Source organism: Pseudophryne corroboree, unplaced genomic scaffold (assembly GCF_028390025.1).
Source record: "Pseudophryne corroboree isolate aPseCor3 unplaced genomic scaffold, aPseCor3.hap2 scaffold_699, whole genome shotgun sequence".
NCBI classification, from domain to species: domain Eukaryota; kingdom Metazoa; phylum Chordata; class Amphibia; order Anura; family Myobatrachidae; genus Pseudophryne; species Pseudophryne corroboree.
In genome coordinates, this window is record NW_026970283.1 from 120438 (window position 1) to 191110 (window position 70673).

At 37.5% G+C, this 70673-nt stretch overlaps 28 non-coding genes and 2 pseudogenes across 28 annotated transcripts; all 30 read right to left on the reverse strand.

Moving 5' to 3' along the window:
- Positions 1–17863: 17863 nt before the first annotated feature.
- LOC135038122 (U1 spliceosomal RNA) lies at positions 17864–18026 on the reverse strand. The gene has a single exon (XR_010232538.1). It is a non-coding gene; the product is annotated as a U1 spliceosomal RNA (small nuclear RNA).
- A 152-nt stretch (positions 18027–18178) lies between these two features.
- Positions 18179–18342, reverse strand: LOC135038096 (U1 spliceosomal RNA). The gene has a single exon (XR_010232514.1). It is a non-coding gene; the product is annotated as a U1 spliceosomal RNA (small nuclear RNA).
- A 671-nt stretch (positions 18343–19013) lies between these two features.
- Positions 19014–19176, reverse strand: LOC135038111 (U1 spliceosomal RNA). The gene has a single exon (XR_010232528.1). It is a non-coding gene; the product is annotated as a U1 spliceosomal RNA (small nuclear RNA).
- Positions 19177–19328: 152 nt separating this feature from the next.
- Positions 19329–19492, reverse strand: LOC135038103 (U1 spliceosomal RNA). Its single transcript, XR_010232520.1, has one exon. It is a non-coding gene; the product is annotated as a U1 spliceosomal RNA (small nuclear RNA).
- Positions 19493–20163: 671 nt separating this feature from the next.
- LOC135038115 (U1 spliceosomal RNA) lies at positions 20164–20326 on the reverse strand. The gene has a single exon (XR_010232532.1). It is a non-coding gene; the product is annotated as a U1 spliceosomal RNA (small nuclear RNA).
- Positions 20327–20478: 152 nt separating this feature from the next.
- On the reverse strand, positions 20479–20642 carry LOC135038097 (U1 spliceosomal RNA). Its single transcript, XR_010232515.1, has one exon. It is a non-coding gene; the product is annotated as a U1 spliceosomal RNA (small nuclear RNA).
- A 671-nt stretch (positions 20643–21313) lies between these two features.
- LOC135038118 (U1 spliceosomal RNA) lies at positions 21314–21476 on the reverse strand. The gene has a single exon (XR_010232535.1). It is a non-coding gene; the product is annotated as a U1 spliceosomal RNA (small nuclear RNA).
- Positions 21477–21628: 152 nt separating this feature from the next.
- LOC135038108 (U1 spliceosomal RNA) lies at positions 21629–21792 on the reverse strand. The gene has a single exon (XR_010232525.1). It is a non-coding gene; the product is annotated as a U1 spliceosomal RNA (small nuclear RNA).
- Positions 21793–22463: 671 nt separating this feature from the next.
- On the reverse strand, positions 22464–22626 carry LOC135038112 (U1 spliceosomal RNA). The gene has a single exon (XR_010232529.1). It is a non-coding gene; the product is annotated as a U1 spliceosomal RNA (small nuclear RNA).
- Positions 22627–22778: 152 nt separating this feature from the next.
- Positions 22779–22942, reverse strand: LOC135038104 (U1 spliceosomal RNA). Its single transcript, XR_010232521.1, has one exon. It is a non-coding gene; the product is annotated as a U1 spliceosomal RNA (small nuclear RNA).
- Positions 22943–23613: 671 nt separating this feature from the next.
- LOC135038114 (U1 spliceosomal RNA) lies at positions 23614–23776 on the reverse strand. Its single transcript, XR_010232531.1, has one exon. It is a non-coding gene; the product is annotated as a U1 spliceosomal RNA (small nuclear RNA).
- Positions 23777–23928: 152 nt separating this feature from the next.
- Positions 23929–24092, reverse strand: LOC135038105 (U1 spliceosomal RNA). The gene has a single exon (XR_010232522.1). It is a non-coding gene; the product is annotated as a U1 spliceosomal RNA (small nuclear RNA).
- Positions 24093–24763: 671 nt separating this feature from the next.
- LOC135038110 (U1 spliceosomal RNA) lies at positions 24764–24926 on the reverse strand. The gene has a single exon (XR_010232527.1). It is a non-coding gene; the product is annotated as a U1 spliceosomal RNA (small nuclear RNA).
- A 152-nt stretch (positions 24927–25078) lies between these two features.
- On the reverse strand, positions 25079–25242 carry LOC135038106 (U1 spliceosomal RNA). Its single transcript, XR_010232523.1, has one exon. It is a non-coding gene; the product is annotated as a U1 spliceosomal RNA (small nuclear RNA).
- Positions 25243–25934: 692 nt separating this feature from the next.
- Positions 25935–26076, reverse strand: LOC135038123 (U1 spliceosomal RNA; annotated as a pseudogene).
- A 152-nt stretch (positions 26077–26228) lies between these two features.
- Positions 26229–26392, reverse strand: LOC135038107 (U1 spliceosomal RNA). The gene has a single exon (XR_010232524.1). It is a non-coding gene; the product is annotated as a U1 spliceosomal RNA (small nuclear RNA).
- Positions 26393–27064: 672 nt separating this feature from the next.
- On the reverse strand, positions 27065–27227 carry LOC135038117 (U1 spliceosomal RNA). Its single transcript, XR_010232534.1, has one exon. It is a non-coding gene; the product is annotated as a U1 spliceosomal RNA (small nuclear RNA).
- A 152-nt stretch (positions 27228–27379) lies between these two features.
- LOC135038098 (U1 spliceosomal RNA) lies at positions 27380–27543 on the reverse strand. Its single transcript, XR_010232516.1, has one exon. It is a non-coding gene; the product is annotated as a U1 spliceosomal RNA (small nuclear RNA).
- A 671-nt stretch (positions 27544–28214) lies between these two features.
- Positions 28215–28377, reverse strand: LOC135038113 (U1 spliceosomal RNA). Its single transcript, XR_010232530.1, has one exon. It is a non-coding gene; the product is annotated as a U1 spliceosomal RNA (small nuclear RNA).
- Positions 28378–28529: 152 nt separating this feature from the next.
- Positions 28530–28693, reverse strand: LOC135038099 (U1 spliceosomal RNA). Its single transcript, XR_010232517.1, has one exon. It is a non-coding gene; the product is annotated as a U1 spliceosomal RNA (small nuclear RNA).
- A 665-nt stretch (positions 28694–29358) lies between these two features.
- On the reverse strand, positions 29359–29521 carry LOC135038116 (U1 spliceosomal RNA). Its single transcript, XR_010232533.1, has one exon. It is a non-coding gene; the product is annotated as a U1 spliceosomal RNA (small nuclear RNA).
- A 152-nt stretch (positions 29522–29673) lies between these two features.
- On the reverse strand, positions 29674–29837 carry LOC135038100 (U1 spliceosomal RNA). Its single transcript, XR_010232518.1, has one exon. It is a non-coding gene; the product is annotated as a U1 spliceosomal RNA (small nuclear RNA).
- A 692-nt stretch (positions 29838–30529) lies between these two features.
- On the reverse strand, positions 30530–30671 carry LOC135038119 (U1 spliceosomal RNA; annotated as a pseudogene).
- A 152-nt stretch (positions 30672–30823) lies between these two features.
- On the reverse strand, positions 30824–30987 carry LOC135038109 (U1 spliceosomal RNA). The gene has a single exon (XR_010232526.1). It is a non-coding gene; the product is annotated as a U1 spliceosomal RNA (small nuclear RNA).
- Positions 30988–35634: 4647 nt separating this feature from the next.
- TRNAN-AUU (transfer RNA asparagine (anticodon AUU)) lies at positions 35635–35708 on the reverse strand. The gene has a single exon. It is a non-coding gene; the product is annotated as a tRNA-Asn (tRNA).
- A 6934-nt stretch (positions 35709–42642) lies between these two features.
- Positions 42643–42716, reverse strand: TRNAN-AUU (transfer RNA asparagine (anticodon AUU)). The gene has a single exon. It is a non-coding gene; the product is annotated as a tRNA-Asn (tRNA).
- A 1095-nt stretch (positions 42717–43811) lies between these two features.
- On the reverse strand, positions 43812–43885 carry TRNAN-AUU (transfer RNA asparagine (anticodon AUU)). Its single transcript has one exon. It is a non-coding gene; the product is annotated as a tRNA-Asn (tRNA).
- Positions 43886–46149: 2264 nt separating this feature from the next.
- Positions 46150–46223, reverse strand: TRNAY-AUA (transfer RNA tyrosine (anticodon AUA)). Its single transcript has one exon. It is a non-coding gene; the product is annotated as a tRNA-Tyr (tRNA).
- A 9269-nt stretch (positions 46224–55492) lies between these two features.
- On the reverse strand, positions 55493–55566 carry TRNAN-GUU (transfer RNA asparagine (anticodon GUU)). Its single transcript has one exon. It is a non-coding gene; the product is annotated as a tRNA-Asn (tRNA).
- Positions 55567–65994: 10428 nt separating this feature from the next.
- TRNAN-GUU (transfer RNA asparagine (anticodon GUU)) lies at positions 65995–66068 on the reverse strand. The gene has a single exon. It is a non-coding gene; the product is annotated as a tRNA-Asn (tRNA).
- Positions 66069–70673: the final 4605 nt, after the last annotated feature.

Below are 70673 nucleotides of genomic sequence, written 5' to 3' on the forward strand. Positions count from 1 at the left end.
GACAAATGCTAATAAGCATTCATCTAAAACGTTTCCTAGAAAAACTTAAAAAAGTCAATAATCTGGAGCGTTTTTGTAAGATGTTTCTTCTATCAACCAACGAAGAAACACATTGGTACTTTCCCATGATGAATGAGTGATTCAGGATCTCTTGCACTTACATGTGCAGCAGAGTACAGCAATGGAAGCATGCTGGGCCCATAACCCAGAGGTAGGCAGATTGAAACTATCCTCTGCTATATGCATTTTTTTTTTGTTAATTAAAGTAATCCAAAACTGGGATTGATATTTTGGCTCTTTTATTTTTACTTAAAGTACAATAACTTTTACCATTTTAATTTGTTTTAATAGTATATTGACAGTATTGTTTTCTTTCAAAAATCCACTTCATTTTCTTTACCCTATTATTAAAATGGTAATTGACAAAAACAAACTACATTGTCACCAGAAGAGCAATACAAAATGTACAAGTGATATATTAAAATCATCTTTCCAGCTTGAATTTCAATGATGCATTGGGTCAACAAATTTGTGAGAAACATCTTCACCCTTAAATAAAGATTTTCTTAATTCCTTACCTGTGTGCTAATTAGATATCACCTTGTTTTCACATTAAACAGACTTCCACATGAGAAAGCAGCAAGGAAGCAGTGGCGTTAATGTTTCCTGGTATCAACTTGTATTATTTCAGTAGACATTGAAATGAGGATGCATCTTGCTGCCTTTCCAATGAAGCAAGTTTAATTTAGTAATAGGTGAAAAACCATCCTTACAAAGGTGTTAATCAGAGACTTGGCTTTGTGGACACTTTTCAGAGAACAAATTTGTTAGCATAAAAATAAAGCCAGAAAATGAAGAGCTGTTTAATCACTGGATTGGATTTTTCTGCCAGCATATTTTTTTTCTCTGCAACCCACTGCTAAATTGTGCTTCCTAGCTGTTTTTTTATAAAATCACTGAATAAAATCTAACTCTGATTACATCAGAGAAGGCCATGTACCCTACACCATAAGAGGGGGTTTGAAATTTTGACTTGTCTACTTAAATATCACCAAAATCTGATCACAAGTTTAATTACGTCCCTAGGTGGGATTGAACCACCAACCTTTCGGTTAATAGCCAAACACACTAACCGATTGCGCCACAGAGACACTTTGCAAAAAGTGCATACTGACAAAGGCTAATAAGCATACATCTAGAACGTTTCCTAGAAAAACATTAAAAAATCAATAATCTGGAGAGTTTTTGTAAGATGTTTCTTCTATCAACCAACGAAGAAACACATTGGTACTTTCCCATGATGAGTGAGTGCTTCAGGATCTCTTGCACTTACATGTGCAGCAGAGTACAGCAATGGAAGCATGCTGGGCCCATAACCCAGAGGTAGGCAGATTGAAACTATCCTCTGCTATATGCATTTTTTTTGTTAATTAAAGTAATCCAAAACTGGGATTGATATTTTGGCTCTTTTATTTTTACTTAAAGTACAATAACTTTTACCATTTTAATTTGTTTTAATAGTATATTGACAGTATTGTTTTCTTTCAAAAATCCACTTAATTTTCTTTACCCTATTATTAAAATGGTAATTGACAAAAACAAACTACATTGTCACCAGAAGAGCAATACAAAATGTACAAGTGATATATTAAAATCATCTTTCCAGCTTGAATTTCAATGATGCATTGGGGAAACGATTTTGTGAGAAACATCTTCACCCTTAAATAAAGATTTCTTAATTCCTTACCTGTGTGATAATTAGATATCACCTTGTTTTCGCATTAAACAGACTTCCACATGAGAAAGCAGCAAGGATGCAGTGGCGTTAATGTTTCCTGGTGTCAACTTGTATTATTTCAGTAGACATTGAAATGAGGATGCATCTTGCTGCCTTTCCAATGAAGCAAGTTTAATTTAGTAATAGGTGAAAAACCATCCTTACAAAGGTGTTAATCAGAGACTTGGCTTTGTGGACACTTTTCAGAGAACAAATTTGTTAGCATAAAAATAAAGCCAGAAAATGAAGAGCTGTTTAATCACTCAATTGAATTTTTCTGCCAGCATATTTTTTTTCTCTGCAAACCACTGCTAAATTGTGCTTCCTAGCTGTTTTTATAAAATCAATGAATCAAATCTAACTCTGATTACATCAGAGAAGGCCAGGTACCCTACACCATAAGAGGGGGTTTGAAATTTTGACTTGTCAATTTAAAGATCACCAAAATCTGATAACAAGATCAATTACGTCCCTGGGTGGGATTTAACCACCAACCTTTTAGTTAATAGCCGTACACACTAACTGATTGTGCCACAGAGACACTTTGCGAAAGTGCATACTGACAAAGGCTAATAAGCATTCATCTAAAACGTTTCCTAGAAAAACTTTAAAAAGTCAATAATCTGGAGAGTTTTTGTAAGATGTTTCTTCCATCAACCAACGAAGAAACACATTGGTACTTTCCCATGATGAGTGAGTGCTTCAGGATCTCTTGCACTTACATGTGCAGCAGAGTACAGCAATGGAAGCATGCTGGGCTCATAACCCAGAGGTAGGCAGATTGAAACTATCCTCTGCTGTATGCTTTTTTTTTTAATTAAAGTAATCCAAAACTGGGATTGATATTTTGGCTCTTTTATTTTTACTTAAAGTACAATAACTTTTACCATTTTAATTTGTTTTAATAGTATATTGACAGTATTGTTTTCTTTCAAAAATACACTTAATTTTCTTTACCCTATTATTAAAATGGTAATTGACAAAAACAAACTACATTGTCACCAGAAGAGCAATACAAAATGTACAAGTGATATATTAAAATCATCTTTCCAGCTTGAATTTCAATGATGCATTGGGGCAACGATTTTGTGAGAAACATCTTCACCCTTAAATAAAGATTTTCTTAATTCCTTACCTGTGTGCTAATTAGATATCACCTTGTTTTCGCATTAAACAGACTTCCACATGAGAAAGCAGCAAGGATGCAGTGGCGTTAATGTTTCCTGGTGTCAACTTGTATTATTTCAGTAGACATTGAAATGAGGATGCATCTTGCTGCCTTTCCAATGAAGCAAGTTTAATTTAGTAATAGGTGAAAAACCATCCCTACAAAGGTGTTAATCAGAGACTTGGCTTTGTGGACACTTTTCAGAGAACAAATTTGTTAGCATAAAAATAAAGCCAGAAAATGAAGAGCTGTTTAATCACTCAATTGGATTTGTTTTGCCAGCATATTTTTTTTCTCTGCAACCCACTGCTAAATTGTGCTTCCTAGCTGTTTTTTATAAAATCACTGAATCAAATCTAACTCTGATTACATCAAAGAAGGCCAGGTACCCTACACAATAAGAGGGGGTTTGAAATTTTGACTTGTCTACTTAAATATCACCAAAATCTGATCACAAGGTCAATTACGTTCCTGGGTGGGATTGAACCACCAACCTTTTGGTTATTAGCCTTACACACTAACCAATTGCACCACAGAGACACATTGCAAGAAGTACATACTGACAAAGGCTAATAAGCATTCATCAAGAACGTTTCCTAGAAAAACTTTAAAAAGTCAATAATCTGGAGAGTTTTTGTAAGATGTTTCTTCCATCAACCAACAAAGAAACACATTGGTACTTTCCCATGATAAGTGAGTGCTTCAGGATCTCTTGCACTTACATGTGCAGCAGAGTACTGCAATGGAAGCATGCTGGGCCCATAACCCAGAGATAGGCAGATTGAAACTATCCTCTGCTATATGCATTTTTTTTTGTTAATTAAAGTAATCCAAAACTGGGATTGATATTTTGTCTCTTTTATTTTTACTTAAAGTACAATAACTTTTACCATTTTAATTTGTTTTAATAGTATATTGACAGTATTGTTTTCTTTCAAAAATCCACTTCATTTTCTTTACCCTATTATTAAAATGGTAATTGACAAAAACAAACTACATTGTCACCAGAAGAGCAATACAAAATGTACAAGTGATATATTAAATTCATCTTTCCAGCATGAATTTCAATGATGCATTGGGTCAACAATTTTGTGAGAAACATCTTCACCCTTAAATAAAGATTTTCTTAATTCCTTACCTGTGTGCTAATTAGATATCACCTTGTTTTCACATTAAACAGACTTCCACATGAGAAAGCAGCAAGGATGCAGTGGCGTTAATGTTTCCTGGTGTCAACTTGTATTATTTCAGTAGACATTGAAATGAGGATGCATCTTGCTGCCTTTCCAATGAAGCAAGTTTAATTTAGTAATAGGTGAAAAACCATCCTTACAAAGGTGTTAATCAGAGACTTGGCTTTGTGGACACTTTTCAGAGAACAAATTTGTTAGCATAAAAATAAAGCCAGAAAATGAAGAGCTGTTTAATCACTCAATTGGATTTTTCTGCCAGCATATTTTTTTTCTCTGCAACCCACTGCTAAATTGTGCTTCCTAGCTGTTTTTATAAAATCACTGAATCAAATCAAACTCTGATTACATCAGAGAAGGCCAGGTACCCTACACAATAAGAGGGGGTTTGAAATTTTGACTTGTCTACTTAAATATCACCAAAATCTGACCACAAGGTCAATTACGTCCCTGGGTGGGATTGAACCACCAACCTTTTGGTTAATAGCCGAACACACTAACCGATTGCGCCACAGAGACACTTTGTGAAAAGTTCATACTGACAAAGGCTAATAAGCATACATCTAGAACGTTTCCTAGAAAAACATTAAAAAATCAATAATCTGGAGAGTTTTTGTAAGATGTTTCTTCCATCAACCAACAAATAAACACATTGGTACTTTCCCATGATGAGTGAGTGCTTCAGGATCTCTTGCACTTACATGTGCAGCAGAGTACTGCAATGGAAGCATGCTGGACCCATAACCCAGAGGTAGGCAGATTGAAACTATTCTTTGCTATATGCATTTTTTTTTGTTAATTTAAGTAATCAAAACTGGGATTGATATTTTTGCTCTTTTATTTTTACTTAAAGTACAATAACTTTTACCATTTTAATTTGTTTTAATAGTATATTGACAGTATAGTTTTCTTTCAAAAATCCACTTAATTTTCTTTACCCTATTATTAAAATGGTAATTGACAAAAAAAACTACATTGTCACCAGAAGAGCAATACAAAATGTACAAGTGATATATTAAAATCATCTTTCCAGCTTGAATTTCAATGATGCATTGGGGCAACAATTTTGTGAGAAACATCTTCACCCTTAAATAAAGATTTTCGTAATTCCTTACCTGTGTGCTAATTAGATATCACCTTGTTTTCACATTAAACAGACTTCCACATGAGAAAGCAGCAAGGATGCAGTGGCGTTAATGTTTCCTGGTTTCAACCTGTATTATTTCAGTAGACATTGAAATGAGGATGCATCTTGCTGCCTTTCCAATGAAGCAAGTTTAATTTAGTAATAGGTGAAAAACCATCCCTACAAAGGTGTTAATCAGAGACTTGGCTTTGTGGACATTTTTCAGAGAACAAATTTGTTAGCATAAAAATAAAGCCAGAAAATGAAGAGCTGTTTAATCACGCAATTTGATTTTTTTGCCAGCATATTTCTTTTTCTCTGCAACCCACTGCTAAATTGTGCTTCCTAGATGTTTTTATAAAATCACTGAATTAAATCTAACTCTGATTACATCTGAGAAGGCCAGGTACCCTACACAATAACAGGGGGTATGAAATTTGACTTGTCTACTTAAAGATCACCAAAATCTGATAACAAGGTCAATTACGTCCCTGGGTGGGATTGAACCACCAACCTTTTGGTTAATAGCCGTACACACTAACTGATTGCGCCACAGATACACTTTGCAAAAGTACATACTGACAAATGCTAATAAGCATTCATCTAAAACGTTTCCTAGAAAAACTTAAAAAAGTCAATAATCTGGAGAGTTTTTGTAAGATGTTTCTTCTATCAACCAACGAAGAAACACATTGGTACTTTCCCATGATGAGTGAGTGCTTCAGGATCTCTTGCACTTACATGTGCAGCAGAGTACAGCAATGGAAGCATGCTGGGCCCATAACCCAGAGGTAGGCAGATTGAAACTATCCTCTGCTATATGCATTTTTTTTTGTTAATTAAAGTAATCCAAAACTGGGATTGATATTTTGGCTCTTTTATTTTTACTTAAAGTACAATAACTTTTACCATTTTAATTTGTTTTAATAGTATATTGACAGTATTGTTTTCTTTCAAAAATCCACTTCATTTTCTTTACCCTATTATTAAAATGGTAATTGACAAAAACAAACTACATTGTCACCAGAAGAGCAATACAAAATGTACAAGTGATATATTAAATTCATCTTTCCAGCATGAATTTCAATGATGCATTGGGTCAACAATTTTGTGAGAAACATCTTCACCCTTAAATAAAGATTTTCTTAATTCCTTACCCGTGTGCTAATTAGATATCACCTTGTTTTCACATTAAACAGACTTCCACATGAGAAAGCAGCAAGGATGCAGTGGCGTTAATGTTTCCTGGTGTCAACTTGTATTATTTCAGTAGACATTGAAATGAGGATGCATCTTGCTGCCTTTCCAATGAAGCAAGTTTAATTTAGTAATAGGTGAAAAACCATCCTTACAAAGGTGTTAATCAGAGACTTGGCTTTGTGCACACTTTTCAGAGAACAAATTTGTTAGCATAAAAATAAAGCCAGAAAATGAAGAGCTGTTTAATCACTCAATTGGATTTTTCTGCCAGCATATTTTTTTTCTCTGCAACCCACTGCTAAATTGTGCTTCCTAGCTGTTTTTTATAAAATCACTGAATCAAATCTAACTCTGATTACATCAGAGAAGGCCAGGTACCCTACACAATAAGAGGGGGTTTGAAATTTGACTTGTCTACTTAAATATCACCAAAATCTGACCACAAGGTCAATTACGTCCCTGGGTGGGATTGAACCACCAACCTTTTGGTTAATAGCCGAACACACTAACCGATTGCGCCACAGAGACACTTTGCGAAAAGTACATACTGACAAAGGCTAATAAGCATACATCTAGAACGTTTCCTAGAAAAACATTAAAAAATCAATAATCTGGAGAGTTTTTGTAAGATGTTTCTTCCATCAACCAACAAATAAACACATTGGTACTTTCCCATGATGAGTGAGTGCTTCAGGATCTCTTGCACTTACATGTGCAGCAGAGTACTGCAATGGAAGCATGCTGGACCCATAACCCAGAGGTAGGCAGATTGAAACTATTCTTTGCTATATGCATTTTTTTTTGTTAATTTAAGTAATCAAAACTGGGATTGATATTTTTGCTCTTTTATTTTTACTTAAAGTACAATAACTTTTACCATTTTAATTTGTTTTAATAGTATATTGACAGTATTGTTTTCTTTCAAAAATCCACTTCATTTTCTTTACCCTATTATTAAAATGGTAATTGACAAAAAAAACTACATTGTCACCAGAAGAGCAATACAAAATGTACAAGTGATATATTAAAATCATCTTTCCAGCTTGAATTTCAATGATGCATTGGGGCAACAATTTTGTGAGAAACATCTTCACCCTTAAATAAAGATTTTCGTAATTCCTTACCTGTGTGCTAATTAGATATCACCTTGTTTTCACATTAAACAGACTTCCACATGAGAAAGCAGCAAGGATGCAGTGGCGTTAATGTTTCCTGGTTTCAACCTGTATTATTTCAGTAGACATTGAAATGAGGATGCATCTTGCTGCCTTTCCAATGAAGCAAGTTTAATTTAGTAATAGGTGAAAAACCATCCATACAAAGGTGTTAATCAGAGACTTGGCTTTGTGGACACTTTTCAGAGAACAAATTTGTTAGCATAAAAATAAAGCCAGAAAATGAAGAGCTGTTTAATCACGCAATTTGATTTTTTTGCCAGCATATTTCTTTTTCTCTGCAACCCACTGCTAAATTGTGCTTCCTAGCTGTTTTTATAAAATCAATGAATCAAATCTAACTCTGATTACATCAGAGAAGGCCAGGTACCCTACACCATAAGAGGGGGTTTGAAATTTTGACTTGTCTACTGAAAGATCACCAAAATCTGATAACAAGATCAATTACATCTCTGGGTGGGATTGAACCACCAACCTTTTAGTTAATAGCCGTACACACTAACTGATTGCGCCACAGAGACACTTTGCGAAAGTGCATACTGACAAAGGCTAATAAACATTCATCTAAAACGTTTCCTAGAAAAACTTTAAAAAGTCAATAATCTGGAGAGTTTTTGTAAGATGTTTCTTCCATCAACCAACGAAGAAACACATTGGTACTTTCCCATGATGAGTGAGTGCTTCAGGATCTCTTGCACTTACATGTGCAGCAGAGTACAGCAATGGAAGCATGCTGGGCTCATAACCCAGAGGTAGGCAGATTGAAACTATCCTCTGCTGTATGCTTTTTTTTTTTAATTTAAGTAATCCAAAACTGGGATTGATATTTTGGCTCTTTTATTTTTACTTAAAGTACAATAACTTTTACCATTTTAATTTGTTTTAATAGTATATTGACAGTATTGTTTTCTTTAAAAAATCCACTTAATTTTCTTTACCCTATTATTAAAATGGTAATTGACAAAAACAAACTACATTGTCACCAGAAGAGCAATACAAAATGTACAAGTGATATATTAAAATCATCTTTCCAGCTTGAATTTCAATGATGCATTGGGGCAACGATTTTGTGAGAAACATCTTCACCCTTAAATAAAGATTTTCTTAATTCCTTACCTGTGTGCTAATTAGATATCACCTTGTTTTCGCATTAAACAGACTTCCACATGAGAAAGCAGTAAGGATGCAGTGGCGTTAATGTTTCCTGGTGTCAACCTGTATTATTTCAGTAGACATTGAAATGAGGATGCATCTTGCTGCCTTTCCAATGAAGCAAGTTTAATTTAGTAATAGGTGAAAAACCATCCCTACAAAGGTGTTAATCAGAGACTTGGCTTTGTGGACACTTTTCAGAGAACAAATTTGTTAGCATAAAAATAAACCAGAAAATGAAGAGCTGTTTAATCACTCAATTGGATTTTTTTGCCAGCATATTTTTTTCTCTGCAACCCACTGCTAAATTGTGCTTCCTAGCTGTTTTTTATAAAATCACTGAATCAAATCTAACTCTGATAACATCAGAGAAGGCCAGGTACCCTACACAATAAGAGGGGGTTTGAAATTTTGACTTGTCTACTTAAAGATCACCAAAATCTGAACACAAGGTCAATTACGTCCCTGGGTGGGATTGAACCACCAACCTTTTGGTTAATAGCCTTACACACTAACCAATTGCGCCACAGAGACACTTTGCAAAAGTACATACTGACAAAATCTAATAAGCATTCATCTAGAACGTTTCCTAGAAAAACTTTAAAAAGTCAATAATCTGGAGAGTTTTTGTAAGATGTTTCTTCCATCAACCAATGAAGAAACACATTGGTACTTTCCCATGATGAGTGAGTGCTTCAGGATCTTTTGCACTTACATGTGCAGCAGAGTACTGCAATGGAAGCATGCTGGGCCCATAACCCAGAGGTAGGCAGATTGAAACTATCCTTTGCTTAATGCATTTTTTTTGTTAATTAAAGTAATCCAAAACTGGGATTGATATTTTGGCTCTTTTATTTTTACTTAAAGTACAATAACTTTTACCATTTTAATTTGTTTTGATAGTATATTGACAGTATTGTTTTCTTTCAAAAATCCACTTAATTTTCTTTACCCTATTATTAAAATGGTAATTGACAAAAACAAACTACATTGTCACCAGAAGAGCAATACAAAATGTACAAGTGATATATTAAAATCATCTTTCCAGCTTGAATTTCAATGATGCATTAGGGCAATGATTTTGTGAGAAACATCTTCACCCTTAAATAAAGATTTTCTTAATTCCTTACCTGTGTGATAATTAGATATCACCTTGTTTTCGCATTAAACAGACTTCCACATGAGAAAGCAGCAAGGATGCAGTGGCGTTAATGTTTCCTGGTGTCAACTTGTATTATTTCAGTAGACATTGAAATGAGGATGCATCTTGCTGCCTTTCCAATGAAGCAAGTTTAATTTAGTAATAGGTGAAAAACCATCCTTACAAAGGTGTTAATCAGAGACTTGGCTTTGTGGACACTTTTCAGAGAACAAATTTGTTAGCATAAAAATAAAGCCAGAAAATGAAGAGCTGTTTAATCACTCAATTGGATTTTTCTGCCAGCATATTTTTTTTCTCTGCAAACCACTGCTAAATTGTGCTTCCTAGCTGTTTTTATAAAATCAATGAATCAAATCTAACTCTGATTACATCAGAGAAGGCCAGGTACCCTACACAATAAGATGGGGTTTGAAATTTTGACTTGTCTACTTAAATATCACCAAAATCTGATCACAAGGTCAATTACGTCCCTGGGTGGGATTGAACCACCAACCTTTTGGTTAATAGCCTTACACACTAACCAATTGCGCCACAGAGACACTTTGCAAAAGTACATACTGACAAAGGCTAATAAGCAATCATCTAGAACGTTTCCTAGAAAAACTTTAAAAAGTCAATAATCTGGAGAGTTTTTGTAAGATGTTTCTTCCATCAATCAATGAAGAAACACATTGGTACTTTCCCATGATGAGTGAGTGCTTCAGGATCTCTTGCACTTACATGTGCAGCAGAGTACTGCAATGGAAGCATGCTGGGCTCATAACCCAGAGGTAGGCAGATTGAAATTATCCTTTGCTATATGCATTTTTTTTGTTAATTAAAGTAATCCAAAACTGGGATTGATATTTTTGCTCTTTTATTTTTACTTAAAGTACAATAACTTTTACCATTTTAATTTGTTTTAATAGTATATTGACAGTATTGTTTTCTTTCAAAAATCCACTTAATTTTCTTTACCCTATTATTAAAATGGTAATTGACAAAAACAAACTACATTGTCACCAGAAGAGCAATACAAAATGTACAAGTGATATATTAAAATCATCTTTCCAGCTTGAATTTCAATGATGCATTGGGGCAACGATTTTGTGAGAAACATCTTCACCCTTAAATAAAGATTTTCTTAATTCCTTACCTGTGTGCTAATTAGATATCACCTTGTTTTCACATTAAACAGACTTCCACATGAGAAAGCAGCAAGGATGCAGTGGCGTTAATGTTTCCTGGTGTCAACCTGTATTATTTCAGTAGACATTGAAATGAGGATGCATCTTGCTGCCTTTCCAATGAAGCAAGTTTAATTTAGTAATAGGTGAAAAACCATCCTTACAAAGGTGTTAATCAGAGACTTGGCTTTGTGGACACTTTTCAGAGAACAAATTTGTTAGCATAAAAATAAAGCCAGAAAATGAAGATCTGTTTAATCACTCAATTGGATTTTTCTGCCAGCATATTTTTTTTCTCTGCAAACCACTGCTAAATTGTGCTTCCTAGCTGTTTTTATAAAATCAATGAATCAAATCTAACTCTGATTACATCAGAGAAGGCCAGGTACCCTACACAATAAGATGGGGTTTGAAATTTTGACTTGTCTACTTAAATATCACCAAAATCTGATCACAAGGTCAATTACGTCCCTGGGTGGGATTGAACCACCAACCTTTTGGTTAATAGCCTTACACACTAACCAATTGCGCCACAGAGACACTTTGCAAAAGTACATACTGACAAAGGCTAATAAGCATTCATCTAGAACGTTTCCTAGAAAAACTTTAAAAAGTCAATAATCTGGAGAGTTTTTGTAAGATGTTTCTTCCATCAACCAATGAAGAAACACATTGGTACTTTCCCATGATGAGTGAGTGCTTCAGGATCTCTTGCACTTACATGTGCAGCAGAGTACTGCAATAGAAGCATGCTGGGCCCATAACCCAGAGGTAGGCAGATTGAAACTATCCTTTGCTATATGCATTTTTTTTGTTAATTAAAGTAATCCAAAACTGGGATTGATATTTTGGCTCTTTTATTTTTACTTAAAGTACAATAACTTTTACCATTTTAATTTGTTTTGATAGTATATTGACAGTATTGTTTTCTTTCAAAAATCCACTTAATTTTCTTTACCCTATTATTAAAATGGTAATTGACAAAAACAAACTACATTGTCACCAGAAGAGCAATACAAAATGTACAAGTGATATATTAAAATCATCTTTCCAGCTTGAATTTCAATGATGCATTGGGGCAACGATTTTGTGAGAAACATCTTCACCCTTAAATAAAGATTTTCTTAATTCCTTACCTGTGTGCTAATTAGATATCACCTTGTTTTCACATTAAACAGACTTCCACATGAGAAAGCAGCAAGGATGCAGTGGCGTTAATGTTTCCTGGTGTCAACCTGTATTATATCAGTAGACATTGAAATGAGGATGCATCTTGCTGCCTTTCCAATGAAGCAAGTTTAATTTAGTAATAGGTGAAAAACCATCCCTACAAAGGTGTTAATCAGAGACTTGGCTTTGTGGACACTTTTCAGAGAACAAATTTGTTAGCATAAAAATAAAGCCAGAAAATGAAGAGCTGTTTAATCACTCAATTGTATTTTTTTGCCAGCATATTTTTTTTATCTGCAACCCACTGCTAAATTGTGCTTCCTAGCTGTTTTTTATAAAATCACTGAATCAAATCTAACTCTGATTACATCAGAGAAGGCCAGGTACCCTACACAATAAGAGGGGGTTTGAAATTTTGACTTGTCTACTTAAATATCACCAAAATCTGATCACAAGGTCAATTACATTCCTGGGTGGGATTGAACCACCAACCTTTTGTTAATAGCCTTACACACTAACCAATTGCGCCACAGAGACACTTTGCAAAAGTACATACTGACAAAGGCTAATAAGCATTCATCTAGAACGTTTCCTAGAAAAACTTTAAAAAGTCAATAATCTGGAGAGTTTTTTAAGATGTTTCTTCCATCAACCAACGAAGAAACACATTGGTACTTTCCCATGATGAGTGAGTGCTTCAGGATCTCTTGCACTTACATGTGCAGCAGAGTACTGCAATGGAAGCATGCTGGGCTCATAACCCAGAGGTAGGCAGATTGAAATTATCCTTTGCTATATGCATTTTTTTTTGTTAATTAAAGTAATCCAAAACTGGGATTGATATTTTTGCTCTTTTATTTTTACTTAAAGTACAATAACTTTTACCATTTTAATTTGTTTTAATAGTATATTGACAGTATTGTTTTCTTTCAAAAATCCACTTAATTTTCTTTACCCTATTATTAAAATGGTAATTGACAAAAACAAACTACATTGTCACCAGAAGAGCAATACAAAATGTACAAGTGATATATTAAAATCATCTTTCCAGCTTGAATTTCAATGATGCATTGGGGCAACGATTTTGTGAGAAACATCTTCACCCTTAAATAAAGATTTTCTTAATTCCTTACCTGTGTGCTAATTAGATATCACCTTGTTTTCACATTAAACAGACTTCCACATGAGAAAGCAGCAAGGATGCAGTGGCGTTAATGTTTCCTGGTGTCAACCTGTATTATTTCAGTAGACATTGAAATGAGGATGCATCTTGCTGCCTTTCCAATGAAGCAAGTTTAATTTAGTAATAGGTGAAAAACCATCCCTACAAAGGTGTTAATCAGAGACTTGGCTTTGTGGACACTTTTCAGAGAACAAATTTGTTAGCATAAAAATAAACCAGAAAATGAAGAGCTGTTTAATCACTCAATTGGATTTTTTTGCCAGCATATTTTTTTTCTCTGCAACCCACTGCTAAATTGTGCTTCCTAGCTGTTTTTTATAAAACCACTGAATCAAATCTAACTCTGATAACATCAGAGAAGGCCAGGTACCCTACACAATAAGATGGGGTTTGAAATTTTGACTTGTCTACTTAAATATCACCAAAATCTGATCACAAGGTCAATTACGTCCCTGGGTGGGATTGAACCACCAACCTTTTGGTTAATAGCCTTACACACTAACCAATTGCGCCACAGAGACACTTTGCAAAAGTCCATACTGACAAAGGCTAATAAGCATTCATCTAGAACGTTTCCTAGAAAAACTTTAAAAAGTCAATAATCTGGAGAGTTTTTGTAAGATGTTTCTTCCATCAACCAATGAAGAAACACATTGGTACTTTCCCATGATGAGTGAGTGCTTCAGGATCTCTTGCACTTACATGTGCAGCAGAGTACTGCAATGGAAGCATGCTGGGCCCATAACCCAGAGGTAGGCAGATTGAAACTATCCTTTGCTATATGCATTTTTTTTTGTTAATTAAAGTAATCCAAAACTGGGATTGATATTTTTGCTCTTTTATTTTTACTTAAAGTACAATAACTTTTACCATTTTAATTTGTTTTAATAGTATATTGACAGTATTGTTTTCTTTCAAAAATCCACTTAATTTTCTTTACCCTATTATTAAAATGGTAATTGACAAAAACAAACTACATTGTCACCAGAAGAGCAATACAAAATGTACAAGTGATATATTAAAATCATCTTTCCAGCTTGAATTTCAATGATGCATTGGGGCAACGATTTTGTGAGAAACATCTTCACCCTTAAATAAAGATTTTCTTAATTCCTTACCTGTGTGCTAATTAGATATCACATTGTTTTCACATTAAACAAACTTCCACATGAGAAAGCAGCAAGGATGCAGTGGCGTTAATGTTTCCTGGTGTCAACCTGTATTATTTCAGTAGACATTGAAATGAGGATGCATCTTGCTGCCTTTCCAATGAAGCAAGTTTAATTTAGTAATAGGTGAAAAACCATCCCTACAAAGGTGTTAATCAGAGACATGGCTTTGTGGACACTTTTCAGAGAACAAATTTGTTAGCATAAAAATAAAGCCAGAAAATGAAGAGCTGTTTAATCACTCAATTGGATTTTTCTGCCAGCATATTTTTTTTATCTGCAACCCACTGCTAAATTGTGCTTCCTAGCTGTTTTTTATAAAATCACTGAATCAAATCTAACTCTGATTACATCAGAGAAGGCCAGGTACCCTACACAATAAGAGGGGGTTTGAAATTTTGACTTGTCTACTTAAATATCACCAAAATCTGATCACAAGGTCAATTACATTCCTGGGTGAGATTGAACCACCAACCTTTTGATTAATAGCCTTACACACTAACTAATTGCGCCACAGAGACACTTTGCAAAAGTACATACTGACAAAGGCTAATAAGCATTCATCTAGAACGTTTCCTAGAAAAACTTTAAAAAGTCAATAATCTGGAGAGTTTTTGTAAGATGTTTCTTCCATCAACCAACGAAGAAACACATTGGTACTTTCCCATGATGAGTGAGTGCTTCAGGATCTCTTGCACTTACATGTGCAGCAGAGTACTGCAATGGAAGCATGCTGGGCCCATAACCCAGAGGTAGGCAGATTGAAACTATCCTTTGCTATATGCATTTTTTTTTGTTAATTAAAGTAATCCAAAACTGGGATTGATATTTTTGCTCTTTTATTTTTACTTAAAGTACAATAACTTTTACCATTTTAATTTGTTTTAATAGTATATTGACAGTATTGTTTTCTTTCAAAAATCCACTTAATTTTCTTTACCCTATTATTAAAATGGTAATTGACAAAAACAAACTACATTGTCACCAGAAGAGCAATACAAAATGTACAAGTGATATATTAAAATCATCTTTCCAGCTTGAATTTCAATGATGCATTGGGGCAACGATTTTGTGAGAAACATCTTCACCCTTAAATAAAGATTTTCTTAATTCCTTACCTGTGTGCTAATTAGATATCACCTTGTTTTCACATTAAACAGACTTCCACATGAGAAAGCAGCAAGGATGCAGTGGCGTTAATGTTTCCTGGTGTCAACTTGTATTATTTCAGTAGACATTGAAATGAGGATGCATCTTGCTGCCTTTCCAATGAAGCAAGTTTAATTTAGTAATACGTGAAAAACCATCCCTACAAAGGTGTTAATCAGAGACTTGGCTTTGTGGACACTTTTCAGAGAACAAATTTGTTAGCATAAAAATAAAGCCAGAAATGAAGAGCTGTTTAATCACTCAATTGGATTTTTTTGCCAGCATATTTCTTTTTCTCTGCAACCCACTGCTAAATTGTGCTTCCTAGCTGTTTTTATAAAATCACTGAATCAAATCTAACTCTGATTACATCAGAGAAGGCTAGGTACCCTACACAATAAGAGGGGGTTTGAAATTTTGACTTGTCTACTTAAATATTACCAAAATCTGATCACAAGGTCAATTACGTCCCTGGGTAGGATTTAACCACCAACCTTTTGGTTAATAGCCGTACACACTAACCAATTGCGCCACAGAGACACTTTGCAAAAAGTACATACTGACAAAGGCTAATAAGCATTCATCTAGAACGTTTCCTAGAAAAACTTTAAAAAGTCAATAATCTGGAGAGTTTTTGTAAGATGTTTCTTCCATCAACCAACAAAGAAACACATTGGTACTTTCCCATGATGAGTGAGTGCTTCAGGATCTCTTGCACTTACATGTGCAGCAGAGTACTGCAATGGAAGCATGCTGGGCCCATAACCCAGAGGTAGGCAGATTGAAACTATCCTTTGCTATATGCATTTTTTTGGTAATTAAAGTAATCCAAAACTGGGATGGATATTTTTGCTCTTTTATTTTTACTTAAAGTACAATAACTTTTACCATTTTAATTTGTTTTAATAGTATATTGACAGTATTGTTTTCTTTCAAAAATCCACTTAATTTTCTTTACCCTATTATTAAAATGGTAATTGACAAAAACAAACTACATTGTCACCAGAAGAGCAATACAAAATGTACAAGTGATATATTAAAATCATCTTTCCAGGTTGAATTTCAATGATGCATTGGGGCAACGATTTTGTGAGAAACATCTTCACCCTTAAATAAAGATTTTCTTAATTGCTTACCTGTGTGCTAATTAGATATCACCTTGTTTTCACATTAAACAGACTTCCACATGAGAAAGCAGCAAGGATGCAGTGCCGTTAATGTTTCCTGGTGTCAACCTGTATTATTTCAGTAGACATTGAAATGAGGATGCATCTTGCTGCCTTTCCAATGAAGCAAGTTTAATTTAGTAATAGGTGAAAAACCATCCTTACAAAGGTGTTAATCAGAGACTTGGCTTTGTGGACACTTTTCAGAGAACAAATTTGTTAGCATAAAAATAAAGCCAGAAAATGAAGAGCTGTTTATTCACTCAATTGGATTTTTCTGCCAGCATATTTTTTTTTCTCTGCAACCTACTGCTAAATTGTGCTTCCTAGCTGTTTTTATAAAATCACTGAATCAAATCTAACTCTGATTACATCAGGGAAGGCCAGGTACCCACACCATAACAGGGGGTTTGAAATTTTGACTTGTCTACTTTAAGATCACCAAAATCTGATCACAAGGTAAATTACGTCCCTGGGTGGGATTGAACCACCAACCTTTTAGATAATAACCGAACACGCTAACTGATTGCGCCACAGAGACACTTTGCAAACTTACATTCTGACAAACGCTAATAAGCATTCATCTAGAACGTTTCCTAGAAAAACTTTAAAAAGTCAATAATCTGGAGAGTTTTTGTAAGATGTTTCTTCCATCAATCAACGAAGAACATTCATGCTGATTTCTTGCAGCAGCTGGGCACTGTAACAGCTCCAGAGCTGCTCTGTAAGGCAACTAAAAGGGTGTGGGCCCTGCAGCACTACCTGTAGTTCGCATTGTGCGCTGGAAGGCACAAAGTAAGCAGACGGGAGAAGTCAGGATAGTGCGCAAGGGCATAGAAGGGAGCGGCTCAAGAAAAGAGAAGTGGAAACTGACAGCAAACTAGGCTGGAGAGAGACCTGAGACAAAGAGATCTGAATTATACGAGAGCCGACCAGGGGAAACACAAATTATGCAGTCGAGTTTCCCACATTTGGGGAAATAGCTGGAGCAGCACACACAGAGTGCAATGGGTGAGCCTTGCCCTGGGAGAAGCACCTTCATGATCATAGTATCTCACCTGGCAGGTAAGTAGGAGTTGGGCAAGAGCTGAGGAGGGTCGCTGCTCGGGCACCCCCCTGTCAAGTGAAGGAGATCCAACTGAGGCAGCACAAGAGAACTCTCGAAAGAAGAACAAGGCTAGAGGAAGATCTGAGACACAGAAATCTGGCTTTTACCAGAGCTGACCAGAGGAAAGCACAAACACAGTCCCCCACTACCACAAATAATGCAGTCGAGTTTCCCACATTTGGGGAAATCACAGGGGTCAGCATACCCAGAATGCAATGAATGAACCTCACCCTGGGAGAACAATCTTCATGACCATGGTATCTCCTATGCAAAATAAGTATGATTTGGGATAGGGCTGGGGAGGGCCGCTGCTCAGGCACATCTCTGTCAAGTAAAGGAGATTCAACTGAGGCAGCACAAGGGAACTCTCATCTGGGGACAACAACTGCAGGGAGAACACATATTTTCAGATGAACATGGGAGGGCAGAAGGCTGCCTAATACTGAAGCACCCCCAAACAACAAACCAAATGCAACAACTAGTGCAAGCATTCCTGGGGGAAGGCCTGCAGCAGATGGATTTGCATATGGTGATGTCATCCAAGCAGTGGGTCAAAGTTGGCTTCAACCCTCGTCTGCATATGAAAAGAAAAAAGGGATGTGCAGGGCATGGCGGCCTTTTGCGGCGCTTGCATGACCCCTAATTCGCATTAAACACCTCCACCCTCCTTAGGTGTGGGGCTCATGTTGGCTATGCCCCAGCACCTGAAGCATTCAAGCTGATTTCTTGCAGCAGCTGGGCACTGTAACAGCTCCAGAGCTGCTCTGTAAGGCAAGTAAAAGGGTGTGGGCCCTGCAGCACTACCTGTAGTTCGCATTGTGCGTTGGAAGGCACAAAGTAAGCAGACGGGAGAAGTCAGGATAGTGCGCAAGGGCATAGAAGGGAGCGGCTCAAGAAAAGAGAAGTGGAAACAGACAGCAAACTAGGCTGGAGAGAGACCTGAGACAAAGAGATCTGAATTATACGAGAGCCGACCAGAGGAAACACAAATTATGCAGTCAAGTGTCCCACATTTGGGGAAATCGCAGGAGCAGCACACCCAGAGTGCAATGGGTGAGCCTTGCCCTGGGAGAAGCACCTTCCTGATCATAGTATCTCACCTGGCAGGTAAGTAGGAGTTGGGCTAGAGCTGGGGAGGGTCGCTGCTCGGGCACCCCCCTGTCAAGTGAAGGAGATCCAACTGAGGCAGCACAAGGGAACTCTCGAAAGAAGAACAAGGCTAGAGGAAGATCTGAGACAAAGAAATCTGACTTTTACCAGAGTTGACCAGAAGAAAGCACAAACACAGTCCCCCACTACCACAAATAATGCAGTCGAGTTTCCCACATTTGGGGAAATCACAGGGGTCAGCATACCCAGAATGCAATGAATGAACCTCACCCTGGGAGAACAATCTTCATGACCATGGTATCTCCTATGCAAAATAAGTATGATTTGGGATAGGGCTGGGGAGGGCCGCTGCTCAGGCACATCTCTGTCAAGTAAAGGAGATTCAACTGAGGCAGCACAAGGGAACTCTCATCTGGGGACAACAACTGCAGGGAGAACACATATTTTCAGATGAACATGGGAGGGCAGAAGGCTGCCTAATACTGAAGCACCCCCAAACAACAAACCAAATGCAACAACTAGTGTAAGCATTCCTGGGGGAAGGCCTGCAGCAGATGGATTTGCATATGGTGATGTCATCCAAGCAATGGGTCAAAGTTGGCTTCAACCCTCGTCTGCATATGAAAAGAAAAAAGGGATGTGCAGGGCATGGCGTCCTTTTGTGGCGCTTGGATGACCCTTAATTCGCATTAAACATCTCCACCCTCCTTCGGTGTGGGGCTCATGTTGGCTATGCCCCAGCCCCTGAAGCATTCAAGATGATTTCTTGCAGCAGCTGGGCACTGTAACAGCTCCAGAGCTGTTCTTTAAAGCATGTAAAAGGGTGTGGGCCCTGCAGCACTACCTGTAGTATGCATTGTGCGTTGGAAGGCACAAAGTAAGCAGACGGGAGAGGTCAGGATAGTGCGCAAGGGCATAGAAGGGAGCGGCTCAAGAAAAGAGAAGTGGAAACAGACAGCAAACTAGGCTGGAGAAAGACCTGAGACAAAGAGATCTGAATTATACGAGAGCCGACCAGAGGAAACACAAATTATGCAGTCAAGTTTCCCACATTTGGGGAAATCGCAGTAGCAGCACACCCAGAGTGCAATGGGTGAGCCTTGCCCTGGGAGAAGCACCTTCCTGATCATAGTATCTCACCTGGCAGGTAAGTAGGAGTTGGGCTAGAGCTGGGGAGGGTCGCTGCTCGGGCACCCCCCTGTCAAGTGAAGGAGATCCAACTGAGGCAGCACAAGGGAACTCTCGAAAGAAGAACAAGGCTAGAGGAAGATCTGAGACAAAGAAATCTGACTTTTACCAGAGCTGAGCAGAGGAAAGCACAAACACAGTCCCCCACTACCACAAATAATGCAGTCGAGTTTCCCACATTTGGGGAAATCACAGGGGTCAGCATACCCAGAATGCAATGAATGAACCTCACCCTGGGAGAACAATCTTCATGACCATGGTATCTCCTATGCAAAATAAGTATGATTTGGGATAGGGCTGGGGAGGGCCGCTGCTCAGGCACATCTCTGTCAAGTAAAGGAGATTCAACTGAGGCAGCACAAGGGAACTCTCATCTGGGGACAACAACTGCAGGGAGAACACATATTTTCAGATGAACATGGGAGGGCAGAAGGCTGCCTAATACCGAAGCACCCCCAAACAACAAACCAAATGCAACAACTAGTGCAAGCATTCCTGGGGGAAGGCCTGCAGCAGATTGATTTGCATATGGTAATGCCATCCAAGCAGTGGGTCAAAGTTGGCTTCAACCCTCGTCTGCATATGAAAAGAGAAAAGGGGCGTGCAGGGCATGGCGGCCTTTTGCGGCGCTTGGGTGACCCTTAGTTCGCATTAAACACCTCCACCCTCCTTCGGTGTGGGGCTCATGTTGGCAATGCCCCAGCCCCTGAAGCATTCAAGCTGATTTCTTGCAGCAGCTGGGTACTGTAACAGCTCCAGAGCTGCTCTGTGAGGCAAGTAAAAGGGTGTGGGCCCTGCAGCACTACCTGTAGTTTGCATTGTGTGTTGGAAGGCACAAAGTAAGCAGACGGGAGAAGTCAGGATAGTGCGCAAGGGCATAGAAGGGAGCGGCTCAAGAAAAGAGAAGTGGAAACAGACAGCAAACTAGGCTGGAGAGAGACCTGAGACAAAGAGATCTGAATTATACGAGAGACGACCAGGGGAAACACAAATTATGCAGTCAAGTTTCCCACATTTGGGGAAATCACAGGGGCAGCACACCCAGAGTGCAATGGGTGAGCCTTGCCCTGGGAGAAGCACCTACATGATCATAGTATCTCACCTGGCAGGTAAGTAGGAGTTGGGCTAGAGCTGGGGAGGGTCGCTGCTCGGGTACCCCCCTGTCAAGTGAAGGAGATCCAACTGAGGCAGCACAAGGGAACTCTCGAAAGAGGAACAAGGCTAGAGGAAGATCTGAGACAAAGAAATCTGATTTTTACCAGAGTTGACCAGAAGAAAGCACAAACACAGTCCCCCACTACCACAAATAATGCAGTCGAGTTTCCCACATTTGGGGAAATCACAGGGGTCATCATACCCAGAATGCAATGAATGAACCTCACCCTGGGAGAACAATCTTCATGACCATGGTATCTCCTATGCAAAATAAGTATGATTTGGGATAGGGCTGGGGAGGGCCGCTGCTCAGGCACATCTCTGTCAAGTAAAGGAGATTCAACTGAGGCAGCACAAGGGAACTCTCATCTGGGGACAACAACTGCAGGGAGAACACATATTTTCAGATGAACATGGGAGGGCAGAAGGCTGCCTAATACTGAAGCACCCCCAAACAACAAACCAAATGCAACAACTAGTGCAAGCATTCCTGGGGGAAGGCCTGCAGCAGATGGATTTGCATATGGTGATGTCATCCAAGCAGTGGGTCAAAGTTGGCTTCAACCCTCGTCTGCATATGAAAAGAAAAAAGGGATGTGCAGGGCATGGCGGCCTTTTTCGGCGCTTGCATGACCCCTAATTCGCATTAAACACCTCCACCCTCCTTAGGTGTGGGGCTCATGTTGGCTATGCCCCAGCACCTGAAGCATTCAAGCTGATTTCTTGCAGCAGCTGGGCACTGTAACAGCTCCAGAGCTGCTCTGTAAGGCAACTAAAAGGGTGTGGGCCCTGCAGCACTACCTGTAGTTCGCATTGTGCGTTGGAAGGCACAAAGTAAGCAGACGGGAGAAGTCAGGATAGTGCGCAAGGGCATAGAAGGGAGCGGCTCAAGAAAAGAGAAGTGGAAACAGACAGCAAACTAGGCTGGAGAGAGACCTGAGACAAAGAGATCTGAATTATACGAGAGCCGACCAGAGGAAACACAAATTATGCAGTCAAGTGTCCCACATTTGGGGAAATCGCAGGAGCAGCACACCCAGAGTGCAATGGGTGAGCCTTGCCCTGGGAGAAGCACCTTCCTGATCATAGTATCTCACCTGGCAGGTAAGTAGGAGTTGGGCTAGAGCTGGGGAGGGTCGCTGCTCGGGCACCCCCCTGTCAAGTGAAGGAGATCCAACTGAGGCAGCACAAGGGAACTCTCGAAAGAAGAACAAGGCTAGAGGAAGATCTGAGACAAAGAAATCTGACTTTTACCAGAGTTGACCAGAAGAAAGCACAAACACAGTCCCCCACTACCACAAATAATGCAGTCGAGTTTCCCACATTTGGGGAAATCACAGGGGTCAGCATACCCAGAATGCAATGAATGAACCTCACCCTGGGAGAACAATCTTCATGACCATGGTATCTCCTATGCAAAATAAGTATGATTTGGGATAGGGCTGGGGAGGGCCGCTGCTCAGGCACAGCTCTGTCAAGTAAAGGAGATTCAACTGAGGAAGCACAAGGGAACTCTCATCTGGGGACAACAACTGCAGGGAGAACACATATTTTCAGATGAACATGGGAGGGCAGAAGGCTGCCTAATACTGAAGCACCCCCAAACAACAAACCAAATGCAACAACTAGTGTAAGCATTCCTGGGGGAAGGCCTGCAGCAGATGGATTTGCATATGGTGATGTCATCCAAGCAGTGGGTCAAAGTTGGCTTCAACCCTCGTCTGCATATGAAAACAAAAAAGGGATGTGCAGGGCATGGCGTCCTTTTGTGGCGCTTGGATGACCCTTAATTCGCATTAAACATCTCCACCCTCCTTCGGTGTGGGGCTCATGTTGGCTTTGCCCCAGCCCCTGAAGCATTCAAGATGATTTCTTGCAGCAGCTGGGCACTGTAACAGCTCCAGAGCTGTTCTGTAAAGCATGTAAAAGGGTGTGGGCCCTGCAGCACTACCTGTAGTATGCATTGTGCGTTGGAAGGCACAAAGTAAGCAGACGGGAGAGGTCAGGATAGTGCGCAAGGGCATAGAAGGGAGCGGCTCAAGAAAAGAGAAGTGGAAACAGACAGCAAACTAGGCTGGAGAAAGACCTGAGACAAAGAGATCTGAATTATACGAGAGCCGACCAGAGGAAACACAAATTATGCAGTCAAGTTTCCCACATTTGGGGAAATCACAGGAGCAGCACACCCAGAGTGCAATGGGTGAGCCTTGCCCTGGGAGAAGCACCTTCCTGATCATAGTATCTCACCTGGCAGGTAAGTAGGAGTTGGGCTAGAGCTGGGGTGGGTCGCTGCTCGGGCACCCCCCTGTCAAGTGAAGGAGATCCAACTGAGGCAGCACAAGGGAACTCTCGAAAGAAGAACAAGGCTAGAGGAAGATCTGAGACAAAGAAATCTGACTTTTACCAGAGCTGAGCAGAGGAAAGCCCAAACACAGTCCCCCACTACCACAAATAATGCAGTCGAGTTTCCCACATTTGGGGAAATCACAGGGGTCAGCATACCCAGAATGCAATGAATGAACCTCACCCTGGGAGAACAATCTTCATGACCATGGTATCTCCTATGCAAAATAAGTATGATTTGGGATAGGGCTGGGGAGGGCCGCTGCTCAGGCACATCTCTGTCAAGTAAAGGAGATTCAACTGAGGCAGCACAAGGGAACTCTCATCTGGGGACAACAACTGCAGGGAGAACACATATTTTCAGATGAACATGGGAGGGCAGAAGGCTGCCTAATACTGAAGCACCCCCAAACAACAAACCAAATGCAACAACTAGTGTAAGCATTCCTGGGGGAAGGCCTGCAGCAGATGGATTTGCATATGGTGATGTCATCCAAGCAGTGGGTCAAAGTTGGCTTCAACCCTCGTCTGCATATGAAAAGAAAAAAGGGATGTGCAGGGCATGGCGTCCTTTTGTGGCGCTTGGATGACCCTTAATTCGCATTAAACATCTCCACCCTCCTTCGGTGTGGGGCTCATGTTGGCTATGCCCCAGCCCCTGAAGCATTCAAGATGATTTCTTGCAGCAGCTGGGCACTGTAACAGCTCCAGAGCTGTTCTGTAAAGCATGTAAAAGGGTGTGGGCCCTGCAGCACTACCTGTAGTATGCATTGTGCGTTGGAAGGCACAAAGTAAGCAGATGGGAGAAGTCAGGATAGTGCGCAAGGGCATAGAAGGGAGCGGCTCAAGAAAAGAGAAGTGGAAACAGACAGCAAACTAGGCTGGAGAGAGACCTGAGACAAAGAGATCTGAATTATACGAGAGCCGACCAGAGGAATCACAAATTATGCAGTCAAGTGTCCCACATTTGGGGAAATTGCAGGAGCAGCACACCCAGAGTGCAATGGGTGAGCCTTGCCCTGGGAGAAGCACCTTCATGATCATAGTATCTCACCTGGCAGGTAAGTAGGAGTTGGGCTAGAGCTGGGGAGGGTCGCTGCTCGGGAACCCCCCTGTCAAGTGAAGGAGATCCAACTGAGGCAGCACAAGGGAACTCTCGAAAGAGGAACAAGGCTAGAGGAAGATCTGAGACAAAGAAATCTGACTTTTAACAGAGCTGACCAGAGGAAAGCACAAACATAGTCCCCCTCTACCACAAATAATGCAGTCGAGTTTCCCACATTTGGGGAAATCACAGGGGTCAGCATACTCAGAATGCAATGAATGAACCTCACCCTGGGAGAACAATCTTCATGACCATGGTATCTCCTATGCAAAATAAGTATGATTTGGGATAGGGCTGGGGAGGGCCGCTGCTCAGGCACATCTCTGTCAAGTAAAGGAGATTCAACTGAGGCAGCACAAGGGAACTCTCATCTGGGGACAACAACTGCAGGGAGAACACATATTTTCAGATGAACATGGGAGGGCAGAAGGCTGCCTAATACTGAAGCACCCCCAAACAACAAACCAAATGCAACTACTAGTACAAGCATTCCTGGGGGAAGGCCTGCAGCAGATGGATTTGCATATGGTGATGTCATCCAAGCAGTGGGTCAAAGTTGGCTTCAACCCTCATCTGCATATGAAAAGAGAAAAGGGGCGTGCAGGGCATGGCGGCCTTTTGCGGCGCTTGTATGACCCCTAGTTCGCATTAAACACCTCCACCCTCCTTCGGTGTGGGGCTCATGTTGGCTATGCCCCAGCCCCTGAAGCATTCAAGCTGATTTCTTGCAGCAGCTGGGCACTGTAACAGCTCCAGAGCTGCTCTGTAAGGCAAGTAAAAGGGTGTGGGCCCTGCAGCACTACCTGTAGTTCGCATTGTGCGTTGGAAGGCACAAAGTAAGCAGATGGGAGAAGTCAGGATAGTGCGCAAGGGCATAGAAGGGAGCGGCTCAAGAAAAGAGAAGTGGAAACAGACAGCAAACTAGGCTGAAGAGAGACCTGAGACAAAGAGATCTGAATTATATGAGAGCCGACCAGGGGAAACACAAATTATGCAGTCAAGTTTCCCACATTTGGGGAAATCAAAGGGGCAGCACACCCAGAGTGCAATGGGTGAGCCTTGCCCTGGGAGAAGCACCGACATCATCATAGTATCTCACCTGGCAGGTAAGTAGGAGTTGGGCTAGAGCTGGGGAGGGTCGCTGCTCGGGCACCCCCCTGTCAAGTGAAGGAGATCCAACTGAGGCAGCACAAGGGAACTCTCGAAAGAAGAACAAGGCTAGAGGAAGATCTGAGACAAAGAAATCTGACTTTTACCAGAGCTGACCAGAGGAAAGCACAAACACAGTCCCCCACTACCACAAATAATGCAGTCGAGTTTCCCACATTTGGGGAAATCACAGGGGTCATCATACCCAGAATGCAATGAATGAACCTCACCCTGGGAGAACAATCTTCATGACCATGATATCTCCTATGCAAAATAAGTATGATTTGGTATAGGGCTGGGGAGGGCCGCTGCTCAGGCACATCTCTGTCAAGTAAAGGCGATTCAACTGAGGCAGCACAAGGGAACTCTCATCTGGGGACAACAACTGCAGGGAGAACACATATTTTCAGATGAACATGGGAGGGCAGAAGGCTGCCTAATACTGAAGCACCCAAAAAACAACAAACCAAATGCAACAACTAGTGCAAGCATTCCTGGGGGAAGGCCTGCAGCAGATGGATTTGCATATGGTGATGTCATCCAAGCAGTGGGTCAAAGTTGGCTTCAACCCTCGTCTGCATATGAAAAGAAAAAAGGGATGTGCAGGGCATGGCGGCCTTTTGCGGCGCTTGCATGACCCCTAATTCGCATTAAACACCTCCACCCTCCTTCGGTGTGGGGCTCATGTTAGCTATGCCCCAGCACCTGAAGCATTCAAGCTGATTTCTTGCAGCAGCTGGGCACTGTAACAGCTCCAGAGCTGCTCTGTAAGGCAAGTAAAAGGGTGTGGGCCCTGCAGCACTACCTGTAGTTCGCATTGTGCGTTGGAAGGCACAAAGTAAGCAGACGGGAGAAGTCAGGATAGTGCGCAAGGGCATAGAAGGGAGCGGCTCAAGAAAAGAGAAGTGGAAACAGACAGCAAACTAGGCTGGAGAGAGACCTGAGACAAAGAGATCTGAATTATACGAGAGCCGACCAGAGGAAACACAAATTATGCAGTCAAGTGCCCCACATTTGGGGAAATCGCAGGAGCAGCACACCCAGAGTGCAATGGGTGAGCCTTGCCCTGGGAGAAGCACCTTCCTGATCATAATATCTCACCAGGCAGGTAAGTAGGAGTTGGGCTAGAGCTGGGGAGGGTCGCTGCTAGGGCACCCCCCTGTCAAGTGAAGGAGATCCAACTGAGGCAGCACAAGGGAACTCTCGAAAGAAGAACAAGGCTAGAGGAAGATCTGAGACAAAGAAATCTGACTTTTACCAGAGCTGAGCAGAGGAAAGCACAAACACAGTCCCCCACTACCACAAATAATGCAGTCGAGTTTCCCACATTTGGGGAAATCACAGGGGTCAGCATACCCAGAATGCAATGAATGAACCTCACCCTGGGAGAACAATCTTCATGACCATGGTATCTCCTATGCAAAATAAGTATGATTTGGGATAGGGCTGGGGAGGGCCGCTGCTCAGGCATATATCTGTCAAGTAAAGGAGATTCATCTGAGGCAGCACAAGGGAACTCTCATCTGGGGACAACAACTGCAGGGAGAACACATATTTTCAAATGAACATGGGAGGGCAGAAGGCTGCCTAATACTGAAGCACCCCCAAACAACAAACCAAATGCAACAACTAGTACAAGCATTCCTGGGGGAAGGTCTGCAGAAGACGGATTTGCATACAGTGATGTCATCCAAGCAGTGGGCCAAAGTTGGCTGGAACCCTCATCTGCATATGAAAAGAGAAAAGGGGTATGCAGGGCATGGCGGCCTTTTGCGGCGCTTGGATGACCCTCAGTTCGCATTAAACACCCCCACCCTCCTTCGGTGTGGGGCTCATGTTGGCAATGCCCCAGCCCCTGAAGCATTCCAGCTGATTTCTTGCAGCAGCTGGGCACTGTAACAGCTCCAGAGCTGCTCTGTAAGGCAACTAAAAGGGTGTGGGCCCTGCAGCACTACCTGTAGTTCGCATTGTGCGTTGGAAGGCACAAAGTAAGCAGACGGGAGAAGTCAGGATAGTGCGCAAGGGCATAGAAGGGAGCGGCTCAAGAAAAGAGAAGTGGAAACAGACAGCAAACTAGGCTGGAGAGAGACCTGAGACAAAGAGATCTGAATTATACGAGAGCCGACCAGAGGAAACACAAATTATGCAGTCAAGTGTCCCACATTTGGGGAAATCGCAGGAGCAGCACACCCAGAGTGCAATGGGTGAGCCTTGCCCTGGGAGAAGCACCTTCCTGATCATAGTATCTCACCTGGCAGGTAAGTAGGAGTTGGGCTAGAGCTGGGGAGGGTCGCTGCTCGGGCACCCCCCTGTCAAGTGAAGGAGATCCAACTGAGGCAGCACAAGGGAACTCTCGAAAGAAGAACAAGGCTAGAGGAAGATCTGAGACAAAGAAATCTGACTTTTACCAGAGCTGACCAGAGGAAAGCACAAACACAGTCCCCCACTACCACAAATAATGCAGTCGAGTTTCCCACATTTGGGGAAATCACAGGGGTCAGCATACCCAGAATGCAATGAATGAACCTCACCCTGGGAGAACAATCTTCATGACCATGGTATCTCCTATGCAAAATAAGTATGATTTGGGATAGGGCTGGGGAGGGCCGCTGCTCAGGCATATCTCTGTCAAGTAAAGGAGATTCAACTGAGGCAGCACAAGGGAACTCTCATCTGGGGACAACAACTGCAGGGAGAACACATATTTTCAAATGAACATGGGAGGGCAGAAGGCTGCCTAATACTGAAGCACCCCCAAACAACAAACCAAATGCAACAACTAGTACAAGCATTCCTGGGGGAAGGTCTGCAGAAGACGGATTTGCATACAGTGATGTCATCCAAGCAGTGGGCCAAAGTTGGCTGGAACCCTCATCTGCATATGAAAAGAGAAAAGGGGTATGCAGGGCATGGCGGCCTTTTGCGGCGCTTGGATGACCCTTAGTTCGCATTAAACACCCCCACCATCCTTCGGTGTGGGGCTCATATTGGCAATGCCCCAGCATTCAAGCTGATTTCTTGCAGCAGCTTGGCACTGTAACAGCTCCAGAGCTGCTCTGTAAGGCAAGTAAAAGGTTGTGGGCCCTGCAGCACTACCTGTAGTTTGCATTGTGCATTGGAAGGCACAAAGTAAGCAGACAGGAGTAGAAGTCAGGATAGTGCACAAGGGTATAGAAGGGAGGGGCTCAAAAAAAAAGAAGTGGAAACAGACAGCAAACTAGGCTGGAGAGAGACCTGAGACAAAGAGATCTGAATTATATGAAAGCCGACCAGTGGAAACACAAATTATGCAGTCAAGTTTCCCACATTTGGGGAAATCACAGGAGCAGCACACCCAGAGTGCAATGGATGAGCCTTGCCCTGGGAGAAGCACCTTCATGATCATAGTATCTCACCTGGCAGGTAAGTAGGAGTTGGGCTAGAGCTGGGGAGGGTCGCTGCTCGGGCACCCCCCTGTCAAGTGAAGGAGATCCAACTGAGGCAGCACAAGGGAACTCTCGAAAGAAGAACAAGGCTAGAGGAAGATCTGAGACAAAGAAATCTGACTTTTACCAGAGCTGACCAGAGGAAAGCACAAACACAGTCCCCCACTACCACAAATAATGCAGTCGAGTTTCCCACATTTGGGGAAATCACAGGGGTCAGCATACCCAGAATGCAATGAATGAACCTCACCCTGGGAGAACAATCTTCATGACCATGGTATCTCCTATGCAAAATAAGTATGATTTGGGATAGGGCTGGGGAGGGCCGCTGCTCAGGCACATCTCTGTCAAGTAAAGGAGATTCAACTGAGGCAGCACAAGGGAACTTTCATCTGGGGACAACAACTGCAGGGAGAACACATATTTTCAGATGAACATGGGAGGGCAGAAGGCTGCCTAATACTGAAGCACCCCCAAACAACAAACCAAATGCAACAACTAGTGCAAGCATTCCTGGGGGAAGGCCTGCAGCAGATGGATTTGCATATGGTGATGTCATCCAAGCAGTGGGTCAAAGTTGGCTTCAACCCTCGTCTGCATATGAAAAGAGAAAAGGGGCATGCAGGGCATGGCGGCCTTTTGCGGCGCTTGGATGACCCCTAGTTCGCATTAAACACCTCCACCCTCCTTCGGTGTGGGGCTCATGTTGGCTATGCCCCAGCCCCTGAAGCATTCAAGCTGATTTCTTGCAGCAGCTGGGCACTGTAACAGCTCCAGAGCTGCTCTGTAAGGCAAGTAAAAGGGTGTGGGCCCTGCAGCACTACCTGTAGTTCGCATTGTGCGTTGGAAGGCACAAAGTAAGCAGATGGGAGAAGTCAGGCTAGTGTGCAAGGGCATAGAAGGGAGCGGCTCAAGAAAAGAGAAGTGGAAACAGACAGCAAACTAGGCTGAAGAGAGACCTGAGACAAAGAGATCTGAATTATATGAGAGCCGACCAGGGGAAACACAAATTATGCAGTCAAGTGTCCCACATTTGGGGAAATCAAAGGGGCAGCACACCCAGAGTGCAATGGGTGAGCCTTGCCCTGGGAGAAGCACCTTCCTGATCATAGTATCTCACCTGGCAGGTAAGTAGGAGTTGGGCTAGAGCTGGGGAGGGTCGCTGCTCGGGCACCCCCCTGTCAAGTGAAGGAGATCCAACTGAGGCAGCACAAGGGAACTCTCGAAAGAAGAACAAGGCTAGAGGAAGATCTGAGACAAAGAAATCTGACTTTTACCAGAGCTGACCAGAGGAAAGCACAAACACAGTCCCCCACTACCACAAATAATGCAGTCGAGTTTCCCATATTTGGGGAAATCACAGGGGTCATCATACCCAGAATGCAATGAATGAACCTCACCCTGGGAGAACAATCTTCATGACCATGATATCTCCTATGCAAAATAAGTATGATTTGGGATAGGGCTGGGGAGGGCCGCTGCTCAGGCACATCTCTGTCAAGTAAAGGCGATTCAACTGAGGCAGCACAAGGGAACTCTCATCTGGGGACAACAACTGCAGGGAGAACACATATTTTCAAATGAACATGGGAGGGCAGAAGGCTGCCTAATACTGAAGCACCCCCAAACAACAAACCAAATGCAACAACTAGTACAAGCATTCCTGGGGGAAGGTCTGCAGAAGACGGATTTGCATACAGTGATGCTGGGCCCATAACCCAGAGGTAGGCAGATTGAAACTATCCTCTGCTATATGCATTTTTTTTGTGTTAATTAAAGTAATCCAAAACTGGGATTGATATTTTGTCTCTTTTATTTTTACTTAAAGTACAATAACTTTTACCATTTTAATTTGTTTTAATAGTATATTGACAGTATTGTTTTCTTTCAAAAATCCACTTCATTTTCTTTACCCTATTATTAAAATGGTAATTGACAAAAACAAACTACATTGTCACCAGAAGAGCAATACAAAATGTACAAGTGATATATTAAAATCATCTTTCCAGCTTGAATTTCAATGATGCATTGGGGCAACGATTTTGTGAGAAACATCTTCACCCTTAAATAAAGATTTTCTTAATTCCTTACCTGTGTGCTAATTAGATATCACCTTGTTTTCACATTAAACAGACTTCCACATGAGAAAGCAGCAAGGATGCAGTGGCGTTAATGTTTCCTGGTGTCAACCTGTATTATTTCAGTAGACATTGAAATGAGGATGCATCTTGCTGCCTTTCCAATGAAGCAAGTTTAATTTAGTAATAGGTGAAAAACCATCCTTACAAAGGTGTTAATCAGAGACTTGGCTTTGTGGACACTTTTCAGAGAACAAATTTGTTAGCATAAAAATAAAGCCAGAAAATAAAGAGCTGTTTAATCACTCAATTGGATTTTTCTGCCAGCATATTTTTTTTCTCTGCAACCCACTGCTAAATTGTGCTTCCTAGCTGTTTTTATAAAATCACTGAATCAAATCTAACTCTGATTACATCAGAGAAGGCCAGGTACCCTACACCATAAAAGGGGGTATGAAATTTTGACTGTCTACTTAAAGATCACCAAAATCTGATAACAAGGTCAATTAGGTCCCTGGGTGGGATTGAACCACCAACCTTTTGGTTAATAGCCGTACATACTAACTGATTGCGCCACAGAGACACTTTGCAAAAGTCCATACTGACAAAGGCTAATAAGCATTCATCTAAAACGTTTCCTAGAAAAACTTTAAAAAGTCAATAATCTGGAAAGTTTTTGTAAGATGTTTCTTCCATCAACCAACGAAGAAACACATTGGTACTTTCCCATGATGAGTGAGTGCTTCAGGATCTCTTGAACTTACATGTGCAGCAGAGTACTGCAATGGAAGCATGCTGGGCCCATAACCCAGAGGTAGGCAGATTGAAACTATCCTCTGCTATATGCATTTTTTTGTTTGTTAATTAAAGTAATCCAAAACTGGGATTGATATTTTGTCTGTTTTATTTTTACTTAAAGTACAATAACTTTTACCATTTTAATTTGTTTTAATAGTATATTGACAGTATTGTTTTCTTTCAAAAATCCACTTCATTTTCTTTACCCTATTATTAAAATGGTAATTGACAAAAACAAACTACATTGTCACCAGAAGAGCAATACAAAATGTACAAGTGATATATTAAAATCATCTTTCCAGCTTGAATTTCAATGATGCATTGGGTCAACAATTTTGTGAGAAACATCTTCACCCTTAAATAAAGATTTTCTTAATTCCTTACCTGTGTGCTAATTAGATATCACCTTGTTTTCACATTAAACAGACTTCCACATGAGAAAGCAGCAAGGATGCAGTGGCGTTAATGTTTCCTGGTGTCAACCTGTATTATTTCAGTAGACATTGAAATGAGGATACATCTTGCTGCCTTTCCAATGAAGCAAGTTTAATTTAGTAATAGGTGAAAAACCATCCCTACAAAGGTGTTAATCAGAGACTTGGCTTTGTGGACACTTTTCAGAGAACAAATTTGTTAGCATAAAAATAAAGCCAGAAAATGAAGAGCTGTTTAATCACTCAATTGGATTTTTTTGCCAGCATATTTCTTTTTCTCTGCAACCCACTGCTAAATTGTGCTTCCTAGATGTTTTTATAAAATCACTGAATCAAATCTAACTCTGATTACATCAGAGAAGGCCAGGTACCCTACACCATAACAGGGGGTATGAAATTTGACTTGTCTACTTAAAGATCACCAAAATCTGATAACAAGGTCAATTACGTCCCTGGGTGGGATTGAACCACCAACCTTTTGGTTAATAGCCGTACACACTAACTGATTGCGCCACAGAGACACTTTGCAAAAGTACATACTGACAAATGCTAATAAGCATTCATCTAAAACGTTTCCTAGAAAAACTTAAAAAAGTCAATAATCTGGAGAGTTTTTGTAAGATGTTTCTTCTATCAACCAACGAAGAAACACATTGGTACTTTCCCATGATGAGTGAGTGCTTCAGGATCTCTTGCACTTACATGTGCAGCAGAGTACAGCAATGGAAGCATGCTGGGCCCATAACCCAGAGGTAGGCAGATTGAAACTATCCTCTGCTATATGCATTTTTTTGTTTGTTAATTAAAGTAATCCAAAACTGGGATTGATATTTTGGCTCTTTTATTTTTACTTAAAGTACAATAACTTTTACCATTTTAATTTGTTTTAATAGTATATTGACAGTATTGTTTTCTTTCAAAAATCCACTTAATTTTCTTTACCCTATTATTAAAATGGTAATTGACAAAAACAAACTACATTGTCACCAGAAGAGCAATACAAAATGTACAAGTGATATATTAAAATCATCTTTCCAGCTTGAATTTCAATGATGCATTGGGGCAACGATTTTGTGAGAAACATCTTCACCCTTAAATAAAGATTTTCTTAATTCCTTACCTGTGTGCTAATTAGATATCACCTTGTTTTCACATTAAACAGACTTACACAAGAGAAAGCAGCAAGGATGCAGTGGCGTTAATGTTTCCTGGTGTCAACCTGTATTAATTCAGTAGACATTGAAATGAGGATGCATCTTGCTGCCTTTCCAATGAAGCAAGTTTAATTTAGTAATAGGTGAAAAACCATCCTTACAAAGGTGTTAATCAGAGACTTGGCTTTGTGGACACTTTTCAGAGAACAAATTTGTTAGCATAAAAATAAAGCCAGAAAATAAAGAGCTGTTTAATCACTCAATTGGATTTTTCTGCCAGCATATTTTTTTTCTCTGCAACCCACTGCTAAATTGTGCTTCCTAGCTGTTTTTATAAAATCACTGAATCAAATCTAACTCTGATTACATCAGAGAAGGCCAGGTACCCTACACCATAACAGGGGGTTTGAAATTTTGACTTGTCTACTTAAAGATCACAAAAATCTGATAACAAGGTCAATTAGGTCCCTGGGTGGGATTGAACCACCAACCTTATGGTTAATAGCCGTACATACTAACTGATTGCGCCACAGAGACACTTTGCAAAAGTCCATACTGACAAAGGCTAATAAGCATTCATCTAAAACGTTTCCTAGAAAAATTTTCAAAAGTCAATAATCTGGAGAGTTTTTGTAAGATGTTTCTTCCATCAACCAACGAAGAAACACATTGGTACTTTCCCATGATGAGTGAGTGCTTCAGGATCTCTTGAACTTACATGTGCAGCAGAGTACTGCAATGGAAGCATGCTGGGCCCATAACCCAGAGGTAGGCAGATTGAAACTATCCTCTGCTATATGCATTTTTTTTTTTGTTAATTAAAGTAATCCAAAACTGGGATTGATATTTTGTCTCTTTTATTTTTACTTAAAGTACAATAACTTTTACCATTTTAATTTGTTTTAATAGTATATTGACAGTATTGCTTTCTTTCAAAAATCCACTTCATTTTCTTTACCCTATTATTAAAATGGTAATTGACAAAAACAAACTACATTGTCACCAGAAGAGCAATACAAAATGTACAAGTGATATATTAAAATCATCTTTCCAGCTTGAATTTCAATGTTGCATTGGGTCAACAATTTTGTGAGAAACATCTTCACCCTTAAATAAAGATTTTCTTAATTCCTTACCTGTGTGCTAATTAGATATCACCTTGTTTTCACATTAAACAGACTTCCACATGAGAAAGCAGCAAGGATGCAGTGGCATTAATGTTTCCTGGTGTCAACTTGTATTATTTCAGTAGACATTGAAATGAGGATGCATCTTGCTGCCTTTCCAATGAAGCAAGTTTAATTTAGTAATAGGTGAAAAACCATCCTTACAAAGGTGTTAATCAGAGACTTGGCTTTGTGGACACTTTTCAGAGAACAAATTTGTTAGCATAAAAATAAAGCCAGAAAATGAAGAGCTGTTTAATCACTCGATTGGATTTTTCTGCCAGCATATTTTTTTTCTCTGCAACCCACTGCTAAATTGTGCTTCCTAGCTGTTTTTTATAAAATCACTGAATCAAATCTAACTCTGATTACATCAGAGAAGGCCATGTACCCTACACCATAAGAGGAGGTTTGAAATTTTGACTTGTCTACTTAAATATCACCAAAATCTGATCACAAGGTTAATTACGTCCCTGGGTGGGATTGAACCACCAACCTTTTGGTTAATAGCCAAACACACTAACCGATTGCGCCACAGAGACACTTTGCAAAAGTCCATACTGACAAAGGCTAATAAGCATTCATCTAAAACGTTTCCTAGAAAAACTTTAAAAAGTCAATAATCTGGAGAGTTTTTGTAAGATGTTTCTTCCATCAACCAACGAAGAAACACATTGGTACTTTCCCATGATAAGTGAGTGCTTCAGGATCTCTTGCACTTACATGTGCAGCAGAGTACTGCAATGGAAGCATGCTGGGCCCATAACCCAGAGGTAGGCAGATTGAAACTATCCTCTGCTATATGCATTTTTTTGTTTGTTAATTAAAGTAATCCAAAACTGGGATTGATATTTTGGCTCTTTTATTTTTACTTAAAGTACAATAACTTTTACCATTTTAATTTGTTTTAATAGTATATTGACAGTATTGTTTTCTTTCAAAAATCCACTTAATTTTCTTTACCCTATAATAAAATGGTAATTGACAAAAACAAACTACATTGTCACCAGAAGAGCAATACAAAATGTACAAGTGATATATTAAAATCATCTTTCCAGCTTGAATTTCAATGATGCATGGGGGCAACGATTTTGTGAGAAACATCTTCACCCTTAAATAAAGATTTTCTTAATTCCTTACCTGTGTGCTAATTAGATATCACCTTGTTTTCACATTAAACAGACTTCCACATGAGAAAGCAGCAAGGATGCAGTGGCGTTAATGTTTCCTGGTGTCAACCTGTATTATTTCAGTAGACATTGAAATGAGGATGCATCTTGCTGCCTTTCCAATGAAGCAAGTTTTATTTAGTAATAGGTGAAAAACCATCCTTACAAAGGTGTTAATCAGAGACTTGGCTTTGTGGACACTTTTCAGAGAACAAATTTGTTAGCATAAAAATAAAGCCAGAAAATAAAGAGCTGTTTAATCACTCAATTGGATTTTTCTGCCAGCATATTTTTTTTCTCTGCAACCCACTGCTAAATTGTGCTTCCTAGCTGTTTTTATAAAATCACTGAATCAAATCTAACTCTGATTACATCAGAGAAGGCCAGGTACCCTACACCATAACAGGGGGTTTGAAATTTTGACTTGTCTACTTAAAGATCACCAAAATCTGATAACAAGGTCAATTAGGTCCCTGGGTGGGATTGAACCACCAACCTTTTGGTTAATAGCCGTACATACTAACTGATTGCGCCACAGAGACACTTTGCAAAAGTCCATACTGACAAAGGCTAATAAGCATTCATCTAAAACGTTTCCTAGAAAAACTTTAAAAAGTCAATAATCTGGAGAGTTTTTGTAAGATGTTTCTTCCATCAACCAACGAAGAAACACATTGGTACTTTCCCATGATGAGTGAGTGCTTCAGGATCTCTTGAACTTACATGTGCAGCAGAGTACTGCAATGGAAGCATGCTGGGCCCATAACCCAGAGGTAGGCAGATTGAAACTATCCTCTGCTATATGCATTTTTTTTTTGTTAATTAAAGTAATCCAAAACTGGGATTGATATTTTGTCTCTTTTATTTTTACTTAAAGTACAATAACTTTTACCATTTTAATTTGTTTTAATAGTATATTGACAGTATTGTTTTCTTTCAAAAATCCACTTCATTTTCTTTACCCTATTATTAAAATGGTAATTGACAAAAACAAACTACATTGTCACCAGAAGAGCAATACAAAATGTACAAGTGATATATTAAAATCACATTTCCAGCTTGAATTTCAATGATGCATTGGGGCAACGATTTTGTGAGAAACATCTTCACCCTTAAATAAAGATTTTCTTAATTCCTTACCTGTGTGCTAATTAGATATCACCTTGTTTTCATATTAAACAGACTTCCACATGAGAAAGCAGCAAGGATGCAGTGGCGTTAATGTTTCCTGGTGTCAACTTGTATTATTTCAGTAGACATTGAAATGAGGATGCATCTTGCTGCCTTTCCAATGAAGCAAGTTTAATTTAGTAATAGGTGAAAAACCATCCTTACAAAGGTGTTAATCAGAGACTTGGCTTTGTGGACACTTTTCAGAGAACAAATTTGTTAGCATAAAAATAAAGCCAGAAAATGAAGAGCTGTTTAATCACTCGATTGGATTTTTCTGCCAGCATATTTTTTTTCTCTGCAACCCACTGCTAAATTGTGCTTCCTAGCTGTTTTTTATAAAATCACTGAATCAAATCTAACTCTGATTACATCAGAGAAGGCCATGTACCCTACACCATAAGAGGAGGTTTGAAATTTTGACTTGTCTACTTAAATATCACCAAAATCTGATCACAAGGTTAACTACGTCCCTGGGTGGGATTGAACCACCAACCTTTTGGTTAATAGCCAAACACACTAACTGATTGCGCCACAGAGACACTTTGCAAAAGTCCATACTGACAAAGGCTAATAAGCATTCATCTAAAACGTTTCCTAGAAAAACTTTAAAAAGTCAATAATCTGGAGAGTTTTTGTAAGATGTTTCTTCCATCAACCAACGAAGAAACACATTGGTACTTTCCCATGATAAGTGAGTGCTTCAGGATCTCTTGCACTTACATGTGCAGCAGAGTACTGCAATGGAAGCATGCTGGGCCCATAACCCAGAGGTAGACAGATTGAAACTATCCTCTGCTATATGCATTTTTTTGTTTGTTAATTAAAGTAATCCAAAACTGGGATTGATATTTTGGCTCTTTTATTTTTACTTAAAGTACAATAACTTTTACCATTTTAATTTGTTTTAATAGTATATTGACAGTATAGTTTTCTTTCAAAAATCCACTTAATTTTCTTTACCCTGTTATTAAAATGGTAATTGACAAAAAAACTACATTGTCACCAGAAGAGCAATACAAAATGTACAAGTGATATATTAAAATCATCTTTCCAGCTTGAATTTCAATGATGCATTGGGGCAACAATTTTGTGAGAAACATCTTCACCCTTAAATAAAGATTTTCGTAATTCCTTACCTGTGTGCTAATTAGATATCACCTTGTTTTCACATTAAACAGACTTCCACATGAGAAAGCAGCAAGGATGCAGTGGCTTTAATGTTTCCTGGTGTCAACCTGTATTATTTCAGTAGACATTGAAATGAGGATGCATCTTGCTGCCTTTCCAATGAAGCAAGTTTAATTTAGTAATAGGTGAAAAACCATCCTTACAAAGGTGTTAATCAGAGACTTGGCTTTGTGGACACTTTTCAGAGAACAAATTTGTTAGCATAAAAATAAATTCCAGAAAATGAAGAGCTGTTTAATCACTCAATTGGATTTTTCTGCCAGCATATTTTTTTTCTCTGCAACCCACTGCTAAATTGTGCTTCCTAGCTGTTTTTTTATAAAATCACTGAATCAAATCTAACTCTGATTACATCAGAGAAGGCCAGGTACCCTACACAATAAGAGGGGGTTTGAAATTTTGACTTGTCTACTTAAATATCACCAAAATCTGATCACAAGGTCAATTACGTCCCTGGGTGGGATTGAACCACCAACCTTTTGGTTAATAGCCAAACACACTAACCGATTGCGCCACCGAGACACTTTGCAAAAAGTACATACTGACAAAGGCTAATAAGCATACATCTAGAACGTTTCCTAGAAAAATATTAAAAAATCAATAATCTGGAGAGTTTTTGTAAGATGTTTCTTCCATCAACCAATGAATAAACACATTGGTACTTTCCCATGATGAGTGAGTGCTTCAGGATCTCTTGCACTTACATGTGCAGCAGAGTACTGCAATGGAAGCATGCTGGACCCATAACCCAGAGGTAGGCAGATTGAAACTATCCTTTGCTATATGCATTTTTTTTTTGTTAATTTAAGTAATCAAAACTGGGATTGATATTTTTGCTCTTTTATTTTTACTTAAAGTACAATAACTTTTACCATTTTAATTTGTTTTAATAGTATATTGACAGTATAGTTTTCATTCAAAAATCCACTTAATTTTCTTTACCCTATTATTAAAATGGTAATTGACAAAAAAAACTACATTGTCACCAGAAGAGCAATACAAAATGTACAAGTCATCTTTCCAGCTTGAATTTCAATGATGCATTGGGGCAACAATTTTGTGAGAAACATCTTCACCCTTAAATAAAGATTTTCGTAATTTCTTACCTGTGTGCTAATTAGATATCACCTTGTTTTCACATTAAACAGACTTCCACATGAGAAAGCAGCAAGGATGCAGTGGCTTTAATGTTTCCTGGTGTCAACCTGTATTATTTCAGTAGACATTGAAATGAGGATGCATCTTGCTGCCTTTCCAATGAAGCAAGTTTAATTTAGTAATAGGTGAAAAACCATCCTTACAAAGGTGTTAATCAGAGACTTGGCTTTGTGGACACTTTTCAGAGAACAAATTTGTTAGCATAAAAATAAATTCCAGAAAATGAAGAGCTGTTTAATCACTCAATTGGATTTTTCTGCCAGCATATTTTTTTTCTCTGCAACCCACTGCTAAATTGTGCTTCCTAGCTGTTTTTTTATAAAATCACTGAATCAAATCTAACTCTGATTACATCAGAGAAGGCCAGGTACCCTACACAATAAGAGGGGGTTTGAAATTTTGACTTGTCTACTTAAATATCACCAAAATCTGATCACAAGGTCAATTACGTCCCTGGGTGGGATTGAACCACCAACCTTTTGGTTAATAGCCAAACACACTAACCGATTGCGCCACCGAGACACTTTGCAAACAGTACATACTGACAAAGGCTAATAAGCATACATCTAGAACGTTTCCTAGAAAAATATTAAAAAATCAATAATCTGGAGAGTTTTTGTAAGATGTTTCTTCCATCAACCAATGAATAAACACATTGGTACTTTCCCATGATGAGTGAGTGCTTCAGGATCTCTTGCACTTACATGTGCAGCAGAGTACTGCAATGGAAGCATGCTGGACCCATAACCCAGAGGTAGGCAGATTGAAACTATCCTTTGCTATATGCATTTTTTTTTGTTAATTTAAGTAATCAAAACTGGGATTGATATTTTTGCTCTTTTATTTTTACTTAAAGTACAATAACTTTTACCATTTTAATTTGTTTTAATAGTATATTGACAGTATAGTTTTCTTTCAAAAATCCACTTAATTTTCTTTACCCTATTATTAAAATGGTAATTGACAAAAAAAACTACATTGTCACCAGAAGAGCAATACAAAATGTACAAGTGATATATTAAAATCATCTTTCCAGCTTGAATTTCAATGATGCATTGGGGCAACAATTTTGTGAGAAACATCTTCACCCTTAAATAAAGATTTTCGTAATTTCTTACCTGTGTGCTAATTAGATATCACCTTGTTTTCACATTAAACAGACTTCCACATGAGAAAGCAGCAAGGATGCAGTGGCGTTAATGTTTCCTGGTGTCAACCTGTATTATTTCAGTAGACATTGAAATGAGGATGCATCTTGCTGCCTTTCCAATGAAGCAAGTTTAATTTAGTAATAGGTGAAAAACCATCCCTACAAAGGTGTTAATCAGAGACTTGGCTTTGTGGACACTTTTCAGAGAACAAATTTGTTAGCATAAAAATAAAGCCAGAAAATGAAGAGCTGTTTAATCACGCAATTTGATTTTTTTGCCAGCATATTTCTTTTTCTCTGCAACCCACTGCTAAATTGTGCTTCCTAGATGTTTTTATAAAATCACTGAATCAAATCTAACTCTGATTACATCAGAGAAGGCCAGGTACCCTACACCATAACAGGGGGATATGAAATTTGACTTGTCTACTTAAAGATCACCAAAATCTGATAACAAGGTCAATTAGGTCCCTGGGTGGGATTGAACCACCAACCTTTTGGTTAATAGCTGTACATACTAACTGATTGCGCCACAGAGACACTTTGCAAAAGTCCATACTGACAAAGGCTAATAAGCATTCATCTAAAACGTTTCCTAGAAAAACTTTAAAAAGTCAATAATCTGGAGAGTTTTTGTAAGATGTTTCTTCCATCAACCAACGAAGAAACACATTGGTACTTTCCCATGATGAGTGAGTGCTTCAGGATCTCTTGAACTTACATGTGCAGCAGAGTACTGCAATGGAAGCATGCTGGGCCCATAACCCAGAGGTAGGCAGATTGAAACTATCCTCTGCTATATGCATTTTTTTTTTTTGTTAATTAAAGTAATCCAAAACTGGGATTGATATTTTGTCTCTTTTATTTTTACTTAAAGTACAATAACTTTTACCATTTTAATTTGTTTTAATAGTATATTGACAGTATTGTTTTCTTTCAAAAATCCACTTCATTTTCTTTACCCTATTATTAAAATGGTAATTGACAAAAACAAACTACATTGTCACCAGAAGAGCAATACAAAATGTACAAGTGATATATTAAAATCATCTTTCCAGCTTGAATTTCAATGTTGCATTGGGTCAACAATTTTGTGAGAAACATCTTCACCCTTAAATAAAGATTTTCTTAATTCCTTACCTGTGTGCTAATTAGATATCACCTTGTTTTCACATTAAACAGACTTCCACATGAGAAAGCAGCAAGGATGCAGTGGCGTTAATGTTTCCTGGTGTCAACTTGTATTATTTCAGTAGACATTGAAATGAGGATGCATCTTGCTGCCTTTCCAATGAAGCAAGTTTAATTTAGTAATAGGTGAAAAACCATCCTTACAAAGGTGTTAATCAGAGACTTGGCTTTGTGGACACTTTTCAGAGAACAAATTTGTTAGCATAAAAATAAAGCCAGAAAATGAAGAGCTGTTTAATCACTCGATTGGATTTTTCTGCCAGCATATTTTTTTTCTCTGCAACCCACTGCTAAATTGTGCTTCCTAGCTGTTTTTTATAAAATCACTGAATCAAATCTAACTCTGATTACATCAGAGAAGGCCATGTACCCTACACCATAAGATGAGGTTTGAAATTTTGACTTGTCTACTTAAATATCACCAAAATCTGATCACAAGGTTAATTATGTCCCTGGGTGGGATTGAACCACCAACCTTTTGGTTAATAGCCAAACACACTAACCGATTGCACCACAGAGACACTTTGCAAAAGTCCATACTGACAAAGGCTAATAAGCATTCATCTAAAACGTTTCCTAGAAAAACTTTAAAAAGTCAATAATCTGGAGAGTTTTTGTAAGATGTTTCTTCCATCAACCAACGAAGAAACACATTGGTACTTTCCCATGATGAGTGAGTGCTTCAGGATCTCTTGCACTTACATGTGCAGCAGAGTACTGCAATGGAAGTATGCTGGGCCCATAACCCAGAGGTAGGCAGATTGAAACTATCCTCTGCTATATGCATTTTTTTGTTTGTTAATTAAAGTAATCCAAAACTGGGATTGATATTTTGGCTCTTTTATTTTTACTTAAAGTACAATAACTTTTACCATTTTAATTTGTTTTAATAGTATATTGACAGTATAGTTTTCTATCAAAAATCCACTTAATTTTCTTTACCCTGTTATTAAAATGGTAATTGACAAAAAAACTACATTGTCACCAGAAGAGCAATACAAAATGTACAAGTGATATATTAAAATCATCTTTCCAGCTTGAATTTCAATGATGCATTGGGGCAACAATTTTGTGAGAAACATCTTCACCCTTAAATAAAGATTTTCTTAATTCCTTACCTGTGTGCTAATTAGATATCACCTTGTTTTCACATTAAACAGACTTCCACATGAGAAAGCAGCAAGGATGCAGTGGCGTTAATGTTTCCTGGTGTCAACTTGTATTATTTCAGTAGACATTGAAATGAGGATGCATCTTGCTGCCTTTCCAATGAAGCAAGTTTAATTTAGTAATAGGTGAAAAACCATCCTTACAAAGGTGTTAATCAGAGACTTGGCTTTGTGGACACTTTTCAGAGAACAAATTTGTTAGCATAAAAATAAAGCCAGAAAATGAAGAGCTGTTTAATCACTCGATTGGATTTTTCTGCCAGCATATTTTTTTTCTCTGCAACCCACTGCTAAATTGTGCTTCCTAGCTGTTTTTTATAAAATCACTGAATCAAATCTAACTCTGATTACATCAGAGAAGGCCATGTACCCTACACCATAAGATGAGGTTTGAAATTTTGACTTGTCTACTTAAATATCACCAAAATCTGATCACAAGGTTAATTATGTCCCTGGGTGGGATTGAACCACCAACCTTTTGGTTAATAGCCAAACACACTAACCGATTGCACCACAGAGACACTTTGCAAAAGTCCATACTGACAAAGGCTAATAAGCATTCATCTAAAACGTTTCCTAGAAAAACTTTAAAAAGTCAATAATCTGGAGAGTTTTTGTAAGATGTTTCTTCCATCAACCAACGAAGAAACACATTGGTACTTTCCCATGATGAGTGAGTGCTTCAGGATCTCTTGCACTTACATGTGCAGCAGAGTACTGCAATGGAAGTATGCTGGGCCCATAACCCAGAGGTAGGCAGATTGAAACTATCCTCTGCTATATGCATTTTTTTGTTTGTTAATTAAAGTAATCCAAAACTGGGATTGATATTTTGGCTCTTTTATTTTTACTTAAAGTACAATAACTTTTACCATTTTAATTTGTTTTAATAGTATATTGACAGTATAGTTTTCTATCAAAAATCCACTTAATTTTCTTTACCCTGTTATTAAAATGGTAATTGACAAAAAAACTACATTGTCACCAGAAGAGCAATACAAAATGTACAAGTGATATATTAAAATCATCTTTCCAGCTTGAATTTCAATGATGCATTGGGGCAACAATTTTGTGAGAAACATCTTCACCCTTAAATAAAGATTTTCGTAATTCCTTACCTGTGTGCTAATTAGATACCACCTTGTTTTCACATTAAACAGACTTCCACATGAGAAAGCAGCAAGGATGCAGTGGCGTTAATGTTTCCTGGTGTCAACCTGTATTATTTCAGTAGACATTGAAATGAGGATACATCTTGCTGCCTTTCCAATGAAGCAAGTTTAATTTAGTAATAGGTGAAAAACCATCCCTACAAAGGTGTTAATCAGAGACTTGGCTTTGTGGACACTTTTCAGAGAACAAATTTGTTAGCATAAAAATAAAGCCAGAAAATAAAGAGCTGTTTAATCACTCAATTGGATTTTTCTGCCAGCATATTTTTTTTCTCTGCAACCCACTGCTAAATTGTGCTTCCTAGCTGTTTTTATAAAATCACTGAATCAAATCTAACTCTGATTACATCAGAGAAGGCCAGGTACCCTACACCATAACAGGGGGTTTGAAATTTTGACTTGTCTACTTAAAGATCACCAAAATCTGATAACAAGGTCAATTAGGTCCCTGGGTGGGATTGAACCACCAACCTTTTGGTTAATAGCCGTACATACTAACTGATTGCGCCACAGAGACACTTTGCAAAAGTCCATACTGACAAAGGCTAATAAGCATTCATCTAAAACGTTTCCTAGAAAAACTTTAAAAAGTCAATAATCTGGAGAGTTTTTGTAAGATGTTTCTTCCATCAACCAACGAAGAAACACATTGGTACTTTCCCATGATGAGTGAGTGCTTCAGGATCTCTTGAACTTACATGTGCAGCAGAGTACTGCAATGGAAGCATGCTGGGCCCATAACCCAGAGGTAGGCAGATTGAAACTATCCTCTGCTATATGCATTTTTTTTTTGTTAATTAAAGTAATCCAAAACTGGGATTGATATTTTGTCTCTTTTATTTTTACTTAAAGTACAATAACTTTTACCATTTTAATTTGTTTTAATAGTATATTGACAGTATTGTTTTCTTTCAAAAATCCACTTCATTTTCTTTACCCTATTATTAAAATGGTAATTGACAAAAACAAACTACATTGTCACCAGAAGAGCAATACAAAATGTACAAGTGATATATTAAAATCATCTTTCCAGCTTGAATTTCAATGTTGCATTGGGTCAACAATTTTGTGAGAAACATCTTCACCCTTAAATAAAGATTTTCTTAATTCCTTACCTGTGTGCTAATTAGATATCACCTTGTTTTCACATTAAACAGACTTCCACATGAGAAAGCAGCAAGGATGCAGTGGCGTTAATGTTTCCTGGTGTCAACTTGTATTATTTCAGTAGACATTGAAATGAGGATGCATCTTGCTGCCTTTCCAATGAAGCAAGTTTAATTTAGTAATAGGTGAAAAACCATCCTTACAAAGGTGTTAATCAGAGACTTGGCTTTGTGGACACTTTTCAGAGAACAAATTTGTTAGCATAAAAATAAAGCCAGAAAATGAAGAGCTGTTTAATCACTCGATTGGATTTTTCTGCCAGCATATTTTTTTTCTCTGCAACCCACTGCTAAATTGTGCTTCCTAGCTGTTTTTTATAAAATCACTGAATCAAATCTAACTCTGATTACATCAGAGAAGGCCAGGTACCCTACACAATAAGAGGGGGTTTGAAATTTTGACTTGTCTACTTAAATATCACCAAAATCTGATCACAAGGTCAATTACGTCCCTGGGTGGGATTGAACCACCAACCTTTTGGTTTATAGCCGAACACACTAACCGATTGCGCCACCGAGACACTTTGTAAACAGTACATACTGACAAAGGCTAATAAGCATACATCTAGAACGTTTCCTAGAAAAATATTAAAAAATCAATAATCTGGAGAGTTTTTGTAAGATGTTTCTTCCATCAACCAATGAATAAACACATTGGTACTTTCCCATGATGAGTGAGTGCTTCAGGATCTCTTGCACTTACATGTGCAGCAGAGTACTGCAATGGAAGCATGCTGGACCCATAACCCAGAGGTAGGCAGATTGAAACTATCCTTTGCTATATGCATTTTTTTTGTTAATTTAAGTAATCAAAACTGGGATTGATATTTTTGCTCTTTTATTTTTACTTAAAGTACAATAACTTTTACCATTTTAATTTGTTTTAATAGTATATTGACAGTATAGTTTTCTTTCAAAAATCCACTTAATTTTCTTTACCCTATTATTAAAATGGTAATTGACAAAAAAAACTACATTGTCACCAGAAGAGCAATACAAAATGTACAAGTGATATATTAAAATCATCTTTCCAGCTTGAATTTCAATGATGCATTGGGGCAACGATTTTGTGAGAAACATCTTCACCCTTAAATAAAGATTTTCTTAATTCCTTACCTGTGTGCTAATTAGATATCACCTTGTTTTCATATTAAACAGACTTTTACATGAGAAAGCAGCAAGGATGCAGTGGCGTTAATGTTTCCTGGTGTCAACCTGTATTATTTCAGTAGACATTGAAATGAGGATGCATCTTGCTGCCTTTCCAATGAAGCAAGTTTAATTTAGTAATAGGTGAAAAACCATCCTTACAAAGGTGTTAATCAGAGACTTGGCTTTGTGGACACTTTTCAGAGAACAAATTTGTTAGCATAAAAATAAAGCAAGAAAATAAAGAGCTGTTTAATCACTCAATTGGATTTTTCTGCCAGCATATTTTTTTTCTCTGCAACCCACTGCTAAATTGTGCTTCCTAGCTGTTTTTATAAAATCACTGAATCAAATCTAACTCTGATTACATCAGAGAAGGCCAAGTACCCTACACCATAACAGGGGGTTTGAAATTTTGACTTGTCTACTTAAAGATCACCAAAATCTGATAACAAGGTCAATTAGGTCCCTGGGTGGGATTAAACCACCAACCTTTTGGTTAAAAGCCATACATACTAACTGATTGCGCCACAGAGACACTTTGCAAATTTCCATACTGACAAAGGCTAATAAGCATTCATCTAAAACGTTTCCTAGAAAAACTTTAAAATGTCAATAATCTGGAGAGTTTTTGTAAGATGTTTCTTCCATCAACCAACGAAGAAACACATTGGTACTTTCCCATGATGAGTGAGTGCTTCAGGATCTCTTGCACTTACATGTGCAGCAGAGTACTGCAATGGAAGCATGCTGGGCCCATAACCCAGAGGTAGGCAGATTGAAACTATCCTCTGCTATATGCATTTTTTTTTGTTAATTAAAGTAATCCAAAACTGGGATTGATATTTTGTCTCTTTTATTTTTACTTAAAGTACAATAACTTTTACCATTTTAATTTGTTTTAATAGTATATTGACAGTATTGTTTTCTTTCAAAAATCCACTTCATTTTCTTTACCCTATTATTAAAATGGTAATTGACAAAAACAAACTACATTGTCACCAGAAGAGCAATACAAAATGTACAAGTGATATATTAAAATCATCTTTCCAGCTTGAATTTCAATGATGCATTGGGTCAACAATTTTGTGAGAAACATCTTCACCCTTAAATAAAGATTTTCTTAATTCCTTACCTGTGTGCTAATTAGATATCACCTTGTTTTCACATTAAACAGACTTCCACATGAGAAAGCAGCAAGGATGCAGTGGCGTTAATGTTTCCTGGTGTCAACTTGTATTATTTCAGTAGACATTGAAATGAGGATGCATCTTGCTGCCTTTCCAATGAAGCAAGTTTAATTTAGTAATAGGTGAAAAACCATCCTTACAAAGGTGTTAATCAGAGACTTGGCTTTGTGGACACTTTTCAGAGAACAAATTTGTTAGCATAAAAATAAAGCCAGAAAATGAAGAGCTGTTTAATCACTCGATTGGATTTTTCTGCCAGCATATTTTTTTTCTCTGCAACCCACTGCTAAATTGTGCTTCCTAGCTGTTTTTTATAAAATCACTGAATCAAATCTAACTCTGATTACATCAGAGAAGGCCATGTACCCTACACCATAAGAGGAGGTTTGAAATTTTGACTTGTCTACTTAAATATCACCAAAATCTGATCACAAGGTTAATTACGTCCCTGGGTGGGATTGAACCACCAACCTTTTGGTTAACAGCCAAACACACTAACCGATTGCGCCACAGATACACTTTGCAAAAAGTACATACTGACAAAGGCTAATAAGCATACATCTAGAACGTTTCCTAGAAAAACATTAAAAAATCAATAATCTGGAGAGTTTTTGTAAGATGTTTCTTCCATCAACCAACGAATAAACACATTGGTACTTTCCCATGATGAGTGAGTGCTTCAGGATCTCTTGCACTTACATGGGCAGCAGAGTACTGCAATGGAAGCATGCTGGACCCATAACCCAGAGGTAGGCAGATTGAAACTATCCTTTGCTATATGCATTTTTTTTGTTAATTTAAGTAATCAAAACTGGGATTGATATTTTTGCTCTTTTATTTTTACTTAAAGTACAATAACTTTTACCATTTTAATTTGTTTTAATAGTATATTGACAGTATAGTTTTCTTTCAAAAATCCACTTAATTTTCTTTACCCTGTTATTAAAATGGTAATTGACAAAAAAACTACATTGTCACCAGAAGAGCAATACAAAATGTACAAGTGATATATTAAAATCATCTTTCCAGCTTGAATTTCAATGATGCATTGGGGCAACAATTTTGTGAGAAACATCTTCACCCTTAAATAAAGATTTTCGTAATTCCTTACCTGTGTGCTAATTAGATATCACCTTGTTTTCACATTAAACAGACTTCCATGTGAGAAAGCAGCAAAGATGCAGTGGCGTTAATGTTTCCTGGTGTCAACCTGTATTATTTCAGTAGACATTGAAATGAGGATGCATCTTGCTGCCTTTCCAATGAAGCAAGTTTAATTTAGTAATAGGTGAAAAACCATCCTTACAAAGGTGTTAATCAGAGACTTGGCTTTGTGGACACTTTTCAGAGAACAAATTTGTTAGCATAAAAATAAATTCCAGAAAATGAAGAGCTGTTTAATCACTCAATTGGATTTTTCTGCCAGCATATTTTTTTTCTCTGCAACCCACTGCTAAATTGTGCTTCCTAGCTGTTTTTTATAAAATCACTGAATCAAATCTAACTCTGATTACATCAGAGAAGGCCAGGTACCCTACACAATAAGAGGGGGTTTGAAATTTTGACTTGTCTACTTAAATATCACCAAAATCTGATCACAAGGTCAATTACGTCCCTGGGTGGGATTGAACCACCGACCTTTTGGTTAATAGCCGAACACACTAACCGATTGCGCCACCAAGACACTTTGCAAACAGTACATACTAACAAAGGCTAATAAGCATACATCTAGAACGTTTCCTAGAAAAATATTAAAAAATCAATAATCTGGAGAGTTTTTGTAAGATGTTTCTTCCATCAACCAATGAATAAACACATTGGTACTTTCCCATGATGAGGGAGTGCTTCAGGATCTCTTGCACTTACATGTGCAGCAGAGTACTGCAATGGAAGCATGCTGGACCCATAACCCAGAGGTAGGCAGATTGAAACTATCCTTTGCTATATGCATTTTTTTTTGTTAATTTAAGTAATCAAAACTGGGATTGATATTTTTGCTCTTTTATTTTTACTTAAAGTACAATAACTTTTACCATTTTAATTTGTTTTAATAGTATATTGACAGTATAGTTTTCTTTCAAAAATCCACTTAATTTTCTTTACCCTATTATTAAAATGGTAATTGACAAAAAAAACTACATTGTCACCAGAAGAGCAATACAAAATGTACAAGTGATATATTAAAATCATCTTTCCAGCTTGAATTTCAATGATGCATTGGGGCAACAATTTTGTGAGAAACATATTCACCCTTAAATAAAGATTTTCGTAATTTCTTACCTGTGTGCTAATTAGATATCACCTTGTTTTCACATTAAACAGACTTCCACATGAGAAAGCAGCAAGGATGCAGTGGCGTTAATGTTTCCTGGTGTCAACCTGTATTATTTCAGTAGACATTGAAATGAGGATGCATCTTGCTGCCTTTCCAATGAAGCAAGTTTAATTTAGTAATAGGTGAAAAACCATCCCTACAAAGGTGTTAATCAGAGACTTGGCTTTGTGGACACTTTTCAGAGAACAAATTTGTTAGCATAAAAATAAAGCCAGAAAATGAAGAGCTGTTTAATCACGCAATTAGATTTTTTTGCCAGCATATTTCTTTTTCTCTGCAACCCACTGCTAAATTGTGCTTCCTAGATGTTTTTATAAAATCACTGAATCAAATCTAACTCTGATTACATCAGAGAAGGCCAGGTACCCTACACCATAACAGGGGGTATGAAATTTGACTTGTCTACTTAAAGATCACCAAAATCTGATAACAAGGTCAATTAGGTCCCTGGGTGGGATTGAACCACCAACCTTTTGGTTAATAGCCGTACATACTGACTGATTGCGCCACAGAGACACTTTGCAAAAGTTCATACTGACAAAGGCTAATAAGCATTCATCTAAAACGTTTCCTAGAAAAACTTTAAAAAGTCAATAATCTGGAGAGTTTTTGTAAGATGTTTCTTCCATCAACCAACGAAGAAACACATTGGTACTTTCCCATGATGAGTGAGTGCTTCAGGATCTCTTGCACTTACATGTGCAGCAGAGTACTGCAATGGAAGCATGCTGGGCCCATAACCCAGAGGTAGGCAGATTGAAACTATCCTCTGCTATATGCATTTTTTTTTGTTAATTAAAGTAATCCAAAACTGGGATTGATATTTTGGCTCTTTTATTTTTACTTAAAGTACAATAACTTTTACCATTTTAATTTGTTTTAATAGTATATTGACAGTATTGTTTTCTTTCAAAAATCCACTTCATTTTCTTTACCCTATTATTAAAATGGTAATTGACAAAAACAAACTACATTGTCACCAGAAGAGCAATACAAAATGTACAAGTGATATATTAAAATCATCTTTCCAGCTTGAATTTCAATGATGCATTGGGGCAACGATTTTGTGAGAAACATCTTCACCCTTAAATAAAGATTTTCTTAATTCCTTACCTGTGTGCTAATTAGATATCACCTTGTTTTCATATTAAACAGACTTTTACATGAGAAAGCAGCAAGGATGCAGTGGCGTTAATGTTTCCTGGTGTCAACCTGTATTATTTCAGTAGACATTGAAATGAGGATGCATCTTGCTGCCTTTCCAATGAAGCAAGTTTAATTTAGTAATAGGTGAAAAACCATCCTTACAAAGGTGTTAATCAGAGACTTGGCTTTGTGGACACTTTTCAGAGAACAAATTTGTTAGCATAAAAATAAAGCCAGAAAATAAAGAGCTGTTTAATCACTCAATTGGATTTTTCTGCCAGCATATTTTTTTTCTCTGCAACCCACTGCTAAATTGTGCTTCCTAGCTGTTTTTATAAAATCACTGAATCAAATCTAACTCTGATTACATCAGAGAAGGCCAAGTACCCTACACCTTAACAGGGGGTTTGAAATTTTGACTTGTCTACTTAAAGATCACCAAAATCTGATAACAAGGTCAATTAGGTCCCTAGGTGGGATTAAACCACCAACCTTTTGGTTAAAAGCCGTACATACTAACTGATTGCGCCACAGAGACACTTTGCAAATTTCCATACTGACAAAGGCTAATAAGCATTCATCTAAAACGTTTCCTAGCAAAACTTTAAAAAGTCAATAATCTGGAGAGTTTTTGTAAGATGTTTCTTCCATCAACCAACGAAGAAACACATTGGTACTTTCCCATGATGAGTGAGTGCTTCAGGATCTCTTGAACTTACATGTGCAGCAGAGTACTGCAATGGAAGCATGCTGGGCCCATAACCCAGAGGTAGGCAGATTGAAACTATCCTCTGCTATATGCATTTTTTTTTTGTTAATTAAAGTAATCCAAAACTGGGATTGATATTTTGTCTCTTTTATTTTTACTTAAAGTACAATAACTTTTACCATTTTAATTTGTTTTAATAGTATATTGACAGTATTGTTTTCTTTCAAAAATCCACTTAATTTTCTTTACCCTATTATTAAAATGGTAATTGACAAAAACAAACTACATTGTCACCAGAAGAGCAATACAAAATGTACAAGTGATATATTAAAATCATCTTTCCAGCTTGAATTTCAATGATGCATTGGGTCAACAATTTTGTGAGAAACATCTTCACCCTTAAATAAAGATTTTCTTAATTCCTTACCTGTGTGCTAATTAGATATCACCTTGTTTTCACATTAAACAGACTTCCACATGAGAAAGCAGCAAGGATGCAGTGGCGTTAATGTTTCCTGGTGTCAACTTGTATTATTTCAGTAGACATTGAAATGAGGATGCATCTTGCTGCCTTTCCAATGAAGCAAGTTTAATTTAGTAATAGGTGAAAAACCATCCTTACAAAGGTGTTAATCAGAGACTTGGCTTTGTGGACACTTTTCAGAGAACAAATTTGTTAGCATAAAAATAAAGCCAGAAAATGAAGAGCTGTTTAATCACTCGATTGGATTTTTCTGCCAGCATATTTTTTTTCTCTGCAACCCACTGCTAAATTGTGCTTCCTAGCTGTTTTTTATAAAATCACTGAATCAAATCTAACTCTGATTACATCAGAGAAGGCCATGTACCCTACACCATAAGAGGAGGTTTGAAATTTTGACTTGTCTACTTAAATATCACCAAAATCTGATCACAAGGTTAATTACGTCCCTGGGTGGGATTGAACCACCAACCTTTTGGTTAATAGCCGAACACACTAACCGATTGCGCCACAGAGACACTTTGCAAACAGTACATACTGACAAAGGCTAATAAGCATACATCTAGAACGTTTCCTAGAAAAACATTAAAAAATCAATAATCTGGAGAGTTTTTGTAAGATGTTTCTTCCATCAACCAATGAATAAACACATTGGTACTTTCCCATGATGAGTGAGTGCTTCAGGATCTCTTGCACTTACATGTGCAGCAGAGTACTGCAATGGAAGCATGCTGGACCCATAACCCAGAGGTAGGCAGATTGAAACTATCCTTTGTTATATGCATTTTTTTTTGTTAATTTAAGTAATCAAAACTGGGATTGATATTTTTGCTCTTTTATTTTTACTTAAAGTACAATAACTTTTACCATTTTAATTTGTTTTAATAGTATATTGACAGTATAGTTTTCTTTCAAAAATCCGCTTAATTTTCTTTACCCTATTATTAAAATGGTAATTGACAAAAAAAACTACATTGTCACCAGAAGAGCAATACAAAATGTACAAGTGATATATTAAAATCATCTTTCCAGCTTGAATTTCAAAGATGCATTGGGGCAACGATTTTGTGAGAAACATCTTCACCCTTAAATAAAGATTTTCTTAATTCCTTACCTGTGTGCTAATTAGATATCACCTTGTTTTCATATTAAACAGACTTTTACATGAGAAAGCAGCAAGGATGCAGTGGCGTTAATGTTTCCTGGTGTCAACCTGTATTATTTCAGTAGACATTGAAATGAGGATGCATCTTGCTGCCTTTCCAATGAAGCAAGTTTAATTTAGTAATAGGTGAAAAACCATCCTTACAAAGGTGTTAATCAGAGACTTGGCTTTGTGGACACTTTTCAGAGAACAAATTTGTTAGCATAAAAATAAAGCAAGAAAATAAAGAGCTGTTTAATCACTCAATTGGATTTTTCTGCCAGCATATTTTTTTTCTCTGCAACCCACTGCTAAATTGTGCTTCCTAGCTGTTTTTATAAAATCACTGAATCAAATCTAACTCTGATTACATCAGAGAAGGCCAAGTACCCTACACCATAACAGGGGGTTTGAAATTTTGACTTGTCTACTTAAAGATCACCAAAATCTGATAACAAGGTCAATTAGGTCCCTGGGTGGGATTAAACCACCAACCTTTCGGTTAAAAGCCATACATACTAACTGATTGCGCCACAGAGACACTTTGCAAATTTCCATACTGACAAAGGCTAATAAGCATTCATCTAAAACGTTTCCTAGAAAAACTTTAAAATGTCAATAATCTGGAGAGTTTTTGTAAGATGTTTCTTCCATCAACCAACGAAGAAACACATTGGTACTTTCCCATGATGAGTGAGTGCTTCAGGATCTCTTGCACTTACATGTGCAGCAGAGTACTGCAATGGAAGCATGCTGGGCCCATAACCCAGAGGTAGGCAGATTGAAACTATCCTCTGCTATATGCATTTTTTTTTGTTAATTAAAGTAATCCAAAACTGGGATTGATATTTTGTCTCTTTTATTTTTACTTAAAGTACAATAACTTTTACCATTTTAATTTGTTTTAATAGTATATTGACAGTATTGTTTTCTTTCAAAAATCCACTTCATTTTCTTTACCCTATTATTAAAATGGTAATTGACAAAAACAAACTACATTGTCACCAGAAGAGCAATACAAAATGTACAAGTGATATATTAAAATCATCTTTCCAGCTTGAATTTCAATGATGCATTGGGTCAACAATTTTGTGAGAAACATCTTCACCCTTAAATAAAGATTTTCTTAATTCCTTACCTGTGTGCTAATTAGATATCACCTTGTTTTCACATTAAACAGACTTCCACATGAGAAAGCAGCAAGGATGCAGTGGCGTTAATGTTTCCTGGTGTCAACTTGTATTATTTCAGTAGACATTGAAATGAGGATGCATCTTGCTGCCTTTCCAATGAAGCAAGTTTAATTTAGTAATAGGTGAAAAACCATCCTTACAAAGGTGTTAATCAGAGACTTGGCTTTGTGGACACTTTTCAGAGAACAAATTTGTTAGCATAAAAATAAAGCCAGAAAATGAAGAGCTGTTTAATCACTCGATTGGATTTTTCTGCCAGCATATTTTTTTTCTCTGCAACCCACTGCTAAATTGTGCTTCCTAGCTGTTTTTTATAAAATCACTGAATCAAATCTAACTCTGATTACATCAGAGAAGGCCATGTACCCTACACCATAAGAGGAGGTTTGAAATTTTGACTTGTCTACTTAAATATCACCAAAATCTGATCACAAGGTTAATTACGTCCCTGGGTGGGATTGAACCACCAACCTTTTGGTTAACAGCCAAACACACTAACCGATTGCGCCACAGAGACACTTTGCAAAAAGTACATACTGACAAAGGCTAATAAGCATACATCTAGAACGTTTCCTAGAAAAACATTAAAAAATCAATAATCTGGAGAGTTTTTGTAAGATGTTTCTTCCATCAACCAACGAATAAACACATTGGTACTTTCCCATGATGAGTGAGTGCTTCAGGATCTCTTGCACTTACATGGGCAGCAGAGTACTGCAATGGAAGCATGCTGGACCCATAACCCAGAGGTAGGCAGATTGAAACTATCCTTTGCTATATGCATTTTTTTTGTTAATTTAAGTAATCAAAACTGGGATTGATATTTTTGCTCTTTTATTTTTACTTAAAGTACAATAACTTTTACCATTTTAATTTGTTTTAATAGTATATTGACAGTATAGTTTTCTTTCAAAAATCCACTTAATTTTCTTTACCCTGTTATTAAAATGGTAATTGACAAAAAAACTACATTGTCACCAGAAGAGCAATACAAAATGTACAAGTGATATATTAAAATCATCTTTCCAGCTTGAATTTCAATGATGCATTGGGGCAACAATTTTGTGAGAAACATCTTCACCCTTAAATAAAGATTTTCGTAATTCCTTACCTGTGTGCTAATTAGATATCACCTTGTTTTCACATTAAACAGACTTCCATGTGAGAAAGCAGCAAAGATGCAGTGGCGTTAATGTTTCCTGGTGTCAACCTGTATTATTTCAGTAGACATTGAAATGAGGATGCATCTTGCTGCCTTTCCAATGAAGCAAGTTTAATTTAGTAATAGGTGAAAAACCATCCTTACAAAGGTGTTAATCAGAGACTTGGCTTTGTGGACACTTTTCAGAGAACAAATTTGTTAGCATAAAAATAAATTCCAGAAAATGAAGAGCTGTTTAATCACTCAATTGGATTTTTCTGCCAGCATATTTTTTTTCTCTGCAACCCACTGCTAAATTGTGCTTCCTAGCTGTTTTTTATAAAATCACTGAATCAAATCTAACTCTGATTACATCAGAGAAGGCCAGGTACCCTACACAATAAGAGGGGGTTTGAAATTTTGACTTGTCTACTTAAATATCACCAAAATCTGATCACAAGGTCAATTACGTCCCTGGGTGGGATTGAACCACCGACCTTTTGGTTAATAGCCGAACACACTAACCGATTGCGCCACCAAGACACTTTGCAAACAGTACATACTAACAAAGGCTAATAAGCATACATCTAGAATGTTTCCTAGAAAAATATTAAAAAATCAATAATCTGGAGAGTTTTTGTAAGATGTTTCTTCCATCAACCAATGAATAAACACATTGGTACTTTCCCATGATGAGGGAGTGCTTCAGGATCTCTTGCACTTACATGTGCAGCAGAGTACTGCAATGGAAGCATGCTGGACCCATAACCCAGAGGTAGGCAGATTGAAACTATCCTTTGCTATATGCATTTTTTTTTGTTAATTTAAGTAATCAAAACTGGGATTGATATTTTTGCTCTTTTATTTTTACTTAAAGTACAATAACTTTTACCATTTTAATTTGTTTTAATAGTATATTGACAGTATAGTTTTCTTTCAAAAATCCACTTAATTTTCTTTACCCTATTATTAAAATGGTAATTGACAAAAAAAACTACATTGTCACCAGAAGAGCAATACAAAATGTACAAGTGATATATTAAAATCATCTTTCCAGCTTGAATTTCAATGATGCATTGGGGCAACAATTTTGTGAGAAACATATTCACCCTTAAATAAAGATTTTCGTAATTTCTTACCTGTGTGCTAATTAGATATCACCTTGTTTTCACATTAAACAGACTTCCACATGAGAAAGCAGCAAGGATGCAGTGGCGTTAATGTTTCCTGGTGTCAACCTGTATTATTTCAGTAGACATTGAAATGAGGATGCATCTTGCTGCCTTTCCAATGAAGCAAGTTTAATTTAGTAATAGGTGAAAAACCATCCCTACAAAGGTGTTAATCAGAGACTTGGCTTTGTGGACACTTTTCAGAGAACAAATTTGTTAGCATAAAAATAAAGCCAGAAAATGAAGAGCTGTTTAATCACGCAATTAGATTTTTTTGCCAGCATATTTCTTTTTCTCTGCAACCCACTGCTAAATTGTGCTTCCTAGATGTTTTTATAAAATCACTGAATCAAATCTAACTCTGATTACATCAGAGAAGGCCAGGTACCCTACACCATAACAGGGGGTATGAAATTTGACTTGTCTACTTAAAGATCACCAAAATCTGATAACAAGGTCAATTAGGTCCCTGGGTGGGATTGAACCACCAACCTTTTGGTTAATAGCCGTACATACTGACTGATTGCGCCACAGAGACACTTTGCAAAAGTTCATACTGACAAAGGCTAATAAGCATTCATCTAAAACGTTTCCTAGAAAAACTTTAAAAAGTCAATAATCTGGAGAGTTTTTGTAAGATGTTTCTTCCATCAACCAACGAAGAAACACATTGGTACTTTCCCATGATGAGTGAGTGCTTCAGGATCTCTTGCACTTACATGTGCAGCAGAGTACTGCAATGGAAGCATGCTGGGCCCATAACCCAGAGGTAGGCAGATTGAAACTATCCTCTGCTATATGCATTTTTTTTTGTTAATTAAAGTAATCCAAAACTGGGATTGATATTTTGGCTCTTTTATTTTTACTTAAAGTACAATAACTTTTACCATTTTAATTTGTTTTAATAGTATATTGACAGTATTGTTTTCTTTCAAAAATCCACTTCATTTTCTTTACCCTATTATTAAAATGGTAATTGACAAAAACAAACTACATTGTCACCAGAAGAGCAATACAAAATGTACAAGTGATATATTAAAATCATCTTTCCAGCTTGAATTTCAATGATGCATTGGGGCAACAATTTTGTGAGAAACATCTTCACCCTTAAATAAAGATTTTCTTAATTCCTTACCTGTGTGCTAATTAGATATCACCTTGTTTTCATATTAAACAGACTTTTACATGAGAAAGCAGCAAGGATGCAGTGGCGTTAATGTTTCCTGGTGTCAACCTGTATTATTTCAGTAGACATTGAAATGAGGATGCATCTTGCTGCCTTTCCAATGAAGCAAGTTTAATTTAGTAATAGGTGAAAAACCATCCTTACAAAGGTGTTAATCAGAGACTTGGCTTTGTGGACACTTTTCAGAGAACAAATTTGTTAGCATAAAAATAAAGCCAGAAAATAAAGAGCTGTTTAATCACTCAATTGGATTTTTCTGCCAGCATATTTTTTTTCTCTGCAACCCACTGCTAAATTGTGCTTCCTAGCTGTTTTTATAAAATCACTGAATCAAATCTAACTCTGATTACATCAGAGAAGGCCAAGTACCCTACACCTTAACAGGGGATTTGAAATTTTGACTTGTCTACTTAAAGATCACCAAAATCTGATAACAAGGTCAATTAGGTCCCTAGGTGGGATTAAACCACCAACCTTTTGGTTAAAAGCCGTACATACTAACTGATTGCGCCACAGAGACACTTTGCAAATTTCCATACTGACAAAGGCTAATAAGCATTCATCTAAAACGTTTCCTAGCAAAACTTTAAAAAGTCAATAATCTGGAGAGTTTTTGTAAGATGTTTCTTCCATCAACCAACGAAGAAACACATTGGTACTTTCCCATGATGAGTGAGTGCTTCAGGATCTCTTGAACTTACATGTGCAGCAGAGTACTGCAATGGAAGCATGCTGGGCCCATAACCCAGAGGTAGGCAGATTGAAACTATCCTCTGCTATATGCATTTTTTTTTTGTTAATTAAAGTAATCCAAAACTGGGATTGATATTTTGTCTCTTTTATTTTTACTTAAAGTACAATAACTTTTACCATTTTAATTTGTTTTAATAGTATATTGACAGTATTGTTTTCTTTCAAAAATCCACTTAATTTTCTTTACCCTATTATTAAAATGGTAATTGACAAAAACAAACTACATTGTCACCAGAAGAGCAATACAAAATGTACAAGTGATATATTAAAATCATCTTTCCAGCTTGAATTTCAATGATGCATTGGGTCAACAATTTTGTGAGAAACATCTTCACCCTTAAATAAAGATTTTCTTAATTCCTTACCTGTGTGCTAATTAGATATCACCTTGTTTTCACATTAAACAGACTTCCACATGAGAAAGCAGCAAGGATGCAGTGGCGTTAATGTTTCCTGGTGTCAACTTGTATTATTTCAGTAGACATTGAAATGAGGATGCATCTTGCTGCCTTTCCAATGAAGCAAGTTTAATTTAGTAATAGGTGAAAAACCATCCTTACAAAGGTGTTAATCAGAGACTTGGCTTTGTGGACACTTTTCAGAGAACAAATTTGTTAGCATAAAAATAAAGCCAGAAAATGAAGAGCTGTTTAATCACTCGATTGGATTTTTCTGCCAGCATATTTTTTTTCTCTGCAACCCACTGCTAAATTGTGCTTCCTAGCTGTTTTTTATAAAATCACTGAATCAAATCTAACTCTGATTACATCAGAGAAGGCCATGTACCCTACACCATAAGAGGAGGTTTGAAATTTTGACTTGTCTACTTAAATATCACCAAAATCTGATCACAAGGTTAATTACGTCCCTGGGTGGGATTGAACCACCAACCTTTTGGTTAATAGCCGAACACACTAACCGATTGCGCCACAGAGACACTTTGCAAACAGTACATACTGACAAAGGCTAATAAGCATACATCTAGAACGTTTCCTAGAAAAACATTAAAAAATCAATAATCTGGAGAGTTTTTGTAAGATGTTTCTTCCATCAACCAATGAATAAACACATTGGTACTTTCCCATGATGAGTGAGTGCTTCAGGATCTCTTGCACTTACATGTGCAGCAGAGTACTGCAATGGAAGCATGCTGGACCCATAACCCAGAGGTAGGCAGATTGAAACTATCCTTTGTTATATGCATTTTTTTTTGTTAATTTAAGTAATCAAAACTGGGATTGATATTTTTGCTCTTTTATTTTTACTTAAAGTACAATAACTTTTACCATTTTAATTTGTTTTAATAGTATATTGACAGTATAGTTTTCTTTCAAAAATCCGCTTAATTTTCTTTACCCTATTATTAAAATGGTAATTGACAAAAAAAACTACATTGTCACCAGAAGAGCAATACAAAATGTACAAGTGATATATTAAAATCATCTTTCCAGCTTGAATTTCAAAGATGCATTGGGGCAACAATTTTGTGAGAAACATCTTCACCCTTAAATAAAGATTTTCGGAATTTCTTACCTGTGTGCTAATTAGATATCACCTTGTTTTCACATTAAACAGACTTCCACATGAGAAAGCAGCAAGGATGCAGTGGCGTTAATGTTTCCTGGTGTCAACTTGTATTATTTCAGTAGACATTGAAATGAGGATGCATCTTGCTGCCTTTCCAATGAAGCAAGTTTAATTTAGTAATAGGTGAAAAACCATCCCTACAAAGGTGTTAATCAGAGACTTGGCTTTGTGGACACTTTTCAGAGAACAAATTTGTTAGCATAAAAATAAAGCCAGAAAATGAAGAGCTGTTTAATCACGCAATTTGATTTTTTTGCCAGCATATTTCTTTTTCTCTGCAACCCACTGCTAAATTGTGCTTCCTAGATGTTTTTATAAAATCACTGAATCAAATCTAACTCTGATTACATCAGAGAAGGCCAGGTACCCTACACCATAACAGGGGGTATGAAATTTGACTTGTCTACTTAAATATCACCAAAATCTGATAACAAGGTCAATTGGTGGGATTGAACCACCAACCTTTTGGTTAATAGCCGTACATACTAACTGATTGCGCCACAGAGACACTTTGCAAAAGTTCATACTGACAAAGGCTAATAAGCATTCATCTAAAACGTTTCCTAGAAAAACTTTAAAATGTCAATTATCTGGAGAGTTTTTGTAAGATGTTTCTTCCATCAACCAACGAAGAAACACATTGGTACTTTCCCATGATGAGTGAGTGCTTCAGGATCTCTTGCACTTACATGTGCAGCAGAGTACTGCAATGGAAGCATGCTGGGCCCATAACCCAGAGGTAGGCAGATTGAAACTATCCTCTGCTATATGCATTTTTTTTTGTTAATTAAAGTAATCCAAAACTCGGATTGATATTTTGTCTCTTTTATTTTTACTTAAAGTACAATAACTTTTACCATTTTAATTTGTTTTAATAGTATATTGACAGTATTGTTTTCTTTCAAAAATCCACTTCATTTTCTTTACCCTATTATTAAAATGGTAATTGACAAAAACAAACTACATTGTCACCAGAAGAGCAATACAAAATGTACAAGTGATATATTAAAATCATCTTTCCAGCTTGAATTTCAATGATGCATTGGGTCAACAATTTTGTGAGAAACATCTTCACCCTTAAATAAAGATTTTCTTAATTCCTTACCTGTGTGCTAATTAGATATCACCTTGTTTTCACATTAAACAGACTTCCACATGAGAAAGCAGCAAGGATGCAGTGGCGTTAATGTTTCCTGGTGTCAACTTGTATTATTTCAGTAGACATTGAAATGAGGATGCATCTTGCTGCCTTTCCAATGAAGCAAGTTTAATTTAGTAATAGGTGAAAAACCATCCTTACAAAGGTGTTAATCAGAGACTTGGCTTTGTGGACACTTTTCAGAGAACAAATTTGTTAGCATAAAAATAAAGCCAGAAAATGAAGAGCTGTTTAATCACTCGATTGGATTTTTCTGCCAGCAAATTTTTTTTCTCTGCAACCCACTGCTAAATTGTGCTTCCTAGCTGTTTTTTATAAAATCACTGAATCAAATCTAACTCTGATTACATCAGAGAAGGCCATGTACCCTACACCATAAGAGGAGGTTTGAAATTTTGACTTGTCTACTTAAATATCACCAAAATCTGATCACAAGGTTAATTACATCCCTGGGTGGGATTGAACCACCAACCTTTTGGTTAACAGCCAAACACACTAACCGATTGCGCCACAGAGACACTTTGCAAAAAGTACATACTGACAAAGGCTAATAAGCATACATCTAGAACGTTTCCTAGAAAAACATTAAAAAATCAATAATCTGGAGAGTTTTTGTAAGATGTTTCTTCCATCAACCAACGAATAAACACATTGGTACTTTCCCATGATGAGTGAGTGCTTCAGGATCTCTTGCACTTACATGGGCAGCAGAGTACTGCAATGGAAGCATGCTGGACCCATAACCCAGAGGTAGGCAGATTGAAACTATCCTTTGCTATATGCATTTTTTTTGTTAATTTAAGTAATCAAAACTGGGATTGATATTTTTGCTCTTTTATTTTTACTTAAAGTACAATAACTTTTACCATTTTAATTTGTTTTAATAGTATATTGACAGTATAGTTTTCTTTCAAAAATCCACTTAATTTTCTTTACCCTGTTATTAAAATGGTAATTGACAAAAAAACTACATTGTCACCAGAAGAGCAATACAAAATGTACAAGTGATATATTAAAATCATCTTTCCAGCTTGAATTTCAATGATGCATTGGGGCAACAATTTTGTGAGAAACATCTTCACCCTTAAATAAAGATTTTCGTAATTCCTTACCTGTGTGCTAATTAGATATCACCTTGTTTTCACATTAAACAGACTTCCATGTGAGAAAGCAGCAAAGATGCAGTGGCGTTAATGTTTCCTGGTGTCAACCTGTATTATTTCAGTAGACATTGAAATGAGGATGCATCTTGCTGCCTTTCCAATGAAGCAAGTTTAATTTAGTAATAGGTGAAAAACCATCCTTACAAAGGTGTTAATCAGAGACTTGGCTTTGTGGACACTTTTCAGAGAACAAATTTGTTAGCATAAAAATAAATTCCAGAAAATGAAGAGCTGTTTAATCACTCAATTGGATTTTTCTGCCAGCATATTTTTTTTCTCTGCAACCCACTGCTAAATTGTGCTTCCTAGCTGTTTTTTATAAAATCACTGAATCAAATCTAACTCTGATTACATCAGAGAAGGCCAGGTACCCTACACAATAAGAGGGGGTTTGAAATTTTGACTTGTCTACTTAAATATCACCAAAATCTGATCACAAGGTCAATTACGTCCCTGGGTGGGATTGAACCACCAACCTTTTGGTTAATAGCCGAACACACTAACCGATTGCGCCACCGAGACACTTTGCAAACAGTACATACTGACAAAGGCTAATAAGCATACATCTAGAACGTTTCCTAGAAAAATATTAAAAAATCAATAATCTGGAGAGTTTTTGTAAGATGTTTCTTCCATCAACCAATGAATAAACACATTGGTACTTTCCCATGATGAGGGAGTGCTTCAGGATCTCTTGCACTTACATGTGCAGCAGAGTACTGCAATGGAAGCATGCTGGACCCATAACCCAGAGGTAGGCAGATTGAAACTATCCTTTGCTATATGCATTTTTTTGGGTTAATTTAAGTAATCAAAACTGGGATTGATATTTTTGCTCTTTTATTTTTACTTAAAGTACAATAACTTTTACCATTTTAATTTGTTTTAATAGTATATTGACAGTATAGTTTTCTTTCAAAAATCCACTTAATTTTCTTTACCCTATTATTAAAATGGTAATTGACAAAAAAAACTACATTGTCACCAGAAGAGCAATACAAAATGTACAAGTGATATATTAAAATCATCTTTCCAGCTTGAATTTCAATGATGCATTGGGGCAACAATTTTGTGAGAAACATCTTCACCCTTAAATAAAGATTTTCGTAATTTCTTACCTGTGTGCTAATTAGATATCACCTTGTTTTCACATTAAACAGACTTCCACATGAGAAAGCAGCAAGGATGCAGTGGCGTTAATGTTTCCTGGTGTCAACCTGTATTATTTCAGTAGACATTGAAATGAGGATGCATCTTGCTGCCTTTCCAATGAAGCAAGTTTAATTTAGTAATAGGTGAAAAACCATCCCTACAAAGGTGTTAATCAGAGACTTGGCTTTGTGGACACTTTTCAGAGAACAAATTTGTTAGCATAAAAATAAAGCCAGAAAATGAAGAGCTGTTTAATCACGCAATTTGATTTTTTTGCCAGCATATTTCTTTTTCTCTGCAACCCACTGCTAAATTGTGCTTCCTAGATGTTTTTATAAAATCACTGAATCAAATCTAACTCTGATTACATCAGAGAAGGCCAGGTACCCTACACCATAACAGGGGGTATGAAATTTGACTTGTCTACTTAAAGATCACCAAAATCTGATAACAAGGTCAATTAGGTCCCTGGGTGGGATTGAACCAACAACCTTTTGGTTAATAGCCGTACATACTAACTGATTGCGCCACAGAGACACTTTGCAAAAGTTCATACTGACAAAGGCTAATAAGCATTCATCTAAAACGTTTCCTAGAAAAACTTTAAAAAGTCAATAATCTGGAGAGTTTTTGTAAGATGTTTCTTCCATCAACCAACGAAGAAACACATTGGTACTTTCCCATGATGAGTGAGTGCTTCAGGATCTCTTGCACTTACATGTGCAGCAGAGTACTGCAATGGAAGCATGCTGGGCCCATAACCCAGAGGTAGGCAGATTGAAACTATCCTCTGCTATATGCATTTTTTTTTGTTAATTAAAGTAATCCAAAACTGGGATTGATATTTTGTCTCTTTTATTTTTACTTAAAGTACAATAACTTTTACCATTTTAATTTGTTTTAATAGTATATTGACAGTATTGTTTTCTTTCAAAAATCCACTTCATTTTCTTTACCCTATTATTAAAATGGTAATTGACAAAAACAAACTACATTGTCACCAGAAGAGCAATACAAAATGTACAAGTGATATATTAAAATCATCTTTCCAGCTTGAATTTCAATGATGCATTGGGTCAACAATTTTGTGAGAAACATCTTCACCCTTAAATAAAGATTTTCTTAATTCCTTACCTGTGTGCTAATTAGATATCACCTTGTTTTCACATTAAACAGACTTCCACATGAGAAAGCAGCAAGGATGCAGTGGCGTTAATGTTTCCTGGTGTCAACTTGTATTATTTCAGTAGACATTGAAATGAGGATGCATCTTGCTGCCTTTCCAATGAAGCAAGTTTAATTTAGTAATAGGTGAAAAACCATCCTTACAAAGGTGTTAATCAGAGACTTGGCTTTGTGGACACTTTTCAGAGAACAAATTTGTTAGCATAAAAATAAAGCCAGAAAATGAAGAGCTGTTTAATCACTCGATTGGATTTTTCTGCCAGCATATTTTTTTTCTCTGCAACCCACTGCTAAATTGTGCTTCCTAGCTGTTTTTTATAAAATCACTGAATCAAATCTAACTCTGATTACATCAGAGAAGGCCATGTACCCTACACCATAAGAGGAGGTTTGAAATTTTGACTTGTCTACTTAAATATCACCGAAATCTGATCACAAGGTTAATTACGTCCCTGGGTGGGATTGAACCACCAACCTTTTGGTTAACAGCCAAACACACTAACCGATTGCGCCACAGAGACACTTTGCAAAAAGTACATACTGACAAAGGCTAATAAGCATACATCTAGAACGTTTCCTAGAAAAACATTAAAAAATCAATAATCTGGAGAGTTTTTGTAAGATGTTTCTTCCATCAACCAACGAATAAACACATTGGTACTTTCCCATGATGAGTGAGTGCTTCAGGATCTCTTGCACTTACATGGGCAGCAGAGTACTGCAATGGAAGCATGCTGGACCCATAACCCAGAGGTAGGCAGATTGAAACTATCCTTTGCTATATGCATTTTTTTTGTTAATTTAAGTAATCAAAACTGGGATTGATATTTTTGCTCTTTTATTTTTACTTAAAGTACAATAACTTTTACCATTTTAATTTGTTTTAATAGTATATTGACAGTATAGTTTTCTTTCAAAAATCCACTTAATTTTCTTTACCCTGTTATTAAAATGGTAATTGACAAAAAAACTACATTGTCACCAGAAGAGCAATACAAAATGTACAAGTGATATATTAAAATCATCTTTCCAGCTTGAATTTCAATGATGCATTGGGGCAACAATTTTGTGAGAAACATCTTCACCCTTAAATAAAGATTTTCGTAATTCCTTACCTGTGTGCTAATTAGATATCACCTTGTTTTCACATTAAACAGACTTCCATGTGAGAAAGCAGCAAAGATGCAGTGGCGTTAATGTTTCCTGGTGTCAACCTGTATTATTTCAGTAGACATTGAAATGAGGATGCATCTTGCTGCCTTTCCAATGAAGCAAGTTTAATTTAGTAATAGGTGAAAAACCATCCTTACAAAGGTGTTAATCAGAGACTTGGCTTTGTGGACACTTTTCAGAGAACAAATTTGTTAGCATAAAAATAAATTCCAGAAAATGAAGAGCTGTTTAATCACTCAATTGGATTTTTCTGCCAGCATATTTTTTTTCTCTGCAACCCACTGCTAAATTGTGCTTCCTAGCTGTTTTTTATAAAATCACTGAATCAAATCTAACTCTGATTACATCAGAGAAGGCCAGGTACCCTACACAATAAGAGGGGGTTTGAAATTTTGACTTGTCTACTTAAATATCACCAAAATCTGATCACAAGGTCAATTACGTCCCTGGGTGGGATTGAACCACCGACCTTTTGGTTAATAGCCGAACACACTAACCGATTGCGCCACCAAGACACTTTGCAAACAGTACATACTAACAAAGGCTAATAAGCATACATCTAGAACGTTTCCTAGAAAAATATTAAAAAATCAATAATCTGGAGAGTTTTTGTAAGATGTTTCTTCCATCAACCAATGAATAAACACATTGGTACTTTCCCATGATGAGGGAGTGCTTCAGGATCTCTTGCACTTACATGTGCAGCAGAGTACTGCAATGGAAGCATGCTGGACCCATAACCCAGAGGTAGGCAGATTGAAACTATCCTTTGCTATATGCATTTTTTTTTGTTAATTTAAGTAATCAAAACTGGGATTGATATTTTTGCTCTTTTATTTTTACTTAAAGTACAATAACTTTTACCATTTTAATTTGTTTTAATAGTATATTGACAGTATAGTTTTCTTTCAAAAATCCACTTAATTTTCTTTACCCTATTATTAAAATGGTAATTGACAAAAAAAACTACATTGTCACCAGAAGAGCAATACAAAATGTACAAGTGATATATTAAAATCATCTTTCCAGCTTGAATTTCAATGATGCATTGGGGCAACAATTTTGTGAGAAACATATTCACCCTTAAATAAAGATTTTCGTAATTTCTTACCTGTGTGCTAATTAGATATCACCTTGTTTTCACATTAAACAGACTTCCACATGAGAAAGCAGCAAGGATGCAGTGGCGTTAATGTTTCCTGGTGTCAACCTGTATTATTTCAGTAGACATTGAAATGAGGATGCATCTTGCTGCCTTTCCAATGAAGCAAGTTTAATTTAGTAATAGGTGAAAAACCATCCCTACAAAGGTGTTAATCAGAGACTTGGCTTTGTGGACACTTTTCAGAGAACAAATTTGTTAGCATAAAAATAAAGCCAGAAAATGAAGAGCTGTTTAATCACGCAATTAGATTTTTTTGCCAGCATATTTCTTTTTCTCTGCAACCCACTGCTAAATTGTGCTTCCTAGATGTTTTTATAAAATCACTGAATCAAATCTAACTCTGATTACATCAGAGAAGGCCAGGTACCCTACACCATAACAGGGGGTATGAAATTTGACTTGTCTACTTAAAGATCACCAAAATCTGATAACAAGGTCAATTAGGTCCCTGGGTGGGATTGAACCACCAACCTTTTGGTTAATAGCCGTACATACTAACTGATTGCGCCACAGAGACACTTTGCAAAAGTTCATACTGACAAAGGCTAATAAGCATTCATCTAAAACGTTTCCTAGAAAAACTTTAAAAAGTCAATAATCTGGAGAGTTTTTGTAAGATGTTTCTTCCATCAACCAACGAAGAAACACATTGGTACTTTCCCATGATGAGTGAGTGCTTCAGGATCTCTTGCACTTACATGTGCAGCAGAGTACTGCAATGGAAGCATGCTGGGCCCATAACCCAGAGGTAGGCAGATTGAAACTATCCTCTGCTATATGCATTTTTTTTTGTTAATTAAAGTAATCCAAAACTGGGATTGATATTTTGGCTCTTTTATTTTTACTTAAAGTACAATAACTTTTACCATTTTAATTTGTTTTAATAGTATATTGACAGTATTGTTTTCTTTCAAAAATCCACTTCATTTTCTTTACCCTATTATTAAAATGGTAATTGACAAAAACAAACTACATTGTCACCAGAAGAGCAATACAAAATGTACAAGTGATATATTAAAATCATCTTTCCAGCTTAAATTTCAATGATGCATTGGGGCAACGATTTTGTGAGAAACATCTTCACCCTTAAATAAAGATTTTCTTAATTCCTTACCTGTGTGCTAATTAGATATCACCTTGTTTTCATATTAAACAGACTTTTACATGAGAAAGCAGCAAGGATGCAGTGGCGTTAATGTTTCCTGGTGTCAACCTGTATTATTTCAGTAGACATTGAAATGAGGATGCATCTTGCTGCCTTTCCAATGAAGCAAGTTTAATTTAGTAATAGGTGAAAAACCATCCTTACAAAGGTGTTAATCAGAGACTTGGCTTTGTGGACACTTTTCAGAGAACAAATTTGTTAGCATAAAAATAAAGCCAGAAAATAAAGAGCTGTTTAATCACTCAATTGGATTTTTCTGCCAGCATATTTTTTTTCTCTGCAACCCACTGCTAAATTGTGCTTCCTAGCTGTTTTTATAAAATCACTGAATCAAATCTAACTCTGATTACATCAGAGAAGGCCAAGTACCCTACACCTTAACAGGGGGTTTGAAATTTTGACTTGTCTACTTAAAGATCACCAAAATCTGATAACAAGGTCAATTAGGTCCCTAGGTGGGATTAAACCACCAACCTTTTGGTTAAAAGCCGTACATACTAACTGATTGCGCCACAGAGACACTTTGCAAATTTCCATACTGACAAAGGCTAATAAGCATTCATCTAAAACGTTTCCTAGCAAAACTTTAAAAAGTCAATAATCTGGAGAGTTTTTGTAAGATGTTTCTTCCATCAACCAACGAAGAAACACATTGGTACTTTCCCATGATGAGTGAGTGCTTCAGGATCTCTTGAACTTACATGTGCAGCAGAGTACTGCAATGGAAGCATGCTGGGCCCATAACCCAGAGGTAGGCAGATTGAAACTATCCTCTGCTATATGCATTTTTTTTTTTGTTAATTAAAGTAATCCAAAACTGGGATTGATATTTTGTCTCTTTTATTTTTACTTAAAGTACAATAACTTTTACCATTTTAATTTGTTTTAATAGTATATTGACAGTATTGTTTTCTTTCAAAAATCCACTTAATTTTCTTTACCCTATTATTAAAATGGTAATTGACAAAAACAAACTACATTGTCACCAGAAGAGCAATACAAAATGTACAAGTGATATATTAAAATCATCTTTCCAGCTTGAATTTCAATGATGCATTGGGTCAACAATTTTGTGAGAAACATCTTCACCCTTAAATAAAGATTTTCTTAATTCCTTACCTGTGTGCTAATTAGATATCACCTTGTTTTCACATTAAACAGACTTCCACATGAGAAAGCAGCAAGGATGCAGTGGCGTTAATGTTTCCTGGTGTCAACTTGTATTATTTCAGTAGACATTGAAATGAGGATGCATCTTGCTGCCTTTCCAATGAAGCAAGTTTAATTTAGTAATAGGTGAAAAACCATCCTTACAAAGGTGTTAATCAGAGACTTGGCTTTGTGGACACTTTTCAGAGAACAAATTTGTTAGCATAAAAATAAAGCCAGAAAATGAAGAGCTGTTTAATCACTCGATTGGATTTTTCTGCCAGCATATTTTTTTTCTCTGCAACCCACTGCTAAATTGTGCTTCCTAGCTGTTTTTTATAAAATCACTGAATCAAATCTAACTCTGATTACATCAGAGAAGGCCATGTACCCTACACCATAAGAGGAGGTTTGAAATTTTGACTTGTCTACTTAAATATCACCAAAATCTGATCACAAGGTTAATTACGTCCC